Source organism: Lepus europaeus, chromosome 14 (genome assembly GCF_033115175.1).
Source record: "Lepus europaeus isolate LE1 chromosome 14, mLepTim1.pri, whole genome shotgun sequence".
Taxonomy (NCBI): Eukaryota; Metazoa; Chordata; class Mammalia; order Lagomorpha; family Leporidae; genus Lepus; species Lepus europaeus.
In genome coordinates, this window is record NC_084840.1 from 86,162,172 (window position 1) to 86,234,260 (window position 72,089).

The following is a 72,089-nucleotide window of genomic DNA, read 5'->3' on the forward strand; positions in this document are numbered from 1 at the left end:
CTTTTTGTTCTATGTGAACCTCCAACCAACTGGACAGTATATACCCACATCTAGTGGGTCATCGCACTGTGTCCACTGGCTCCCACACCAATCTGCTCTGGGAACACCCTCACAGTCATGCCCGATTATACTGCTGTATCAGTCCTTTAGGTGTTCCTTAACCTGTCCAGTTGACAACTAATGCCAACCACTAGATACTTATTTTAAGACCATATTATGGGGGGGGGCGGAGCCAAGATGGCGGATAGTGAGGACGTGCACCGTAGTTTGGGAAAATAAACTTTCATAAAAGCGGAATTACTGTAGCATCAGGAAAAGACTCAAGAAAAAAACTGCAGAGGAATCACTTCCGGATCTTGTGGAGGAAACACAGAGGACTTACAGGGAACCCACCGCGTGGAAAACCAACCGAGACAAGCCGAGCGGCAGCGGCGGGAGAGGAGGCAGAGCCACAGAATCTCGCCAGCGCGGGAACGGAGGAGGGTAAGAAAGACAAAGACCTGAGAAGTCCGAGACATTGGGGGGAGGGGGAACAGAGGCCTCTCCCTTCACTCACCAAGCAAAACAAAGAGCACCGCGATTTTACATATGTAAAGCTCAGCCAAACTCAGTATCTTTAGCGAAACTGGAGAACACATTGAGGGCTGCATAAATTCTGTGTATGGTCCCAGGGGTAGATCAAACGAATACCCACAGAGGCTAGATTTCAACTACCCTCAACTCCACTCCCAACTGAGTCAAAAAAAAAAAAAAAAGAGAGAGAGAGAGAGAGAGAGAGAGCGTCCCAGCAAGGAGCAAATAATCTGGGAGAGTCGCTCTTTACACAGCCTTAAACCTCAAGAAACAAGCATAGCTCTCTGGCCACACCCATCACAGCCCCTAAGGCTCCAACAAAACAGACAGCTCACTTAGAGGCATAGTATAACGAGAGAAAAAAAAAAAAACACCACAAATTATCTCTAACTTGCCAAGCGGGAACTGAGGAGGGTAAGAAAGGCAAAGACCTGAGAAGTCCGAGACATTGGGGGGAGGGGGAACAGAGGCCTCTCCCTTCACTCACCAAGCAAAACAAAGAGCACCGCGATTTTACATATGTAAAGCTCAGCCAAACTCAGTATCTTTAGCGAAACTGGAGAACACATTGAGGGCTGCATAAACTCTGTGTATAGTCCCAGGGGTAGATCAAACGAATACTCACAGAGGCTAGATTTCAACTACCCCCAACCCCACTCCCAACTAAGTCAAAACAAAAAAAAAAAAAAAAGAGAGAGAGAGAGAGTGTCCCAGCAAGGAGCAAATAATCTGGGAGAGTCGCTCTTTACACAGCCTTAAACCTCAAGAAACAAGCATAGCTCTCTGACCACACCCATCACAGCCCCTAAGGCTCCAACAAAACAGACAGCTCACTTAGAGGCATAGTATAACGAGAGAAAAAAAACAAAAACAAAAACACCACAAATTATCTCTAACATGCCAAGCAAGAAACATAGAAGCGGAGGTACCAAGAACAAGGAAGGCACTATGACGCCCCCAAGTGAACAAGACATGCCAATGCAAGATTATGAAGATGAAGAGATAGAGCAAATGCAAGAAGCAGATTTCAAAAAATTCACAAGAACATTAAGAAGTTCTCAAAAACAAATTCTTGAACTACAGAAATCCTTAATGGACAAGATAGAAAATCTCTCCCGTGAAAATGAAATATTAAGGAGGAATCAAAATGAAATGAAACAACTAGTGGAACAGGAAATTGCGATAGTGAAAAAAAACCTCAATGAAATGAAGAACTCAATAGATCAAATGGCAAACACATTAGAGAGCCTTAAAAACAGAATGGATGAAGCAGAGGAGAGAATATCGGAATTAGAAGACAGAGAACAGGAAAGGAAACAGTCAAATCAAAGAAAAGAAGAAGAAATCAGAAATCTAAAAAATACTGTCAGGAATCTACAGGATACTATTAAAAAACCCAACATTCGGGTTCTAGGAGTTCCTGAAGGCATGGAAAGGGAGAAAGGATTAGAAGGCCTTTTTAGTGAGATACTAGCAGAAAATTTCCCAAGTTTGGAGAAGGACAGAGACATCCTAGTACAGGAAGCTCAGAGAACCCCTAATAAACATGATCAAAAGAGATCCTCACCACGACACGTCGTAATCAAACTCACCACAGTGAAACACAAAGAAAAGATCCTAAAATGTGCAAGAGAGAAACGACAGATTACTCTCAGAGGATCTCCAATTAGACTTACAGCTGATTTCTCATCAGAAACCCTACAAGCCAGGAGAGAATGGCGAGATATAGCCCAGGTACTAAGAGAGAAAAACTGCCAGCCCAGAATATTATATCCTGCAAAGCTCTCATTTGTGAATGAAGGTGAAATTAAGACCTTTCACAGCAAACAGAAATTGAAAGAATTTGTCGCCACTCGTCCAGCCCTGCAAAAGATGCTTAAAGACGTGTTACATACAGAAACACAGAATCACGGTCACCAATATGAAAGAAGGTAAAGGAAGGAAACCTCAGAGCAAAAGATCACAGGAATCTCAAACCAGATATTAGAAAATATCTTTGGCAAATGGCAGGGCAAAGTTACTCCTTCTCAATAGTCACATTGAATGTTAATGGCTTGAATTGTCCAGTTAAAAGACACCGATTGGCTGATTGGATTAAGGAACAAAACCCATCCTTTTGCTGCTTACAAGAAACCCATCTATCCAACAATGATCCATACAAGCTGAGAGTGAAAGGCTGGAAAAAGATATACCACGCCAACAGAAATGAAAAAAGAGCGGGCGTAGCCATCTTAATATCGGACAACATAAACTTTACTACAAAAACTGTTAGGAGAGACAAAGAGGGGCACTATATAATGATTAAGGGATCCATTCAACAAGAAGATATAACGATTATCAACGTATATGCACCTAATTACAGGGCACCAGCTTATTTAAAAGACTTGTTAAGGGACTTAAAGGGAGACTTAGACCCCAATACAATAGTACTGGGGGACTTCAATACTCCACTCTCAGAGATAGACAGATCAACAGGACAGAAGATCAACAAGGAGACAGTAGATTTAAATGACACTATAGCCCAAATGGATCTAACAGACATCTACAGAACATTTCATCCTACATCTAAGGACTTTACATTCTTCTCAGCAGTACATGGAACCCTCTCTAGGATTGACCACATACTAGGCCATAAAGCAAGTCTCAGCAAATTCAAAAGAATTAGAATCATACCATGCAGCTTCTCAGACCACAAAGGAATGAAATTGGAAATTGGCAACTCAGGAATCCCTAAAGCACGTGTAAACACATGGAGATTGAACAATATGCTCCTGAATGAACAACGGGTCATAGAAGAAATTAAAAGAGAAATCAAAAATTTTCTGGAAGTAAATGAGGATAACAGCACAACATACCAAAACCTATGGGATACAACAAAAGCAGTGTTAAGAGGAAAGTTTATATCAATAGGTGCCTACATCAAGAAATTGGAAAGGCACCAAATAGATGAGCTTTCAAGTCATCTCAAGGATCTAGAAAATCTGCAGCAAACCAAACCCAAACCCAGTAGGAGAAGAGAAATAATTAAAATCAGAGAAGAAATCAACAGGATTGAATCCAAAAAAACATTACAAAAAAATCAGCCAAACGAGGAGCTGGTTTTTTGAAAAAATAAACAAAATTGACACCCCATTGGCCCAACTCACTAAAAAAAGAAGAGAAAAGACCCAAATCAATAGGATCAGAGATGAAATGGGAAACGTAACAACAGACGCCACAGAAATAAAAAGAATCATCAGAAATTACTACAAGGACTTGTATGCCAGCAAACAGGGAAATCTATCAGAAATGGACAGATTCTTGGACACATGCAACCTCCCTAAATTGAGCCAGGAAGACATAGAAAACCTAAACAGACCAATAACTGACACAGAAATTGAAACAGTAATAAAGGCCCTCCCAACAAAGAAAAGCCCAGGGCCAGATGGATTCACTGCTGAGTTCTACCAGACATTTAGAGAAGAACTAACTCCAATTCTTCTCAAACTATTCAGAGCAATCGAAAAAGAGGGAATCCTCCCAAATTCCTTCTATGAAGCCACCATCACCTTAATTCCTAAGCCAGAAAGAGACGCAACATTGAAAGAGAATTACAGACCAATATCCCTGATGAACATAGATGCAAAAATCCTAAATAAAATTCTGGCCAATAGAATGCAACAACACATCAGAAAGATCATCCACCCAGACCAAGTGGGATTCATCCCCGGTATGCAGGGATGGTTCAACATTCGCAAAACAATCAACGTAATACACTACATTAACAGACTGCAGAAGAAAAACCATATGATTCTCTCAATAGACGCAGAGAAAGCATTTGATAAAATACAACACCCTTTCATGATGAAAACTCTAAGCAAACTGGGTATGGAAGGAACATTCCTTAATACAATCAAAGCAATATATGAAAAACCCATGGCCAACATCCTATTGAATGGGGAAAAGTTGGAGGCATTTCCACTGAAATCTGGTACCAGACAGGGATGCCCTCTCTCACCACTGCTATTCAATATAGTTCTGGAAGTTTTGGCCAGAGCTATTAGGCAAGAAAAAGAAATTCAAGGGATACAAATCGGGAAGGACGAACTCAAACTATCCCTCTTCGCAGATGATATGATTCTTTATTTAGGGGACCCAAAGAACTCTACTAAGAGACTGCTGGAACTCATCGAAGAGTTTGGCAAAGTAGCAGGATATAAAATCAATGCACAAAAATCAACAGCCTTTGTATACACAGGCAATGCCACGGCTGAGGAAGAACTTCTAAAATCAATCCCATTCACAATAGCTACAAAAACAATCAAATACCTTGGAATAAACTTAACCAAAGACGTTAAAGATCTCTACGATGAAAACTACAAAACCTTACAGAAAGAAATAGAAGAGGATACCAAAAAATGGAGAAATCTTCCATGCTCATGGATTGGAAGAATCAATATCATCAAAATGTCTATCCTCCCAAAAGCAATTTATACATTCAATGCAATACCCATCAAGATCCCGAAGACCTTCTTCTCAGATATAGAAAAAATGATGCTGAAATTCATATGGAGACACAGAAGACCTCGAATAGCCAAAGCAATCCTGTACAACAAAAACAAAGCCGGAGGAATCACAATACCTGATTTTAGGACATACTACAGGGCAGTTGTTATCAAAACAGCATGGTACTGGTACAGAAACAGATGGATAGACCAATGGAACAGAATAGAAACACCAGAAATCAATCCAAACATCTACAGCCAACTTATATTTGACCAAAGATCCAAATCTAATCCCTGGAATAAGGACAGTCTATTCAATAAATGGTGCTGGGAAAATTGGATTTCCACATGCAGAAGCTTGAAGCAAGACCCATACCTATCACCTTACACAAAAATTCACTCAACATGGATTAAAGACTTAAATCTATGACCCGAAACCATCAAATTATTAGAGAGCATTGGAGAAACCCTGCAAGATATAGGCACAGGCAAAGACTTCCTGGAAAATACTCCAACAGCACAGGCAGTCAAAACCAAAATTAACATTTGGGATTGCATCAAATTGAGAAGTTTCTGTACTTCAAAAGAAACAGTCAGGAAAGTGAAGAGGCAACCAACAGAATGGGAAAAAATATTCGCAAACTATACTACAGATAAAGGATTGATAACCAGAATCTACAAAGAAATCAAGAAAATCCACAACAACAAAACAAACAACCCACTTAAGAAATGGGCCAAGGACCTCAATAGACATTTTTCGAAAGAGGAAACCCAAATGGCCAACAGACACATGAAAAAATGTTCAAGATCACTAGCAATCAGAGAAATGCAAATCAAAACCACAATGAGGTTCCATCTCACCCCGGTGAGAATAGCTCACATTCAGAAATCTACCAACAACAGATGCTGGAGAGGATGTGGGGAAAAAGGGACACTAACCCACTGTTGGTGGGAATGCAAACTGGTTAAGCCACTATGGAAGTCTGTCTGGAGATTCCTCAGAAACCTGAACATAACCCTACCATACAACCCAGCCATCCCACTCCTTGGAATTTACCCAAAGGAATTTAATTTGACAAATAAAAAAGCCATCTGCACATTAATGTTTATTGCAGCTCAATTTACAATAGCTAAGACCTGGAACCAACCCAAATGCCCATCAACAGTAGACTGGATAAAGAAATTATGGGACATGTACTCCATAGAATACTATACAGCAGTAAGAAACAATGAAACCCAGTCATTTTCAACAAGATGGAGCAATCTGGAAAACATCATGCTGAGTGAATTAAGCCAGTCCCAAAGAGAAAAATATCATTTGTTTTCCCTGATCGATGACAACTGAGCGCCAAAGAGGAAACCTGTTAAGTGAAATGGACACTATAAGCAACAATGAACTGATCAGCTCCTGTCCTGACTTTAGATGTACAATGTAATACTTTATCCTTTTTAGTATTTGTTGTTGTTGTTGTTGTTCTAGTACTATTGGTTGAACTCAGTAATTAACACACAATTATTCTCAGGTGTTTAAATTTTAACTGAAAAGTGATCCCTGTTAAATCTAAGAGTGGAAAAAGAGAGGGAGGAGATGAACAATTTGGAACATGCTCAATCGGACTGGCCGCAAATGGTGGAGTTAGAAATGTGCAGGGGATTCCAACACAATTCCATCAAGATGGCATGTACCAATGCCATCGCACTAGTCCAAGTGATCAATTTCAGCTCACAATTGATAGCTCTGATAGGTCTAAGAGTCAAAGAGATCACACAAACAAGACAAGTATCTGCTAATACTAACTGATAGAATCAAAAAGGGAGAGAAAGATCCAACATGGGAAGTGGGATACACAGCAGACTCATAGGATGGCAGATGTCCTAAACAACACTCCGGCCTCAGAATCAGCCCTCAAGGCATTCAGATCTGGCTGAAGAGCCCATGAGAGTATAGCAGGCATGGAAAGCCAAGATATCATGGGAAAAAAAAAAAGACCTAAATGAATGATCTCTGTGAGTGAGATCCCAGTGGAAAGAACGGGGCCATCAAAGAAGGAGATACCCTTCTCCGAAGGGAGGAGAGAACCTCCACTTTGACTATGACCCTATCGGAATAAGACCAAAGTCAGCGAACGCTAAAGGCTTCCATAGCCCTGGCAACTCATGACTAGAGCCTAGGGAGATTACTGACGCCATGAACAGGAGTGTCAAATTGTTAAGTCAGCAACAGGAGTCACTGTGTACTTACACCCCATGCGGGATCTGTCCCTAATGTGTCGTCTAAAGCCAAGTGATGCTATGACTGGTACTGAAACAGTATTTTTATACTTTGCGTTTCTGTGTGGGCGCAGACTGATGAGGTCTTTGCTAATTATATACTGAAGTGATCTTCTGTATATAAAGAGAATTGGAAATGAAAAAAAAAAACAACAACCTGGTGTTAAAATGGAAATGGCATAGAAAACTAATTATTTTGAAAAAAAAATTATGTGGGATCTCTGTCTTTAATGTGCTGTGCATTGCTATTTAATGTTATAATTAGTAATCCAATGGTAGTTTTTTCACTCGATGTTGCTATGGGGGCAAAATGTTGAAACCTTTACCTAATATATACTAAATTGATCTTCTGTATACAAAGAGAATTGAAAATGAATCTTTACATGAATGGAAGGGGAGGGGGAGCGGGAGGGGGGAGGGTTGCGGGCGGGAGGGAAGTTGTGGGAGGGGGGAAGCCATTGTAACCCACAAGCTATACTTTGGAAATTTATATTCATTAAATAAAAGTTTAATAAAAAAAAAAAAGTAACACTCAAACACAGCCCTCTTCAAAAAAAAAAAAAAAAAAAAAAAGACCATATTATGGGGCCAGCGCTGTGGCTCACTTGGTTAATCTCCCGCCTGAGGCCCTGGCATCCCATATGGGCACCAGGTTCTAGTTCTGGCTGCTCTTCTTCCAGTTCAGCTCTCTGCTATGGCCCAGGAAGGCAGTGGAGGATGGCCCAAGTGCTTGGGCCCCTGCACCCGCATGGGAGACCAGGGGGAGGCACTTGGCTCCTGGCTTCAGATTGGCACAGCGTGCCAGCCATAGCAGCCATTTTGGGGGGTGAACCAACGGAAGGAAGACCTCTCTCTCTCTCTCTCTCTCTCTCTCTCTTTCACTGTCTAACTCTGCCTGTCAAATAAAAAAATACCATATTATGTTATTTGGCATCTTATTTGTATCCTATCTTTAGTGCTTTCTTAGCTGTTTCGGTTTATTTTTTCATATGAACTTTATAATCCATTTGTCTTGTTCAAGACCAGAAACATAAAACTCTTCTAATAATTTTACTAATATCAAAGGAATTTTATAAACTAACTTCAGGATAATTTACATATTTATAATACTGAGTATCCTTACTGAAAAAGATGTTATGAGGAAAGGCATGTGGCACAGTGAATAAGATGCCACTTTGAACACCTGCTCTAGTCCCAGGTCCTTCCACATTTCAGCTTCCTGCTAATGCACACCCTGGGAGGCAGCAAGTGATGGCTCAAATAGTTGAGTCTCTGCCACCCACATGAGAGACCTGGATGGAGTTCCCGAATCCTGGCTTCAGCCTGGCCCAGACCTGGCTGTTGAGGGCATTTGGGAAGTGATCCAGTAGATGGAAGATCTCTTTTTTCCTGTGTCTCTCCCTTGTCTCTGTCTCTGTACCTTTCAAATGAAAATGAAGTTGACAACTCAATGTTTACAAAAAGGACATGATACTTTTTTTCTTTGTTCAAGTCTACCTTTGTATTTTGAGGAATGTTCCAGCAGTTTTCTCCGCATTGTATGGTTGCCAGCGTGGGGAAGACTCCTGGCTTTGTTCCACTCAGCTCCGGATGTTGTGGCCTTCTGGGGAGTGAACCAGCAGATGGAAGACCTCTCTGTCTGTCTCTGCCTCTCTCCGTAACTCTTTCAAATAAATAAAATAAATCTTTTTAAAAACAGGCCAGCCTGGGAAACACAACTTCAACTCATACTTTCTGATTAATTCCTTCACCAAATGTTAATGTCTTCATCAACGGGATGCTGCCAAACACACAACCAAGAGCTGTGGGGATATAAAATACAAGACATACATCCTCTATTCAAGGCTCACACCAGCACAGGTGTTGAAAAGACATCAGTCAACAATAAATGAATGCTCCAAAATGGCATAAGTAAGTTAAAATTGAGATAATAATCACTTTAATTTCTGAGTTCCACACAACTCCATGCAACTACTACAATGGCTTTGAAAATAGTTCCTAACTAATTAAAAAAAAGAATGTCTTAAAAAAAAAAAAAAGAAAGAAAATAGTTCCCAATGAAACAGCATGTTTCCCCAGTGAAATCTTTCTCTGGTCTAATCAAAGACCGCCAAGCATAGAAGGGCTTTGAAAAAATCACCTGTGTAACTTAAATGAATCATCATCACATCTCCTCAGGCAAACAGAAGTGAGGTGGAGACATGGCTAGGGCAGGACAGGATGGCTCTTGCACCAACTCCCTGTCTGCCACCTGCTGGTCACTAAAAGAACTGACAGCCTTGGCTTGGGCTGTGGATAATGGCCCATGGGCCCTCCTACTTCCACAAAAGGCTCTAGATGTGAAAGGTGAGATGCTCAACAAGGCAGGGGCTGCTTTGTGGAAACAAGGTAAAAGAGGGAGTCTCATGACTTTCTGAGACACCTTGTGAAAAGATTCTTTACGGAACTCCCCCCCCCCTTTTTTAAGAAAAATAGCAAAGAGAATGTGCTATATATATATATATATATATATATATATATATATACATATATATATACATACATATATATAGACAGGCAGAGTGGACATTGAGAGAGAGAGAGACAGAGAGAAACGTCTTCCTTTATTGTTGGTTCACCCTCTGATGGCCGCCACGGCCGGCGCGCTGTGGCCAGCGCACCGTGCTGATCCGAAGCCAGGAGCCAGGTGCTTCTCCTGGTCTCCTGTGCAGGTGCAGGGCCCAAGCACTTGGGCCATCCTCCACTGCACTCCCAGGGCACAGCAGAGAGCTGGACTGGAAGAGGGGAAACTGGGACAGAATCCGGCGCCCTGACCGGGACTAGAACCCAGTGTGCTGGCGCTGTAAGGCGGAGGATTAGCCTATTGAGCCGCGGCGCCTTATATATTTTGATTGGCACAACACACACTGGTGGGTGCTGTAAGGAATGGTGGCATTAATTTCATTCTTTCTTCCCCATAGAGATCCTTTCCAGGTATCCAGGAGCACCTGAGCAGGAGTTGAGACTTGGAAAGTACCAGAATGTTTTGTTGCTGTGACCAGGGCAAAAGAAGTCACCAGTGACATTGACAGGTGAGTACAGGTCAGTAGTGGTTATGCCTTCCCCCTCCCAATCCTTTTCTTCGACCCCAGTCCAGACAGAGAGAAAACACCCAGAACAGCTGCCACCATACCCAGTGAGTAGAGTATTTCATGGCGGGTCCACATGAGCAGCCACCTGTAGTCAGGAGCTAGAAATCAAGCAGAAACTCTGAGGTGAGGCATAGGAATTTAACTGGTGTCCTCACTGCTAGGCCAAGCACCTGCTCCAACAACCTTAATTGATGTAAAATACAGACAGAGAAGAATGGGACTTCCTTTTGCAATCAAAACGAACAAAAGCACACCTTAGGGCCTTATGAATTTCAGAATGTCAATATCTAGCCATAGTTCCTTGTCTAAGAACTTTATGGAAGGCACACTCTGGGTGACCCTGACTTCTCAGTGAATACCTCTGGCTCCCTTCATAGAATATTTCTCTTTCAATTACTGGGAGCTTTTTTGCCATTTTCCTCCTGGAACACTCATAGATTACAGTGACTGACCCAGAACCTCCAAAAAGACATTTCAATTATCAAAAAACTTCTGAGCTCTTGCAGGGGGAACTTGACCACTGTGGTCATTTATCTGCCTTTCTCTTGTAACATACTGTCTACTCAGAATTCACCAAATAGTTCTCTGGGTCATGGGAGCGGAAGAACGCTCTCACATTCATTACTTTACCATTTGGCACTTGCTATCCTTTATACTACTGAGAAATCTTCCTACTCTCTTTTTTGATTTGCTGAAGGGAAACCCTATGGTTTATTATTTACCTCCAGTTAAAAAGACTATTGAGGTTACTGGAAGTCCTTTAATCATTTTATTATCTTCATGAAGAAGTTCAATGTCATTTGATGGTCCTATAAGTGATCATTCCAAGCCACTTTATTTGGACATTTTCTGTGTTATCTATTAAATCTCTGCTGTTGGCATTTTTAATTGAGGGTGCCTGCATGTCACTGTGAATGTAAATGATATCTATAGCATGGGTAATATGACCATCACAACAGTATTTACCTAAGAAGGATCACTGAAGCACTTGTGGCTCAAGTCCTGGTTTCATCCTAACTTCAGCTTCCTGTTAATGCACACCCTGGGAAACAGCTGCTGATGGCACAAATACTTGGGTCCCTGCTACCCATGTGGGAGACCTGAATTGATTTCAAGTTCTCTGTCTCTCTGACTTGGAAACACAAATTTAAAAATGAATTTATGCTAAAAAAAAAAAAAGAAATGGAAGTGAGGGTGTCACCATATCACCGGGTGTCATTCCGTTCATGAATCATGTCTTCGTTCTTTGTAAAGTATGTGTTTTTCATAGTATTACATTTTCAGGGTGGTTAAATCCACAGAACATACAATTCACCATCTGAACCATTTTAAAGTGTATACATCAGTGGCATTAAGTATGTTTAATTGTTGTACATCCATCTCCAGAACCTTTTCATCTGTCCCGTGTGCAACTGTATCCATAGCCCCTCCTGCCCTGAGCCCCTGGCAGCCTCCACTGTACTTCCTGTCTCTATGAATTTGACTACTGTAGGCACTTTATATATGTGGAATCATAGAGGGTTTATCTTTTCTGACTGGTCTATTCACTTAGCTTAATGTTTTCAAGACTCATCCATGTTTTATATGAGCAGCCTGTGTCAGAATTTTCTTCCTTGGATATACCATGTTTTGTTTACCCATTCATCTATCCCTAGAAATTCAGGTTGTTTCCTCATTTTGGCTCATGTGAATAATGTTGTGAACAAGGGTGTGCTAATATCTATTCAAGACTCTGCTTTCAATTCTTTTGAGTATATACCCTGAAGTGGAATTACTTGATCATGTGGTAACTATTGTGCTTTTTCTATGGAAAACCCATAGTGTTTTTAATGGCCACAGCTTTACGTTCCCACAAGCAATGTGCAAGGGTTTTCATTTCTCCACATCCTGACATTTGTTGATCTTTTTAAAAGATCAAAGTGTCAGCTTTGAAGATGTCTTTAGTCAAACCAAGATAAAGGAGACAGAAAGACAACCATTCTCTATTTTCCCATGTACTGCTATCACAAAAGGATTCACTTTCATTTTTTAATAGAGCATAGGCATGGCCACCAATAGCCATTACTATAAATGACATGGGATTTTTCTATTTGGTGATACTCATTATATGTGACTATATACCAACTGGTATGGAGAGAGCCGAGAAGCACTACTTCCAGGCATCAGGGCTCTGGAGCCTGGCATGCCATGTAGATCTGTGTGATTGAATGGGGATATGTTCTTTAACCTCTCCACTCAGTTGTCTCGCCTGTAAAGCTGAGATCATAATCACACAGCCATCATTGTGCTGTCATGATGACTGAATACAGTTTTATTTCTAAAGTGTTTGGAATAGGACCTAGCCTAAACAAGCCTTAAACTATACAGTAAGCATGTAAGAACTCTTTTGTGAGACTCAGGGATCTGGGGCTTTGCTCAGAGCCTGAAACTACCTAACTGTAGGTGTTTCCCTCTCTGTGATTCTTTTAAAGCTGGCTGGAAAATTTCTTCTCCCTGTTCAACATCTTCAACTGCCATGAAGAGTGTGTTCCATGCTCCAAACATCCAAATGTACGGAATTTTTAGGCTCCACCGGTAAATTTTATTTATTTATTTATTTATTTATTTATTCATTCATTCATTCAATCAATCAATCTATCAAGAGGCAGAGACAGAGATATAGAAATAGATTTTAAAATAAATAAAAAGACAAAGGCTGGTACACAGGCACACAGAAAGATCTTCCATCTACTGATTCATTGCCCAAATGTTCACCACAGCTGAGATTGTGCCCTGCTGTAGAGTGGAACCAGAAATTCAATCCTGGTCTCCCATGTGGATGGCATAGACACAAGTACTTCAGATGTTACCTGCTGGCCAGCGCCGTGGCTTAACAGGCTAATCCTCCGCCTTGCGGTGCCGGCACACTGGGTTCTAGTCCCGGTTGGGGCGCCGGATTCTATCCCGGTTGCCCCTCTTCCAGGCCAGCTCTCTGCTATGGCCCGGGAAGGCAGTGGAGGATGGCCCAAGTCCTTGGGCCCTGCACTCGCATGGGAGACTGGGAGAACGCCTGGCTCCTGGCTTCGGATCAGCACGATGCGCCGGCCGCAGCGGCCATTGCAGGGTGAACCAACGGCAAAAAGGAAGACCTTTCTCTCTGTCTCTCTCCCACTATCCACTCTGCCTGTCAAAAAAAAAAAAAAAGAAAAAAAAGAAAAAAAAAACACAGATGTTACCTGCTGTCTCCCAGGGTTAGCATTTGCAGGGATCTTGAGTAAGGAACAGAGCCAGGACTCGAACCAGGCAGTCTGATATGGGAAACACAGGCATCTCAAGTGGCACTTGAAACAATGTGCCAAACACCAACCCTAAGGGTAAAACTTTTAAATCTTTAACAAATTTAAATTTAAATCTTTAAAAAAATGTAAACTTTGGCCGGCGCCGTGGCTCACTTGGCTAATCCTCTGCCTATGGCACCCGCACCCTGGGTTCTAGTCCCAGTTGGGGCGCCGGGTACTAGTCTCGGTTGCTCCTCTTCCAGTCCAGCTCTCTGCTGTGGCCCAGGAAGGCAGTGGAGGATGGCCCAGGTGCTTGGGCCCTGCACCCCATGGGAGACCAGGAGAAGCACCTGGCTCCTGGCTTCGGATCAGTGCAGCTGCCAGTTGTGGCAGCCATTAGTGGAGTGAACCAACGGAAGGAAGACCTTTCTCTCTGTCTCTCTCTCACTGTCTATAACCCTCTCTCTCTCACTGTCTAACTCTGCCTGTCAAGAAATAAAAAAAAAAAAATTTTTCATTGTAAACTTCAATCTTTCAAATTAAATTTCAGGAAAATGTGTCTCACTCCACAGGTTTCAGCTATGGACATATTTTCTTGGCAACTACCACATTCTCCTTCCTTGATTCCTTTTCCTCATCCAGATCCCTGATTTGTTTCCATTTCTTCAGTCCCCCAGTTGCAAGGAAGTACTAATAACACAGTGAATTAATCAAATGGGTGATCAACTCCAAATACATCTTACTATGGTAACTTCCCACGCTGTAAAACTGTAGCCTTCCGGTGACTTGGAAATACATTTGGCAGAAGAGTGGGGAGTAGTGGCTACAGTGTTGTAAATATCAGGCTTCACAGCAAGGAGATGTAGTTTGGATGCCCCTAACATCTTCTGCATGGGCAGTCGCTCTCAGCATCCACACACCTGGTACCCCGGTAGACCGGATCTTGGTCCTTTCTGTTGAACAACAGGGCAGGATGTATGAGCAGTGTAATTTTCTGATTATTCCCACCCGTTATTCCCAAGGATTCTAATGGACAGATGGTCCTAGTAAGTTGATTTTTTTTTTAAAGATTTATTTATTTATTTGAAAGTCAGAGTTACACAGAGAGAGGCAGAGAGAGAGAGAGAGAGAGAGAGAGAGAGTTCTCCCATCTGATCGTTCACTCCCCAATTGGCTGCAATGGCCAGAGCTGCACTGATCCAAAGCCAGGATCCAGGAGCTTCTTCCAGGTCTGCCATGTGGGTGCAGGGGCCCAAGGACATGGGACATCTTCCACTGCTCTCTGAGGAAATAGTCAAGAGCTGGATTGGAAGTGGAGCATCTGGGACTTGGGCCAGCACCCATATGAAATGCCGGTGCTTCAGGCCAGGGCAATAACCCACTGCACCACAGCGCCGGCCCCTAGTAAATTGATTTATAATGTCAAAACTGCTTCATGGAAGATGAATAACTCAGGATTTTTTTAAGTTGCATATAGAAGATGTTGAGATCTGAAAGTACAATTGAGCAAATGGTGGTTGAAAAAATGTGAATCTGTTGTGTTTAATACAAGATCTGTTGTGTTTAATACACAGATCCTTAAAATTGTGTTCCTTCTGCTTGCAAGTATAAATGTATGTGTGTTTTGCATTTAAAAACATACAAACTAGAAAAACATGTAAAGAATCAAAGTCTAAAACATAAATATTTAATGTTAAGAATTGAACTTTTGGTGTGTATATTGTAAATTTTCAAAGAATGTGTGTATATATGTATATATACATATCTAATCAGGTGGGAATTTTCTTCTGACAAATTATCATATCACACGTATTATGGTTCATTTTCTGGTATAACACAGAAATTTCTTCTTATAGTTCATATTGATTAACTGATCCTTGGTGATAGCTATATGATATTCCACTATTATCTCAGATGTACAACAGTTTAAGCATTCCTCTATTTATAGACATTTTGATTATGTCTAATTTTTCTCTACAGCAAATGTTGCTGAAACTAACATCTCTTTACAAACGTTTTTGCAAGCCTAGACTTAGTCTGGAGCTGCTAGATAAAAGTATAAACATTTGAACTTTTCAAAGATCTTGTCAGACTGTGCTCCTAAAATGCCTTCTGAACTCCTACCTTCACCCTGTCATGGGTTCCTAGGCATCTTTTATTGTTATGCAAAATATTTAGAGGATTGTTTGAAGGCCAACATGCATATAACAAACAGTTCAATATACCTTTCTGGCAAGGACAGGATGTAGGTATTGCTGCCCTCCCTAAACCATGGCTCATGCAATCTGATTTGGTTTTTTTGTTTCCTCTCTGGTGCCCCTGGCATGAATTCACAACTCCTCCACCTCATCTTCAGTTTGTCCGAAATGAAGCAATGGATCTACAAACTCATTGGTCTCTTCTTCAGTTATCTGTCCTGGGCTTTTGGTGTGAGCCTTGTCAACAGCAGATCCTGGCGCGTGTGGGAATTCGACAGCCAGACTGTGCCTTTTGTGTTCATTGGATTTTGGGAAGCCTTCTATTACGAAAAAGTTAACATCGCTGGTTCAGTAACACAGGTGCCGATGCATAGCCCTATCAATGGCAGCTGGGTCATTTCGACTGAGATTGAATATGGGCGGGACCTGATATTGTTGCCTAGCTTTATGAAGACGACTGTTCTGATCTTCAGCACAGTGGCCATTCTGGTCAGCTGGATCAAGGCACCATACCTAGAGTTCATCCAAATGTGTTACAAAGTATCTGTCTTCTTCCTTTTCACCAGCTGTGTCTGTACCTTTACTGTAGTGATCTGGAATTTCACTGTGGATTTTTATGGACAAAGCACTCTTGACTTTCCCCTTAACTTTCCTGTTGACAAAGAAATCCTGATAAGGAAACACTTCAGCTTTGTGTTTCCAGTAGGAATCTCAACAGCCACTCTATCACTAATAAGCACCATCATGTTTCTCTGTGAGTTATGTTTAGCTGTCGGGGGCCAGCATATGACCAAAACAATCAATCTTACTGCTACTGGACTGTCCAATATAGCCGAAACATTGGATCAAGTTCACTCAGGAGTACTTTTAAACCATGCAGCTAACAATTACTTGATGTTAAAAAATCATATAAGTTGTAAATCTGTAACAGAAAAATGTTGTTTTAACATTACTAACAATGTGCCCTATATAGAGTCTGTTATTGATAACCTTAGGAGTAAAATACAATACATGTTTATTACTAACCCCCTAACATTTGGAGGGTTTCAATGGATTCATTGGTTATTAATGTTGACTGGACCACTACTGCTTTTCCTACTTGGTATGGGATGTTTTCCTTGTGTTCTGCATTTTATGCTGACTTCACTACAGTCTGTATGAACTGACATTCATCATTATTTGTAATCACAAATAATTAATATTTGGCTGTATGTTTCATCTCTCACCTAATGTTGGGCTGGAATGGTACTCAGAGACGGGTAAGACGCTCAGCATCCTGTACCAACCTAAGACAGGGCTCTAGGCCAAACTGCCAGAGTTACCGATGACGGGTAAGGACAGAGATGACTGAGGGCAACCTAAGACAGAGGCCATTCTCAATTAAATAAAAAAGGGGGAGATGTAGGCAGCCCATAAACAAGTCATAGACAAGTCAAGGTCAGTCTTGGCTTGTGAAATTCCTAAAAGGAAAAAAGGTCACCTATTCCCATGCTCCAGAAGAATGATCAAACAAGAATGCTCCGAGTGGCAGTGGATCAGCATATCCATTCAGGAATCTTATTACTAAACCAACGGGTCAACGTTCTCCAGGAAGAACTGAATCTTAGACGGGGATGTGGGGAACCCCCTGCTTGGTTCAATCTGTTGCGCTTTGCGCTACTCCGTTTACCTGGCATAACTATACTCGTCTTGCTAATTTGTCTCGCTCTTTAGGTGCCACCTTAAACCATACCTGGAATAGTAATTTCACTCGTTTGCTGCGTGAACTACGGCAAGAGATTTGGGTTCTTAACACAACTGGACACAGATATTTGGTCCCCATTCGAAGTCATCGCTACAAAACCTCCCTCCCCTGCAATACAGCAGGTGTTTCTTGGTTTCTTGGACCAGTAGCCAGAGACGGGTAAGTGCCTTGAGGGATGGCATGCAACCTAAGAAGCGGAGGGCTGAGACTGCTCATGCAAGTCGACCCTCTGGCAAAGACGGGTAAGCTGCCACTCCGCTCAGGGGCGCCTAAGACAGGCGCTGGTCCTAAAGTAAAAAAAGGGGGAGCTGTGGGGAGCCGGCCCCCACAACCTCTGTCTTCTGCCTGCCTGTAGACTGATGTGAAGTAATACAACCAAACGTTCCCACCGTTCCAATGTGCGCAAACAGAGAGGCTATCAAAAGGACAGTACATACCCTCTAGGACACTCTAAAACAGGGGGCTGCAGTATGTGATATGCCGTGGAAGCCTCGGTCTCTCTCTTCCTAACTGCCTCATTGACCGCTTGCTCCTACACTGTTCTTAGGGTGGACCGGTAGTTAACGACGGGTAAGCACTCGCAGGCTTCTCTAGCAACCTAAGACAGAGGGCAGGACATGCTTCCTATATCCTTGATGACGGGTAAGCAGAGTAAGCGCTGCGGGGCACCTAAGACAGGCACGAGTCCACGCCATTCAGCGTTTAACGCGAGGGACTTGTGGGGGATGGATCCTCCCCCGCGGCCCTCTGGACAGTGTAGACACCGGTTACCATAAACACCAGGCCATTCTTGTACAAACAAGAAGGGGGAGATGTCGGGGGCCAGTGGCCCTGGCCCGACATGAGATGCAGCAGGCTGAGGCTGTCCCTTATCTAATCCTGTTTCCTGCGCTTATTGTCCTGATGGCCGAAGGCACAAGATTTTTCATCCCACATTCCTGCAGGCAGAATGTGACTTCTGATGAAGGTCTATGATGTTCTTTGCTCTATCTGCAGAGCTTGTACCCTGACCATTGCTACTTTGTAAACTTGCTCTGTTCCTGTGCTATGCATGATTACACACAATGAATGTTATCTGTATGGGGCCTGGGGTATATATCCTTGTGTTTCTTGGTGCTCACTGCTGGAGGCTGAAGAGTTTCTTCAGGGAGACTGCCTTCAGTCCCTCTCGCCGGGCCCCCTACTTTGGCCTGGAACGCGATGAGGCAATAAACGTGGTGATGAATTGACTGAGTGCTGCGTGTCTCCATGTGGTTTGTCGGGTGGCCTCCGACATTTAGCAGAATGGCTGAATTGAGTAAAACCCCTGCCTGTGGACGATCATTCAAAAGAGAAGGTCTAAACTGAGGGCTTTCTCAGTTTTGGAAGTTTTGGAAGTTTTATTAATTTTTGGAAGGCTGCTGGTAGAAATTTCTTGAAGAAATTTTCTGCATACAGAAAATACTGTGGCTATTATCTACACATTAAATATAACACATATTTGACTCTTGTAGTGTGTGTCTCAAGCTTATATTCTCTTCTGTTCCAATCTGTAAAGCTACCCACCTCTGAAGCATTTCTCTTCTTGAAATCTGCAGGCAAATATCTTCTGTACACACACTGCCAAAAACCAAAAGCAGGGGAAAGTACTGGTGGTATAGTGCAAGCATGCATCAGTGAGCACAAGCAACTCCGTGTTGAATGAGAGTTTATAAAAAAAAAAAAAAAAAAAAAAAAAAAAAAAGCTCATATATGCCGCGGACCGGCTCTCGCGGAGACACCGACCGAGGGAGAACGAGGGGTGAAGGCTCTTAGGAGAATCAGGAATCGGCGGGGAAATGACAGACAGACACACACATTATGGGTATGCTGCTGCGATTTATTGTAGTAAGGCTTGGGTTTATATAGTAAAGGACAATGCTACAGGCAAATGTTAAACTTTTATCACAAAGGTTGACAAAATGAGTTAAAACAATGATGTCATATGAGTGGTTTTATGAGGAACATAGTGGGGACATTGTTTTTAGACAATTTACTGAGGATGAGAATTGACCTTTGGCTTAGTTTTGTTTTATGAACTGTTTAGGGGAATTACTGCCCAAGGTTTTGCTTGCCTTTTTAGATACTTGGAGATAACTTCCGAGCAATCTTAACATTTTTCTGTCACTATGATGGGAACCTAATGATATGTTTTGACTTGCATTCCTAGCTCCCTCGTAAACAGCTTTAGTAAACAGAGGGGCAAAGATTGTTTGAATTTCTCCATAATCTTATGGGAAACGTTAACTTTTTTTTCTTGATTTTCTTGTTTCTGATAATTGTGAGAGCAAGCAGTAAAGTGTAAACACAGCTGGTAGATAATGCATAATGAGATCATCAACAGAGCAGAGACACAGTGTCCCCAAAGTCAGCAAGGACAGTCTTGGCTTCCATAATGTGAGTCGGGGGTCATTACAACCGCGGACTGCACAGGAACCGCCTGAGGCTCCACTCCACAGAGCGCTAACCTCAACCCTGCAGCTTTAGACCCCCAACGCAGCAACATCTTGCTACGCGGGTATCACAGCTGTGGGCGTGGCAACCTATGTTTTCACTCTCGCTTAATTAGCAAATTGCATGGCAATGCCTTCAAGTGTGCCAGAAGGCTGGAAGGAGAGGACAGAAGATTTGTGATAGTTACTTAGTTGATCTCCCTTAGGACCTCCCCTTCCCATTGGGTAAATTGCAAATGCAGTCTCCTCTCAGGATCGTAGCAAGTCCTCCTGGTCAGAGGAGGGAGATGTCCTTGCTCATGGGTACCACAGTGGCATTTGTGAATAGGGTAGGCCTGAACAGTTGCATTAGGATTTCACCAGTCATTGCATTTTGGGAAATAGTGTCTAACCTTCTACTTCACTGATCCTCCCTTGGCTAAATAGACAGACTTGAGATATTGAAGCATAATTGTGCCTCGGTGTGCAGAGGTGTCAGTCAGGGTTTACGCAGTGTAGGTATGTTTGTCTGCCTTGTCCAGTGGAGGTTCAGGGAGAAGTGGAAATGAGTGTGTGCCATCTGAGAGTAGTTACAAATCTATTGACTTCCACCAGGAGATGCCGGTGACTCCGGGAGTCATTATCAAGAGTGTTTTCCTACATGTAGTAGAGGAATGAGGTGAATAGACAGTGATAACCCTATAGCCTTAGCACCTAGCATAGGCACACTGTAGGTATCTGAAAACATTCGCAGAATGCATATAAGGCAATGGGAAGCAGACTGTTTCTGGTGGCAAAGGCTATCTGATGCTGTCAGGAACCCCTGACTATGGTTCCACAAGGAAAAATTGTCACTGTGGGTGGGAGTGTTGTTGTCACTCTCCTGAATCTGACAAACCTAGGGGAAGAGCCACCCCACCCCACTCTGTCCTGAGCATCCTCTGAACTGGGGAAAAATGCCTCCTCCCTCTGGCATGCCCTGGCTAGGGTGTCACATCCTTAAATAATTTTCCACTTTAATAAATAAGAAGAGTTTCTCTTGATCTTTTAGTAACTCATACCTGGATTATGTTAACTGATTTTAAATTGTTGAGCAAGTCATGCATCTTCTATTTGGAGAGCAATTTTCTCCCTTAATGATTTTCTCTGTGAGCCTTCAGCATTCTGTGCAATTCCTGGTATTTAGATTTGCTGTTATTCACAGCCCGTGGACATTGTCATTGCTGAGGTAAACTCCTAGTCAAGAAATGTGCGCCAGCATCATTGGTTCTCTTTTAGCTTTTTCCTGTACCTTTAGAACAATTTAGTATTTCAAAATTTCTTGCTAAGATACCAAGAGTTTGAGAAAAAAATAGATCATTCTTCAATCAGCTTCAAAGTAGGTCAGTTTGGGAACGACCGTAATCGTGTTTGACATTTTGCTTTAAACAAAGTCACACATTGCTAACAACTTAAATACACTTTCCTCTGCAGAGACAAGATAAAAAAATGGACTTGTTTCCTTATGGGGGTGAGGTTTGCTATGTAAGCTGCACTTCCTCATAGAAAAAAGGATGGGAGAGAGCTTATAAAAACAGGATGCTATTGCCTGTAGCTGGTCAAATGATTTTCCTTTCATTCAACTGAGAGACTGGATCCCTGCAGACTGCAGAAAATTCTGGTTCCAGTCAGACTCCTTCTCACACATCTTTTGAGTTCTTTTTCCTCTATCCATTGTTCAAAGTGTGCTCCTAGACCAGCGCTGTGGCATGGTGAGTAGAGCTGCTGCCTGTGATGCTGGCATTGCACAGAGGCACTGATTCTAATCTGGCTGCTCCAGTTCCTATTCAGCTCCCTGCTAATATGCCTCTGAAAGCAACAGAGGATGGCCCAAGTCCTTGGGCCCCAGAACACTTGTGGGAGACCCAGAGGAAGCTCCTGACTCCTGGCTTTGGACAGGCACAACTCAGGCTGTGGTGGCCATTTGGAGAGTGAACCAATAGGTGAAAAATCTTCCTAAATCTATATATATGAATTACATGAAATTTGTTTGCCTTAAATAAGGAAAAGTATTTTCAAGTACATTATAGTTACTATTGGTCTTTTTTATTTTCTTAAAATTTTTATTAATATAAAATTCAATATTTTATTTACTATATTATCAATATAATATATTAATATAAAATAATTTTATTAATATAAATATTTAGTGTATTTCATAGGTGCAATTCTAAGAAGATAACCATAATGATCCCCCTCTCTTTCCCCCTCCCTCAATCCCCATCTTTCCTTCCTTTCTTTTTTTTTTTAATCTTTGCAAAACCATAATTTCAGTCCACTCTATTATCACAGGTTTAATGAACAACTAACCATAGTATTCAACAAGCAAAAAAATAAAAGCACTATAGTTCTACAAGAGTAAAAGCAACAATCAAATCTTAAGATGTCCTTCTCATTCCTACATTTTTTGTATTCTACATTAACTACTACATATCAGAGAAAACATGATATTTGTCATTTTGAGACTGGCTTATTTCAGTGAACATAATGGTTTCCAGTTGCACAAATTTTGTTGCAAAAGATCGGCTTTCATTCTGTATTTATTGTTGAATAGTATCCCACAGTGTATACAGACCACATTTTTATCCAGTCATCAGTTGATGGACACCAGGGTTGATTCCAGATCTTCACTATTGTGTATTGAGCTGCAATAAACAAGGGGATACAAATAGCTATTTCATATGCTGATTTCATTTTGTCTGGTTGATTTTCAGGCGTGGAATGGCTGGGCTGTATGATAGATCTGTTTTCAGATTTGAGAGGAATCTCCATGCTGTCTTCCAAAATATTTGTACTAGTTTACATTTCCACCAATAGTGTACCAGGGTACCTTTTCCCAACATTCTTAGCAGCATTTATTATTTTTTAATTTTTGTGTGATAGCCATTCTAACTGGGGTGAAAGGAAACCTTATTGCATTTTTTATTTGTATTTCTCTGATGGCTAGTGATTCTGAGCGTTTTTCTTGCATCTGTTGGCAATTTGTATTTCGGCCTTTGTAAAATGCCTGTTTGTCTTTTGCCATTTCTTAACTGAATTGTTTGTTTTGTTGTTGTTGAGTTTCTTGAGCTGTTTACAGATCCTAAATATTAGTTCTTTATCAGTTGCATAGTTTGCAAATATTTTCTCCCATTCTGTCAGTTGTCTCATGACTTTGTTAAGTGTTTCCTTTTCAGTATAGAAAGTTCTTAGCTTGATGTATTCTTATTTGTCTATTTTTACTTTTATTGCCTGTACTTCTGAGGTCTTTTCCAGTTCATTGCCTGTAGCATTGTCTTGCAGAGTTTTATCAATATTTGGGTAGTATATACATTTTGATGATATTAATTCTTCCATCAATGAACATGGAAGATTGTTCCATTTTTGTTGTCTTCTTCTATTGCTTTCTTTAATGCTTTATAATTTTCATCCTTGGTAAAATTTATTCCTAGATATTTAAATTTTTTTTAGCTATTATGAATGGTACTGATCTTACAAGTTCTTTCTCAGCCTTAGCATTGTCTTTATAACTCCTGAGAGTTTCAATAGTCTCTTCATGGAGTCTTTTGGTTCTCCTATATACAGAAACATGTCATCTGCAAACAGGGGTGGTTTGACTTCCTTATTCCCCATTTGTATCCCTTTATTTTCTTTTTCTTCCATAATGGCTCTGACTAAAACTTCCAGGACTATATTAAATAGCAATGGTGAAAGTGGACATCCTTGTCTGGTTCCAGATTCAATATTATGCTGGCTGTGGATTTGTCATATAGTCTATTCATTATGTTGAACAATGACCCTTTTATACTCAATCTGCTTAAGGTTTTTTTTTTTATTAAAGATTTATTTATTTATTTGAAAGTCAGAGTTACAGAGAGAGAGAGAGGCAGAGGCAGAGAGAGAGAAAGAGATCTTCCTTCCAATGGTTCACTCCCCAGTTGGCCGCAACGGCCAGAGCTGCGCTGATCTGAAACCAGGAGCCAGGAGCCTTTTCTGAGTCTCCCACATGAGTGCAGGTGTCCAAGGACTTGGGCCATCTTCTACCGCTTTCCCAGGCCATAGCAGAGATCTGGATCGGAAGTGGAACAGCCAGGACTCAAACCGGTGCTCACTAGGGATACTGGCACTATGGGTAGTGGCTTTACCTGCAAGGCCAAGGGCCGGTCCCCTGCTTAAGGAAATTATATTTTGTTAAAATCTTTCTCTGTATCCATTGAGATAATCATATGGTTTTTATTATTCAATTTGTTAATGTGATGTATCACATTTAGTGATTTGCATATGTTGACACTTGGTCCTGGTAAGTGATATTTCTGATGTGTTATTTGATTCTATTAACTAGTATTTTGTTTAGGATTTTTGCATCTATGTTCATCAGGAATATTGGTCTATAGTTTGTTTTCTTTGCTGTATCTTGTTCTGATTTTGGAATTAAAATAATGCTGGCCTCATAGAAGAAGTTTGGGAGAATTCCTCCATTTAATTTTTTTGAATAGTTTGATAAAAATTGAAATTATTTCTTCTGTCAGAGTTTTGTAGAATTTAGCAGTGACGCTATCCTTTTGGGCTTTTCATTGTTCGTGTGCTCTATTGGTCTATTTATGTTTTCCATGTCTTCATGCCTCAATTTTGGTGCATTGCATGTGTCCAGATACCAATTCATTTCCTCTTTATTGTCCAGTTTGTTGGCATATAGCTGTTTCTAGTAATTTCTGATTTTTAAAAATTTCTGTTGTATCCATCATTGCATCACCTTTTTCATATCTGCTTTTATTAATTTGGGTCTTGCACCCCTTTTTTGCTTAGTTGGGCCAATGGTATATCAATTTAGTTTATTTTTCTTTTTTCAAAAACAGCTCTGTTTCACTGATCTTTTTTATTTTTTTTGTTCCAATGTTATTTACTTCTCTAATTTTAATGATTTCTTTCCTCCTACTAATTATGAATTTGGTTTGCTCTTGTTTTTCTTGGTCCTTGAGGTGCATTATTAGATCATTTATTTGATACCTTTCCATTTTCTTCATGTAGGTGCTAACTGCTGGAAACTTACCTTTTGACACTGATTTTGCTGTATCCCATACATTTTTATATGTGGTGCTGTCATCTTCATTCATTTCTAAGATTTTTTAAATTTCCCTTTTCATATCTTCTTTTTTTAAAAAAAGATTTAGTTATTTATTTGAAAGGCAGAGTTACAGAAAGGCAGAGGAAAGAGAGAGAGAGAGAGAGAGAGAGAGAATGTGTCTTTCATCCACCAGTTCACTCCCCAAATAGCCTCAATGGCTGGAGCTGGGCCAATCCGAAGTCAGGAGCCAGGCATTTTTTCCCGGTCTCCCAAGTGGGTGCAGGGTTCCCAAGGACTTGGGTGACCTTCCACTGCTCTCCCATGCCATAGCAGAGAGCTGAACTGGAAGTGGAGCAGCTGGAACTTGAACTGGTGCCCATATGGGATGCTGGTACTGCAAGTAGCGGCTTTACCATCTATGCCACAGTGCCAGCCCCTGCTATCTTCTATGACCCCTGTTCATTCAGGAGCATGCTATTCAGTACCCATGTGTTTGCATATTTTCCAGAGTTTTTTAAGTTGTTAATTTCAATTTTTTAAAAAGATTTTATTTATTTATTTGAGAGGTAGAGTTACAGACAGTGAGAGGTAGAGAGAGAGAAAGGTCTTCCTTCCATTGGTTCTCAGTTTTTTTTTTTTTTACTTTGTGGAGACTTCCTTTTATGGACTTATGTATGGTCTGTCCTAAACAAAGTTCAATGCAACTATGAGAAGAATGTGTACTTTGTAGCTGTAAGATGAAATGTTCTGTAAATAAATATCAGTCACCTTTTTATTCCATAGTGTAGATTAGCTCTGTTATTTCTTTGCTTATTTTTTGTCTAGTTGATCTGTCCATTGATGAAAATGGGGTGTATTAGTCCCCCATTATTATTGTATTGGAGCCTATGTCTCATTTTAGATCCATTAATATTTGTTTTACATAGCCGTGAACTCTGGCATTAGGTGCATATACATTTACTATAGTCACATCTTCCTGTTGAATTGATCTCTTGATCATTGCATAATGTCTTTCTTTGTCTCTTTTAACACCTTTTGTGTTACAGTCTATTTTGTTTGATGTTAGAATAGATACACTTGCTTATTATTGCTTTCTGTTAGCATGGAATGTATTTTCTCATCCTCTCACTTCAGTCTGTGTTTATCTTTGTGAGATATGCTTCTTGCAGGCAGCAAATAGGTGGATTGTATGTTTTAATCATTCAGCCATTTTATTTTTTTAATTTATTTATTTATTTTTTTTCATTCAGCCATTTTAATGGAGAATTTACATCATTTACATTCAAAGTTATTATTGATAAATAATAACTTGGTCCTGCCATTTTTCTGTGAATATTCCTATTGAATGTTTTGGATTTCCTTTGTACTTTTACTAGATTTTCTGTCTTCACATTCTTCCATGACTATCTTTCTCTGTTTCCATGTTTAGCACTTCCTTAAGTATCATTTGTGAGGCTGGATGAGTGGTGACAAATTCTTTCAGTTCTTATCTGTTTTGAAAAATATTTATTTCATGTTCATTTATAAATGAGAGCTTTGCTGGGCACAGTATTCAGGGTTGACCATTTTTTTTCTTTTGGGACTTGAATTTTGTCTCTCCATTCTTTCCTAGTCTGTAGGTTTCTGATGAGAAATCACCTATTAGTCTAATTGGAGATCCTCTGAAGGTAATCTGGCATTTTTCTCATGTACATTTCAGAATATTTTCTTTATGCTTTACTGTTGAACATTTGATCATATTGTATTGTGGTGAAAATCTTTTCTGATTATGCATGTCCTAACATGAGTTCTATGTGCTTCCTGTACTTGGATGTCCTGTTTTTCTCCAAATATTGGGTATTTCATAGTAACTCATAGATCTTGAACACTATTTTTGACTTTTCCTCTTTTTCTGCTTCTTTTTTGTCTGAACAAGATATTTTCAACAATTTATCTTCTAACTCAGAAATTCTTTCTTCTGCCTCACTAATATTCTTGCTGTTGTTGTCTTCATTTGTGTTATTATGTCATTTTTAAGACTATTTTTCAAAATGTAGTATAATAAAATAAAATAGTGCATCATTGGCTTGAATTTTGAAATGCTTAATACTGACTTTTTTTTTTGACAGGCAAAGTGAACAGTGAGAGAGAGAGAGAGAGAGAGAGAGACAGAGAGAAAGGTCTTCCTTTACCATTGGTTCACATCCCAATGGCCACTGTGGCCAGTGCGCTGTGACCAGCGCACCGCGCTGATCCGAAGCCAGTAGCCAGGTGCTTCTCCTGCTCTCCCATGAGGGTGCAGGGCCCAAGCACTTGGGCCATCCTCCACTGCACTCCTGGGCCACAGCAGAGAGCTGGACTGGAAGAGGAACAACCGGGACAAAACCGGCGCCCCAACCGGGACCAGAACCCGGGGTGCTGTTGCCACAGGTGGTGGATTAGCCTAGTGAACCTCGGCGCCAGCCAAGTACTGACATTAATAGCATTGGTGATGGTGTTAGTGATGGTGGTTTTGATGATGTTGTTGACTGTGGTGGTGTTCATATTGGAGGTGGCGATGGTGTTAATGCTGTTGGTGATAGTGATGCTGTTAGTGAGGATGATGGTGACAATTTCACTGTTGGTGTTGATGATGTTAGTGTTGGTGGGGTTTTTTTTTTTTGGTGGTGGTCATAGTTTTGCTGTTTGTGATGGTATTTCTGATGGCAGTTTTGATGAGATTGATGATGCCATTAGTGATGGTGATTATTATAATAATAGTATTGGTGATAGGGTAATACTTGGCCATTTGGCCTCACCCATTTCACACAGAGCAGGGCTATAGAAAAGGCTAGATGCCAATGCATATGTCAAAGGGTGTGTACTCCACAAGGAATCTAAGAACCAGGTATATGAATTTATCAAGGAAGACAGGCTCAATATTTAGCTAGATGTACAATTGTTGGCAAGCAATGCACTAAAAAAAAAAAGTTATGATCACCTGAAATTGCTTTTCATTTTGTACATTGCATCATTAACTCTGTCTTTTTTTCCCCTCACTCCTCCTTCCCCCAACCCTGTGACCTGCAAAGTATGGTTCTAGGGAGATAAGATGGCCTCGTACTCTTCAACGACAGTCTCTCAAGAGGCATTCTCTGATCTTGTTCCAGAAGTAATATGTGTCTCCTAAGGAGTTTGGATTCATCTTGTCTATCTTCTTGGCCTGTCACTCATTCATTTTCTGTTTAGAATGTCTTATAACCGTCAGACCCCAGTCTGCAGCTTGCCTCTAAGGAATGTGTACAATCTTCTGTTTGTTTCTTTTTTTCTCTGCCTTTCACCTTGCTCTGACTTCATCATTCATTTCATTCTCTTTGAAGTCCATGGATTGTTATAAGCCTTTTTAGACATTTTGGAAAACATTAAGGTGGTAAGGAACGGATGTGACCTAAATTCAGTGCCAGTGTACATGACAGGGAAGGGGACTAATCCGAAGTAGCATGGTTTCTGCACAAAATGCTTAGTCCTCATCTCCTTTTCTGTTTTTTTTTTTAAATTTTATTTTAATTTTTAATCAGTTTCTAACAGATTCAATATGGTGTATAGATACAATTTTATGAACAGAATGATATTCCCTTCCTCCCTCCCTCCTCCTCTTCCTTCCACACTCCTCTCTCCCTTTCTTTCTGTCTTTTTTTAGTTTTTGAGATAGCATGTTTTAGATTTACATTACAGAAAAAGGCTTACTACTTCACCGAATAAGAAGTTTAACAAGTGAAAAGCAAAAGACCATATTTTAGTGGGAATATAGACAGCAGCTAAAACTGAAAATCTCATAACTTAACACATCACATCTTCTCCTCCCAGATTGACTTTTTTCTCCTTCATTTCCTTTTTTTCTATAAAAATAGGACCATTGATTCTGTACTTAAGATTTTTTCCATAAGTTCATGGTTCTGCCTGGCAGACACGAGTGATCTAATGGGCATCTGGGCTCTGGAAGGAGTGAGAATCAACCAGTCCTGGCAGGCTTTTCCTGAGAGTTTGCAACAGGCTATGCTTTTATAACTATTAGCACTGCCACAGTGGCACCTGAGCTTAATTATTTTGGGTCAGCCTGATCAGTAGCTCAGAAGTCAGTCTGCTATGAAAATCCACTTGGTTTACACTATGTGGACACAGAACCATTCCATTCCTTCCTCACCAGTTTGACTTCACTCCTATGCATTTTATTGGTCAAAGAAAATATTTCTTTGCAGAATATAAACATCATACATTTGGGAAAATTCATATATAAAAATCATATGGACTTGGAGTAATTACAATTAACTTTAGCAAAGAAGGAAGATTTTCTTTTCTCACTTTGGTTTGCTTTCTAAACTTTGTGGTGATCTTGGACACATGAACACAGACTTCTTTTTTGAATTATCTCAGGTACCATGCTTAGAAGTTGCAATGTCCCGAAAATTTCTGGAATTTAGAAATAATACAGCGGTCTGGTAACTGCTCTGACAAGTCATGAGGAGGACAGGGGTGGGGATTGCTGGCGCTACCCCAAAGGCGGAGGTGACTGGAACAACTAAACCTTTTACATGGAGAATTCCAGATATACGTAAAGGTAGTCAGAATAATAATAACAACCATCTGTGTTATTATCAGCCAGATTTCTGATTGATTCTGATTCATGGTTGATTTTGTTTCATCCATCCGCAGCCTGTTCTCCCTCCCTCCCCCAAGCTGGAGTTATTTAATAGCAATCCAAGAGATGTTCTTGTTTGCTAATACAACCCAATACAGTGACCCGGATTGCCTGTTTCAGGCTCCTTCATAGCAGAGTCCCCCAGCTTTCCCAAGACTACAATAATCATCATGATGATGTCGACTCATCTTTCGCAGATGCTTCAGAATCTTGAGAATTGCATAGGTTTTGAAAATAGCACATTGTCTCCAGGAAAAATAAAATATCTGTCATGAGAATTATGGGCCAAGATCGACATTGAGGGAACAAGGTAGCCTATTTGTCTTCCACAGAGGTATTAATGTACGTGAGACTTCCTACAAGCAGCTTCAGGTTGGCATATGAGTTTGTAGTGGCTCCTTTCATCAAGCTGTGAGTTTACATTTATGTTACTTATTCACTGTAGAGATAGTTACAGAACACTTATGCTCAAGGCCCAGCAGTAAGCAAGGCCCTGCAGGGGGAGCTTACAATACAGATTATATTTGCATGTCAATAATGCATCTGTGTTTCTGGTGGGAATCCTAGGCTTCAATTTTTGTATTGAAGAGTGTGAGATTTGGTTGTCAGAGAGACATCAACCTTCTATGAACTGGGTAACAAGGGGATGGAGGCTTCTGATTTAATTAATGTGTTGAGTACTATTCTTGGGGTGAGGTCACATGGCAATCCCATGGAATGTTATGCTCTTTGGAGTCCTGCCTGAGCCTTCACCATGGGAGAGGGACTGGATATGAGACCAGTCTCACTTTTTTTTTTTCTTGACAGGCAGAGTTAGACAGTGAGAGAGAGAGAAACAGAGAGATAGGTCTTCCTTTTTCCGTTGGTTCACCCCCCAAGTGGCCACTACGGCCAGTGCGTTGCAGCCAGTGCACTGCGCCGATCCGAAGCCAGGAGCCAGGTGCTTCCTCCTGGTCTCCCATGCAGGTTCAGGGCCCAAGGACCTGGGCCATCCTTCACTGCTCTCCTGGGTCACAGCAGAGAGCTGGACTGGAAGAGGAGCAACCGGGACAGAACTGACGCCCCAACCGGGACTAGAACCCAGGTTGCCGGCGCTGCAGGCGGAAGATTAGCCTAGTGAGCCATGGCACTGGCTCAGTCTCACTTTTAAAATTGTATATGGCAGATATTCAGACAAGAAAAACAGTTGCATTATTGATATGCACACGTAGTCTATACTGGGATCCCCCCATCTACCTAGTAGGAGATACTTTCAACTGATTCTTAGATAACTCTTGGTCCTCCTAACCCTATCCTTACACAGAATTGGGATACTTTCCAGGGTGTTTCAGCTTTGGGAAAGGCTGTGTCCCGTGCTCCCTTGCGACTTGTCAACCTGACTTCTATTGGAAGCATCTTCTCTCTCAGTTTCTTCCTGATCAGGCCACCAGTTGACACTGTATCTCATTTCTATCAAAAGTATTTCCAAATCCATATCCATGTCTCTCAGCTTCTTCCTGTTCCAACCTGCATTCTTGTGTGCAGAGAAAATGACTCTAGTCTTCCTCCCTCCGCTCCAGGGCAAGTAGAGACTATTTTTTCAAAGAGTTATTTATTTCTTTGAAAAGCTGTGACAGACAGATACACACACACACACACACACACACAGAGAGAGAGAGAGAGAGAGAGAGAGAGAGAGAGGGAGAGAGAACCATCTGCTGGTTCATTCCCAAGTGGCTGCAACTGCCAGGACTGGCTTGGGTTGAAGCAAGGAACCATGAGCTCCACATAGATCTTCCACACGGGTGGCAGGAGCCCAAGACTTAGGCCATTCTCTGCTGCCTTCCCAGGCGAATTAGCAGAAATCTGGACGGGAAGCAGAGTAATTGGGATTTCAGCCAGTGCTCCAATATGGGATGCTGGTATTGTAAGTGGTGGCTTAACCTGCTGGGTCACAGTACCAGCCCCAGGCAGAAACTTCTGGGGACTAAGTTTAGACTGATTAGTTGCTCCCTTGGATTTTTCCATAAAATGTTGAGCAGGTTTGTAAGTGAGGGCAATTGTGTTTCCTTGAGATTTTCGCCAAGACAGTTGGCCTTGGTTTCTCCAAACTGCAGCATTCCACACCTTTCTGAGCATAGCGTTGTACCCTCCCTGATAGTCACCACAGCTGAGGAATAGGGCTAAAGTTCATTCTCAGGAATGCACTGGCATTCACAGATTCCTTTTCCCCTTATTGGCTAAATTTCTGCATTTCCTCCCATTTAGGATCACATCTGGTCTGGAAGCAGGAAGAGGAAAACTATTGTTTTTCTGTCCATTTTCCAGCCTTTGAGAGTTAGGAATTTACCTCTTGTAGCTTCTCTCTGGGCTGCTACTGGCTCATCCATTTCCCGAAAGCCCATGCTGTGTGAATAAAGAAATGGTACCTAAAACAGATTATGGGTGGGAGAAGCTGTCAAACATGTCAAAATGTTCATCACAACACTCCCCTAAAACCCATCATTTCAAACTCATGGCCTAAGAAAAATCATGAAATAGGAAAATTGTGTCTTTCTTACTTTCCTAACAGGATAGGACTCTGCTAGGTTTGTTGCAGGTCCAAAGATGAATCAAAGATATTGCCTACCCTCAAAACACTCAAGGTAGGCATTTAGCCAAGAGGTGAAGATGCTGGTTAAGACCCCTACATCCCACATTGGAGTGCCTGGGTTTAATTTCTGACTCTGTTCTCAATATCAATTTCTTGCCAATGTGTACCCTGGGAGGTGGCAGGTGATAGCTTAAGTGATTGGGACCCTGCCACCCACATGGGAGACCTAGATTGAGTTCTTAGCTTCTGACTGGGGGCCGTTGCAGGTATTTGGGCATTGAATCAGTGGATGAGAGCTAGCACTCTCTTTCTCATTTCTACCTCTCAAATAAATAAAAATTATATTAAAATAAGAATATGGAGGGCTCTGAGATGGCAGAATAGGGAGGGAGCTCACTGATAGTCCAGGAAAAGATAGTTTAATAAAAGTGGAGATACTGTAATCTCAGGGAAGAGTTAGGGAAACACTGCAGAGGAAACTCTTCCAGAATTAGAGGGGCACGGTGGACCTACATGGAGGGCACAGGCGCCCATGGCTCGGGAGCCCAGTTGCCAAGTCTGTGCACCAGTGCTGGAAAGGGAAGTGAGGTGAAACCGCAGTAGCCCAAGACACTGCAGGAAAAGTGCCAGGAAGAGCCCAGAGGGAACAAGGCCTGAAGCCTTGTGGGGGAAAGTACACCAGCCTAACTAGAGAAGAGAAAAAAAAGGGACTGGTATGGACACAATTCTCTCTCTCCATTCACTGTACAAAGGTGAGCCAGACAATAGAGCAGGCACCATTTTGGACATAAATAACAGCTGCACCAGCTCGGGGCTGTGCCCACCCTCAGCCAAGCAGAAAAACCTGACTCTGGCGGGGAGAAATAACAGGAGACTAAGACATAGTGAATGTGTGGAGCTTAGGAACTGTGACTGTGAAAAAACAAAACAAAACAAAACTGAGGGTGTGCAGGAGAACTCACTGTGTGGCTGAGATGTGAGTAGTCTCAGTGGGAGATGCCACAAATTCGGGCAGCTTTGGCTACCTGGTGAGAGATATTGCAGGGGTTCTGAGCTTACACTGAGGACTGCACAGATCCTTTGTGTGGTCCTTGGGACAGAGCAGACGAATATTATACCCATTGGGGCTAACACTCAGGCACTGATTGCCATTGAGAAGAGCTCAGCTGAGCAGAATTACTTCCCTTCTGAATAAAAAAAAAAAAGAGAGAGAAGACTTACCATGCCAAACCTGAGTGTGTCACTTTGGCACACCCTTAACCCTGAAGAACTGAATAGAGCTCTCTGGCCACACCCACCACAAGCCTCTAGAGATTCACCAAATGTAGACAATCCACTTAATCTAGAGTCATAGTATAATGAGAAAAGTCACAACAGCTCAAAAAAAGAAGAAGAAGAAACCAAAGAATATCTCCACAATGCCAAATAACAAATGCAGAAACCAAGGAAACAAGAACAAGGAAGACATCATGATGCTTCCAAATGAACATGGCCCTCCCAACAAAGAAAAGCCAAGGACCGGATGGATTCCCTGCTGAATTCTACCAGGCATTTAAAGAAAAACTAACTCCAATTCTTCTCAAATTATTCAGAACAATCAAAAGAGAGGGAATCATCTCAAATTCTTTCTATGAAGCCAGCATCACCTTGATTCCTAAACCTGAAAAAGACGCAGCATTGAAAGAGAATTATAGACCAATATCTCTGATGAACATAGATGCAAAGATCCTCAATAAAATTCTGGCCAATAGAATGCAACAACACATCAGAAAGATCATCCACCTAGACCAAGTGGGATCTATCCCTCGTATGCGGGGGTGGTTCAACGTTCACAAATCAATCAATGTGATACACCACATTAACAGACTGCAGAAGAAAAAACCATATGATTCTTTCAATAGATGCAGAGAAAGCATTTGATAAAATATAACACCCTTTCATGGTGAAAACTCTAAGCAAATTGGGTATTGAAAGAACATTCCTCAATACAATCAAAGCAATTTATGAAAAACCCACGGCCACTATCCTACTGAATGGGGAAAAGTTGGAAGCATTTCCACTGAGATCTGGTACCAGACAGGGAAGCCCACTCTCACCACTGCTATTCAATATAATTCTGTAAGTTTTAGCCAGAGCCATTAGGCAAGAAAAGAAAATAAAGGGGGCCGGCGCCGTGGCTTAACAGGCTAATCCTCCGCCTTGTGGTGCCGGCACACCAGGTTCTAGTCCCGGTTGGGGCGCCGGATTCTATCCCGGTTGCCCCTCTTCCAGGCCAGCTCTCTGCTATGGCCCGGGAAGGCAGTGGAGGATGGCCCAAGTGCTTGGGCCCTGCACCTCATGGGAGACCAGGAGAAGCACCTGGCTCCTGGCTTCGGATCAGCGAGATGCGCTGGCTGCAGCGGCCATTAGAGGGTGAACCAACGGCAAAAAGGAAGACCTTTCTCTCTGTCTCTCTCTCTCACTATCCACTCTGCCTGTCAAAAAATAAATAAATAAATAAAGGGATACAAATTGGGAAGGAAGAACTCAAACTATCCCTCTTTGCAGACGACATGATTCTTTATTTAGGGATCCAAAGAACTCTACAAGAGACTATTGGAACTCATAGAAGAGTTTGGTGAAGTAGCAGGATATAAAATCAATGCATAAAAACCAACAGTCTTTGTATACACAGGCAATGCCACGGCTGAGAAAGAACTTCTAAGATCAATCCCATTCAGAATAGCTACAAGAACAATCAAATACCTTGGAATAACTTAACCAAGGATGTCAAAGATCTCTGTGATGAGAATTACAAAATCTTAAAGAAAGAAATAGAAGGGGATACCAAAAAATGGAAAAATCTTCCATGCTCATGGATTGGAAGAATCAATATCATCAAAATGACCATTCTCCCAAAAGCAATTTATAGATTCAATGCAATACCAATCAAAATACCAAAGACATTCTTCTCAGATCTGAAAAAAAAATGATGCTGAAATTCATATGGAGGCACAGGAGACCTTGAATAGCTAAAATAATTTTGTACAACAAAAACAAAGTTGGGGGCATCACAATACCAGATTTCAGGACATACTACAGGGCAGTTGTTATCAAATAGCATGGTACTGGTACAGAAACAGATGGATAGACCAATGGAACAGAATAGAAACACCAGAAATCAATACAAACATCTACAGCCAACTTATATTTGATCAAGGATCCAAAACAAATTCCTGGAGCAAGGACAGTGTATTCAATAAATGGTGCTGGGAAAACTGGATTTCCACATTGCAGAAGCATGACACAATATCCCTACCTTATGCCTTACACAAAAATCCACTCAACATGGATTGAAGATCTAAATCTATGACCTGACACCATCAAATTATTAGAGAACATCAGAGAAACCCTGCTAGATATAGGTACAGGCAAAGACTTCTTTGAAAAGACCCCAGAGGCACAGGCAGTCAAAGCCAAAATTAACTATTGGGATTACATCTAATTGAGAAGTTTCTGTACTGCAAAAGAAAGATACAGGAAAGTGAAGAGGCAACCAACATAATGGGAAAAGTATTTGCAAACTATGCAACCTATAAAGGCTTAATAACCAGAATCTACAAAGAGATCAAGAAACTCCACAACAACAAAACAAACAACCCACTTAAGAGATGGGCCAAGGACCTCAATAGACATTTTTCAAAAGAGGAAATCCAAATGGCCAACAGACACATGAAAAAATGTTCAGGATCACTAGCAGTCAGGGAAATGCAAATCAAAACCACAATGAGGTTTCTACTCACTCTGGTTAGAATGGCTTACATACAGAAATCTACCAACAACAGATGCTGGCGAGGATGTGGGGAAAAAGGGACACTAACCCACTGTTGGTGGGAATGCAAACTGGTAAAGCCACTATAGAAGTCAGTCTGGAGATTCCTCAGTAACCTGGATATAACCCTACCATACAACCCAGCCATCCCACTCCTTGGAATTTACCCAAAGGAAATTAAATTGGCAAATGAAAGAGCTGTCTGGACCTCTATGTTTATTGCAGCTCAATTCACAGTAGCTAAGACATGGAATCAACCTAAATGCCCATCAACAAAAGACTGGATTAAGAATTTTTGGGATATATACTCTACAGAATACTACAGAGTCGTAAAAAGCAATGGAATCCAGTCATTTGCAACAAAATGGAGGGATCTGGAAAACATCATGCTGAGTGAAATAAGCCAGTCCCAAAGGGACAAATATATGTTCTCCCTGATTGGTGACAATTAACTGAGCACCTAAAAGGAAACCTGTTGAAGTGAAATGGACAGTATGAGAAACAATGACTTGATCAGCCGTAGTCCTACTGTTGATGAACAGCTTAATACTTTGTTCCTTTTAATATTTTTTGTCCTACTTAATACCATTGGTTGAACTCTTTAATTCACACACAATTATTCTTAGGTGTTTAAACTTAACTGAAAAGTGATCCCTGTTAAATATAAGAGTGGGAATAAGAGAGGGAGGAGATGTACAATTTGGGACATGCTCAATCGGACTTTCCCTAAATGGTAGAGTTACAAACGTGCTAGGGGATTCCAATACAATCCCATCAAGGTGGCATGTACCAATGCCATCTCACTAGTCCAAGTGATCAGTTTCGGTTCATAGTTGATCATAATGATAAGATTAAGAGTCAAAGGGATCGCATAAACAAGACTAGTGCCTGCAAATACTAACTGATAGAATTAAAAAGGAGAGAATGATCCAACATGGGAAGCAGGATACACAGCAGACTCATAGAATGGCAGCTGTCCTAAAGAGCACTCTGGCCTCAGAACCAGCCCTTAAGGCATTCAGATCTGGCTAAAAAGCCCATGAGAGTATTTCAGGCATGGAAAGCCAAGACACTCTGGAAAAAAAAAAAACCTAAGTGAAAGATCTCTGCGAGTGAGATCCCAGTGGAAAGAACAGGTCATCAAAGAAGGAGGTACCTTTCTCTGAAGAGAGGAGAGAGCTTCCACTTTGACTATGACCTTGGTTAATAAGATCAGAGTTGGTGAAGTCAAGAGGCTTCCATAGCTTTGTCAGCTCATGACAAGATCCTCGGGTGATTACTGATGTCATAAATAAGAGTGTCAATTGTTAAATCAACAGCAGGAGTCACTGTGCACTTACTCCCCATGTAGGATCTCTGTCCTTAATGTGTTGTACTATGTGAATTAATATATAACTAGTACTCAAATGGTACTTTATACTTTGTGTTTCTGTGTGAGTGCAAACTGCTGAAATCTTTACTTAATATATACTAAATTGATCTTCTGTATATAAAGATAATTAAAAATGAATCATTATGAAGAATGGGATAGGAGAGTGAGTGGGAGTTGGGATGGTTGCTGGTAGGAGGGAGGTTGTGGGGGGAAAAGTTGCTATAATCCAAGAGTTGTACTTTGGAAATTTATATTTATTAAATAAAAGTTAAAAAAAATCTTATGTTGATTGAAAATCAAAAAAAAGCAAGAACATGGTCAAGTGTATATGTACATATACATAGAACTGTATGCAAGGTAGTCAGCGTTCAATGATAAAATGATGACAGACTGTGTACAGACACTGGTTCAGCCCTCACAGCTATGTTATAAGGTAGATGCTGTAATAGTCCTTGCTTTATAAATAATGAAACTGAAACACAGAGAAGGTAAATAATTTGTCAGTATGACAACTAATAAACAACAGAGGCAAAAGCCTACCCAGATAACACTGAAGAGCCCACTCTGAGATGGGATGAAAGTAAGTCCAGAGCCCAAGAAGCACTTAGGAAACCTGTGTGAGAGACAGTAGTTAATGGGGGCTTAAGAATGGGTGGGAAAGCAATGGAAGCCTAAGAATATCAGGCACTCATGAGCAATATTATTGATCCTAATATCAAGTTGGAAACAACCCAAATGTCTAAACATTCTAGCTTTATGACCACATCTCTCTGAGCCTTAGTGTCTTCCTCTGTAAATGGGCACAGTAAGAGTGCTGATGACTGGGGACCTCCTTGGTCTGATCAAGTGCTTATCACAGTGTTTCACATGTGGTAGCAACTCCACAACTTTCAGTGCTGAGGAGCAGCAACAGAAATTCCTGTAGCAGATCCTCTAAGTGCTGCAGTACCATAAGCAATGACACCATGTCAATAGAATATTTAAAAAAAAAACAAAATGGAAACATGCCAGGGGATTCCAATACAATCCCATCAAGGTGGCATGTACCAATGCCATCTCACTAGTCCAAGTGATCAATTTCAGTTCACAATTGATGACTCTGATAGGTCTAAGAGTCAGAGGGATCACACAAACAAGACTAGTGTCTGCGAATACTAACTGATAGAATCAAAAAGGGAGAGAACGATCCAACATGGGGAGCGGGAGACACAGCAGACTCATAGAATGGCAGATGTCCTAAATAGCACTCTGGCCTCAGAATCAGCCCTTATGGCATTCAGATCTGGCTCAAGAGCCCATGAGAGTATTGTAGGCATGGAAAGCCAAGACACTCTGGAAAAAAAAAGACCTAAATGAAAGATCTCTGCGAGTGAGATCCCGGTGGAAAGAACGGGGCCATCAAAGAAGGAGGTACCTTTCTCTGAAGGGAGGAGAGAACTTCCACTTTGATTATGACCCTTTCGGAATAAGTTTGAAGTTGGCAAACCCTAAAGGCTTCCATAGCCTTGGCAACTCGTGACTGGAGCCTAGGGAGATTACTGACGCCATAAACTAGAGTGTCAAATTGTTAAGTCAGCAACAGGAGTCACTGTGTACTTACATCTCATGTGGGATCTGTCCTTAATGTGTTGTCCAATGTGCAGTGATGCTATAACTAGTACTGAAACAGTATTTTTACACTTTGTGTTTCTGTGTGGGTACAAACTGATGAAATCTTTACTTAGTATATACTGAATCGATCTCCTGTATATAAAGATATTGAAAATGAAAAAAAAAAACCTGGTGTTATATTGGAAATTGTATAGGAAATTAATTAATTTTTAAATAGTATATCATGTGGGTTCTCTGTCTTTAATGTGCTGTACATTGTGATTTAATGCTATAACTAGTACTCCAACAGTGTTTTTTCACTTTGTGTTGCTATGTGGGGGCAAACTGTTGAAATCTTTGCTTGATATGTGCTAAACTGATCTTCTGTATATAAAGAGAATTGAAAATGAATCTTGATGTGAATGGAAGGGGAGAGGGAGCAGGAAAGGGGAGGGTTGTGGGTGGGAGGGAAGTTGTAGGGGGTGGAAGCCATTGTAATCCATAAGCTGTACTTTGGAAATTTATATTCATTAAACAAAAGTTTAAAAAATGCATTGTTCTTTAGTGTCCTTAGGGGGCTGGTCCTAGGATTGGTCCTAGCATCTCCTGTGGGTACCAAAATCCATGGATGCTTAAATCCCTTATAGGAAGTGGTATCATTTTTGCTCATAGCCTATACACATCCTCTTAAATATGTTAAATCATTTCTATATGACATTTAATACCTAATAAAATGTGAATGGTATGTAAATAGAGGTTATTCTGTTTTGCTTAGGGAATAATATAAGAATAAAAACTCTACATATTCAATACAGAAACAATGTTTCAAAAATATTTTTGATTAGTGATTGGTTGCATCCTTAGGTGTGGAACCTGTCCATATAGAGAGATGATTATAAGAGAATAGGCTCATTGTATTAAAGGAAAAAAAACACATGGGAACCAGTGTTGTGGCATAGTGGGTAAAGCTGCTGACTGTGACATTGGTATCACATATAGGCACTGGTTTGAGTTCCAGTGTCTCCATTTCTGACCCAGCTCTATGCTAATGGCATGAGAAAAGCAGCAGAAAATGGCCCACGTGCTTGAGCCTTGCCAACCAGTTGGGAGACTCAGATGAAGCTTCTGGCTCCTGGATTTGACTTGGCTCAGCCCTGGCTGTTGCAGCCTCTTGGGGAGTGAACCACCCTTTGAAAGATCTCTCTCTCTCTCTCCCTCTGTAACTCCAATTTTCAAGTTAAATAAATAGATCAATCTTCTTAAAAAAAGAGAAAAAAAAGCATGGCAACCTGGGATCTAGATTTTATATGTAAAATATCAGAAAGTAATTCACAGAAAATATTAACATTAGGTTTTCTTGGGATGATCAAACTGTCAATGGTCTTTGCCTTCTTTGTTTTTTTTATATTTCCCCATTTTCCGCCCATAGACAAAATAGTTTTATAATTCAAGCTTAATTTTTTCATGGCACTGAAAACTTATCTCCTACCAGACACTCCTGTGACACCCATCTCTCACAGTCTATATCTGTTTACCTCTTTCAAAAATGATCCTTAAAATATGTATTTTGTCTTCAAGTAGGATATGCATTTCTGAAACTACCCACCCACTCTGGAACTATCTTGTCACATGTTGGGGATACTGTTATGGTCAATTTCATTGCTTGCTTTATCATTTCAAGTTCACTTTGTTTAATAACCACACATCAACTTTGGTTTAGAGATGGAGAGTCTCCTGGATTTGATATATAAGTTTGGTCATCTCGCGGGATATCTCTTTCTCTTTTTCCATCATTCCAGGTTATCTGGCCACCTTTCCCCTGTACCAAAATGTAGCTTAAGCTTGACCTAGGCCATGGTCCAATGAGGAGTTTCAAAGGCAGTCCCTGTCTCACATACATGCCTCCTTTCTTGCTCCACAAAGATTGCATACATTATGGAGTATTCCTTTCAACACATACTGGGGTGATTGAACACTGTCTTTTGAAATGAATTATTCTGGCAGACACATTTTAACATTTTTTTCTAGGGAGACAAAAATGTGGATGTGTGTTAAATATGAGGACTTCCCCAAATTCACAGAAAATAAGAAGTTACAAATATGCCTGGATTTCAAGAAGATTTTGATCCTAAATAAACTTAGTCCATTCCACTTTTCCCACAAACTTTTGGAAGTGCCCTCGTGTACTCAACTGAATTCTCACCATGCTTTTTAGCAGGAATAGGAATTAGCTCACTCTTGATGAAATTGAGATGCAGGTGCTTAAAGAAATATTAGAGATGTTGTAGTTAAACATTGGAGAAGACACTGAGGTCTAGAGATGGGGCCACCTGTTTGGTTCCCTGGTGATGACATGGGAAAGGGGGACACTGAATTCCTGCAGTCTTGGCTCGTGGTCCGGTGGTATTCCCATCTTACAGCTCCTGTGAGCTGAAGGTCAGTAAGATATTTATGATTCTCCCTTAAAGACAGTTTTTCTCTTGGGTTCCAAGGTCCCTTGGCTTTCTAAAGGTTATGTTGACAAGTGTCTCTTTTTCAACATTTTAATTTACATATATCTATATCTATATCTATATCTATATCTATATCTATATCTATCTTTCCTCATGGCTAGATTTCTAAAGGCAGCACTTCCTTGTCAATAATATTTAAATAAATTCAAGTGACTTCTACTTTTCCTCCATATGACAGAAGTACATTAAAAATCTTTATGTGTTGGCATTTCGCAATTCATATAGTCAGTAGCAATAACCATGTTTCTTCTCAGACACAAGGGGAGTTTATACTCTATCACAATTTCCAGCACTTAGCTAGGAGGGGCCTTAATAATTATGTGGATAAAACAATCTCCCTTCTGCAGTGGCTGGTGCAAATCCTCCTGGAGACAGTTAGTAAGCCTGGAGGAGAGAATTTTTTATTCCATTAAATTATAACAGCTTTATTACATGGAGCTCAGAGTGCCCTATGCAGTAAGGTGTTGCTACCTTCACTCACCAGGCATCCTGGAACCTCCCTGAGTGATGGTCCAAGAGCTCTCCCCGATGTCCAGTGATGGCTATTCCTCCATGTTTTGCTTGCAATGACTTGCAATGACCTCTCCCAGGTACTGCCCCAACTTGGTGCTGAATTATTGGGGCGATTGAAATTTTTGCTAACGTGCACCTCCTCCTTCATGAATTTCATGGTTTTGTCCATACAGCTCTCTTAGGACAAGTTTAAAATATTAGTATCTTGCCGGCGCCAGGCTCAATAGGCTAATCCTCCGCCTTGCGACGCTGGCACACGGGGTTCTAGTCCTGGTCGGGGCGCCGGATTCTGTCCTGGTTGCCCCTCTTCCAGTCCAGCTCTCTGCTGTGGCCCAGGAGTGCAGTGGAGGATGGCCCAAGTGCTTGGGCCCTGCACCCGCATGGGAGACCAGGAGGAAGCACCTGGCTCCTGGCTTTGGATCAGCGCGGTGCACCGGCCGCAGCACGCCGGGGGCGCAGTGGCCATTGGAGGGTGAACCAACATCAAAAGGAAGACCTTTCTCTCTGTCTCTCTCTCACTGTCCACTCTGCCTGTCAAAAAAAAAAGATATTAGTATCTTAATCTGTCATAAAGTTTTGCATTAATTTTGATCTTTCAACATAGCACATAGAACGTTCTTACTTTCATGACAGATTTTGCACTTGGTGAGTTGATGCTTGGCCTCACCATACTCTACTTCAAGAACAGGTTCCCATGTGTCATTCTTGGGAGTATATATTCAGTCCTATGGAACTTTTTCACCCATCTCTGTTTCTTTTTGTGCTATCAGCAAGAGGGCTAGCAGGTACAGGCTGGTGTCAGAACTTTTATTTGGGTAAGGCGGGGACATAGCGGGTAGAAAGTTCGCACAGGGCTATTCATTCATTTGTTCAGTGTTTATTTTTTTCCTATGGCACAGTTGGTCAGGATATGGTTCTGAGACCAGATAGACAGCACCATCTCTGCATGATTGGTATTGTTGCTTTTCAGAGAGAAGAGGCCCAGTCTCCATCACCTTCCTTAGCTAAGGCTTAAACACAGCCCAGGGTATGTGCAGCTTCTTTGTCTCCTTCATGCCTTCCCTTTCTGGCCTTGGTTAGCCTAAGAAGGGACAGCAATTCAGCTTTTGCAAACAGAAGGTTAACTTGCTGCTCTGCCTTGAGAGGATGCTGGTGTCCTGACCTCTGAAGCCTCCCTCCTGTCCTCACCACCTGGCTTCCTCACGGACCCTCAGAGGCCAACATGAAGAGCAGCTGGCTAGGGTTTGGGCAGAGACAGAGTACGCAGTGTGGCTTGTCCATCAGTTGAGGCTGGGAACGGGCCTTTGGGGAATCAATAGCTTGTTCTCATGCTCTTGAAACACGAACAGGGCACCTGGTGTGGGGGGTGCGGCTGCAGCTGTGCAGTGTCACAGCAAGGAGAGAGACACTTGGGCCCGTACGCACACAGGGAAGAAGGAAGAGGAAACCACGAGAAGGGATTCAATGTGAAGTTCAGAGCTGGAGTACCCCAGAAGGGGCTGGGCTTGTTCCCAGCCAAGAGTTTAAAAGGGGGATAGAAAGAAGGCTTTCTCCCTCCTGAGACTGGGAAACACATGTTCTCTGATTCAAAGGGCAGAGCCGCATTGCACAGCTCATGCATTATTCATGAGCCAGCCTACTTCTAGGTTTGAGGGACAGTTATTTATAGCATATAATCCTTTTTACAAAATGACACTACCCAGGCTGCAGGCTGAATTACATTTAAGGCAAGTGTCCCGAACTGGATGGAAATCCTATTGATGTTTCTGAACATATATAATATGTGCTTGAAAATGAGTATGTATAACTCGTCTTTTTGCCACATTTCTTCACAATAGCACGGGTTTTCGACAGCCAGCCTCAGTGGTGAGCTATGGCGAAGAATGGAATGGCATGACATCTATTTATACCTATTTTAAAACAGCAGGAAAAAAATATGTCAAGGCTTACACTAACACTATAGAGGTGCTGGATGATGGAAAATGCTGTGCAGGGCTTCATTTTCTTGTCAGTGTATCATCGTGATCCTTTCCATGTTTCCCATTATTTGCATACAACCGGCAACCTATTCACAGTTGATGATAAACCAGGTAGGTCAGGATCAGCCAGGACTGACCATTGTCTGAGACACACGACCAGCTCCCCCCGACCCCCGACGTCCGCAGTACTGCATGCAGATACAATTCCGTGTCAGCCGTTAGCACGGCACTCACTCAGAAGAGGCAGAAGTCAGAACAGAGGAGATGGAGAGCTTCATTCAGGGCTGAGGGGAGAAACAAGGACCAGAGGTACAGGACAGAGCTAAGATCCAATTTGGTCAATCTCATCCCAAAAAACACAGAGCAGAGAAGGCTTTTATAGTAGAGTGGCAAAAAGTAGATTCTGGGTACACAACAGGCATAATGGCTTGCTTTATTTGCATTTTTTGCTTTAGCCCTAGGTAAGACTATCTTCCATCAGGTTGGCTGGTAACACTCGGTTTTCAACATGGAAAATATCCATTACATGATTACCATTTCCATTAGAGAACTAAGGAGAAATAGACGAATCCAGTGAACATCAATAATCTTAGAAAGGCTGTTCCTAGGGGTTTTTCAGCCATGCAGAGCTGCACATACCTCTCCCAGGTGTCTCTGGTGAAGCTGGCTCAGGCTGTCTGGGCTTGCTGATGTAGCAAGGGCCAGTTTGTCAATGGAACATCAAGGGGAAGTTTCTTTCCATTCTACATAGTTGATTATTTGGGACTAACAAACAAACTGACAATGGACAGGTTCATAGGAGAAAGGATGCACACATTTATTACTGTTGAAGTGCATACAGGAGTTGTACCAGGTATGAAAATTGAAAAAGGGCCAGATGGTTGAAACGTAAGCACTCGCTCCACAAAAGAGAGAGAAGTGAGAGTCCTGCAGCTGATTTTAGACGAATAGTCCATGATTTTTAGAGGAAATGGATGGCTCCAAAGAACAAACCATAGCCTGGGGCAAAGTGTGCCTGGGCTGTGTGTGTGCAGCCAACTGCAGTCCTTCTTCCCTTGAGTTGATTTTTGGAGGACCTGGCCATTAGGCCGATAGGGGAACTTCAGAGAAAGTCCCTTCCTGCACTGAGGAAGGGAAAGAGGGGGTGAGACAGAAGAGGATGAAGAATTTTTAGATGTTCTTGATTCTCTTTCGGTTCAAAGCATTCAGCATGTCAACACGCCACACTTCGGGGTGTCATGTTATGAGCCCCAATGTAAGCATCTGCAGAAGTCGGTCCGTAGAAGGCTCTGGGCCCCACAGTAGCATCTTCATCACTGATCTGTTAGGAAATTGCTGTTGCAGAGAAAGCAATGTGGAGGGAAAACAGCACTTTCTTCTGAAGCCAAACTGCTTTGGTTTGGAATCTTGCCTTTAGGTCAGAAAATGTGTTTACCAAAGAAGTCCCTGTTCAGTTTCCTCCCTTGCTCACAATTTCTCTCCCAGAAGCAGTGACTGTGGGAACAATAGCACAGCCCTTTTGGGTCCTAAGCACCTGCTCTGGCATCTTCTGCCTCACTTAGCCATTATCCTGGTCTCTGGGCTAATCTGCACTTGGTACAGTGGCTTATGCAACACAAATGGGGGGTCACTGGCAGCAGTTCCATGCACACCACTGACAACACAACCTCTAAAAGACACAGGGTGCTCAGCACCCAGGGGACAGCAGCTCTGGCCAGTACCTGACCAAGCAATTAACCTGGAACCAGGCTGCTTGGCCCTGCAGGGTGGGCAGTTGGAAGTGAGGACGGATGGGCAGGTGATCACCAAGGAGTATTTATTTATTTATTTATTTATTGACAGGCAGAGTGGATAGTGAGAGAGAGAGAGACAGAGAGAAAGGTCTTCCTTTTTGCCGTTGGTTCACCCTCCAATGGCCGCTGCGGCCGGCGCACCGCGCTGATCTGAAGCCAGGAGCCAGGTGCTTCTCCTGGTCTCCCATGTGGGTGCAGGGCCCAAGCACTTGGGCCATCCTCTACTGCACTCCCGGGCCACAGCAGAGAGCTGGCCTGGAAGAGGGGCAACCGGGACAGAATCTGGCGCCCCAATCGGGACTAGAACCCTGTGTGCCGGCGCTGCAAGGTGGAGGATTAGCCTGTTAAGCCACGGCACCTGCCCCAAGGAATTTTTTGGTTAGACAAAGAAGGTGCTGTACTTAGAAAACAAAGCTGGCCCTGGAATAAACCATAGAGGAAATCATGCTTTGGTCACTCATTATCTCAAAAGCTCAATTTTTTTTTTGGACAGGCAGAGTTAGACAGTGAGAGAGAGATAGAGAAAACGGTCCTCCTTTTTCTGTTGGTTCACCCCCCAATGGCTGCTGCAGCTGGCGCACGCGCTGATCTGAAGCCAGGAGCCAGATGCCTCTCCTGGTCTCCCATACTGGTGCAGGGCCCAAGGACCTGTGCCATCCTCCACTGCACTCCCGGGCCACAGCAGAGAACTGGACTGGAAGAGGAGCAACCGGGACAGAACCTGGCGCCCCATCCGAGACTAGAACCCAGAATGCCGGCGCTGCAGACGAAGGATTAGCCTAGTGAGCCACGGTGCCGGCCTCAAAAGCTCAAATTTTGTGCTACTTGTTTTTCTTTGGATGGAAGGAAGATGGGTTCATTTAGCAAACCATTTCATGTTTCAGGGTATATGGGAAACACAGAATTCAGTCTTTATGGTCAAAATTCCAGTGCAGGAAGAACATATCCTTTCCAATTTCAGAAAACGAGAAGGTATATGAGGAGGGGTCTCTGTCAAATAAGGAGGAAGAGTGAAGGCACATAGGTGTTAACCTGCGATGCCAGCATGTAGGGACAGGGTCTGCAAGAACTGTTGGTGACCTAATTAGTCGCATCCATGTTATGATCAGCATATATCAAATGCCAGAAGAAACAAATTAAATTTGAAAGGTGCCCTGACCATATTCCCACCTCAATCAGGAGGGTTGCTGTTGAAAATCACACAAGTGTAGAGTATGGGGGAGTGGGAAAAGAGCAATGACTCCTTGTTCATTTTGTTTGCATGAGACAGGGTGCCTTTGCTGTCATTTCTAGGGTCTTCCAAGATCCAGGAACAGGTTCACTGAGGTCACATGGCCTATGAGATCTCAAAGTTCAAAGACAAAGGGGCTCCATTTTCCTCTCTTTTTTGCACACTTTCATCAAGATGTTCATCTGCCGCCATGAAATGTTTGGTAGTGCCTACGCATCAACGCAGAAGCCATTCGCATCCAACTACTCAGGTATGAAGCACTTGCCGCCGGCGAATGGGCACTAGGTGGCGCCGTCTCCCTCGTAATGCAAGCGCTACTCCCTCTTCAGCAGCCCTGAAATGGACCAGAATGAAATTTTCCAGGTTTCAAGGAAACCATCCTTTCTAATAATAATGAGATGGTAATTAGTAGGGGAAATGGCATAAAATTATTTCACCATTTAATGAAACCATGATTCTCAGCTACAGAAAAATGTCTTTTTTAAAAGTTCATTCAGCAAGCATGTAAAAATGTCCAGGCTTCCCTGCCTGCTTTACTTAGTGGCCATGCTTAATGATCTCCACCACCTGTTCCCTGATCAGCTTCATCCAGCGTCATAGAAAGGTCAGGGGTTCACATCTTGCCCCCACAGACTCTTAAGGTCAGTCTGCAAGATTCCTGAAGAATGTATGTGTGTGTGTGTAGGGGGGTGACCCCAGATAGAAGAAAGACCTGAGAGTAGAATGAAGCCCCTGGATGTGATCTGGCAGCACTAAGCAGGTACGGGCAGGGGGCCAGACATATCTCTGTCCTTTCTCATACAACCGATCTCTAGTTTAAGGATGAGAAAAGGGAAAGTTTAGGTTATTTTGTAACTTTTCAAAGGCAACATCAAAATCAAAGTGACTTGAAATTTAGGTCTATTTGTCTCTAACACCCACACTTCTGTGCCCGCCCTTCCATCTACCAATTGTTAAGGGATGTGCAAAGGAAGAGCAGGCAGAAACAGAAAGAATTATTTCTTAGGGAAAACCCAAAAGGTAAAGGGGTTTGTGTTGAGTGAATCCAGAGCTCTCCTTACAATCCACCCATTGGGTAAGGGGACAGATTTCATACAGATGATAGAACAAGATCACTAAGGCTTTGCCAAAAAGGACGCTTTGTGAACGAATGAAGATGAAATGAGAATGAGCTTGGGACAAATGAGTTTGGCAGTACAGGGAGAGGAACGTGAAGGATTCCCCCACAGCCAGCATCTATCAGCCGGGGAGTAAAAATAGATGGAGGCTGGGCTTTGCTTTGCTATTGTCTCCAAGCCCTGCCTTGTGCGAGCTCTCGCATCATTTCATGCCGCAGACTCTGCCTCATCCTCCTACACCACGATGTGCTTTTCTCCACCCGGAGAAGTGATGATTCCAGCAGCCTTTGTGGTTACGTACTGCTTGCCCTCTGAGATGTGGCCGGTTACAGACACCTAATCGCAGATTTACAGATCTGCCACTGAAGGTTGCACGTGCAAGCTGCTAAATAATTTCTTATTAAGGATCATTCCAAATTGCTGTGGCCTGACTTCCACACTGTGCAATCCACAGTGACTCTGTACAATAAATGGGGTTCTTTTCTACTGTTTTATTCTGCAATTTGGCACTGGCTACAGGGGGCCCATACTTGTACTTCTAAGAACCACAGCTCAGCATCATTAAACGAGGTATTATTTTGTGTTTAGTAGAGCACTAAATTGGTGATATATAGTTGTGATTCTGCTAGTGAGTATCCATGTTACCGTGGCAACAATAGTATTCCATATTAGGTTGTCCTGGATGTTTCTGGGGAGCAACCAGGTCTCCATAAATTCTCCCATTTACTTTGGAAACCCTAATAGCTCGTGTTTATGCATGCTGAATAAAATTAGCCATATTAGGGCTCCAACACTGAGAATGCATCCAACTCTGTTATTATGTCAATTTACTACATGTTCATGAAGCATTAGCATTAAAATCAAATAGACAATTAGTGAACTGCAAGTGACTAATGCACCTATATTGTACGAATTTGTCTTTTCATATTCAAAGCATTTGTAAGAACTCCAAGTTCTGCCTTCTCAGCCACTAACCTTGGGGCTCTGCATCTGAAACTTGCCACACACCTGTGCACATGTACTCTTTTACACATCCCACGCATGCACACTCACACTGATAGACATGCACACAGGCCTGCACTGGCACACGCACTGGCATGCATGCAAACATGTTCATACCTGTGCACACACAGACACACACACGTGTGCTTGCACACAGATCTGTGTAAGAAGGAGTCACATTTACGAGGAACAGCCTCTGCTCCATAAGCCATGTCTGGCTGCATGAAGAGAAAGCAAATGAATCGCACTGGGAAGGGAACTGAAGGAAAGCAGGTCACTATGTGTCAAGGACTGAGGATCTTGAAGAGAGAAAGACAGGCAGTTACTCTGATCAAGCGTTTGCTTCTCTACTTCGCTCTGTTTTTGTTCATCTAAGTCATTCACCTTGGGTATTCTTTAAATAGCAGGGGCTTCTTTAAAGAGTGCTTAGTGTGTGTGTGCGTGCGCACACAGAGTCTGGATGTGTGTCTCTGTGTGTTGTGGACAGGATGGAGAATGTGGGAGGAAGCGAGGGACAAAAGGAGAGGGGAGGAATAGAAGAAAAGGAGGGGACAGAGCAGGAGGAGGTGGGAGTAGGGCTCAGTGGACAGGTGGATATCACATGGAAGGGAGAGGCTCTGCCTGAGGCATGTGTGGGGGAAACTCTCAGCTCCTCTTCCATCACATGTTCTGAATCTCATTTTTGAACTGAGAAGCGCAGGATACTCATTGGCTGACTTCCCATCAGAGTCAACCTTCACAGAGCAGCAAGATCTCCCAGGAGGAAGAGATTCTGAATTCTAAATGGGTTGGGTCGGGTGGATTTAGACAGGGAGCCTCAAGCATCAATCTTGCTGCGACAACACATCCTGGTGGAACTGGCCCAGCAGCTCAGAGTGCTCCCCCTGGGTTCTCGGAGATGGTGTGTGTGTTATGTGTGTGTGCGTGTGTGTGCTGTGTGTGTGTGTGTGTGGCTTCCTGCAGGTTCATCTAGCGGGCGGCAGTCTTACTCACAACCCTCTGCTGCTCAGGAAAAACCTTCACCTACAGAAACCAGATAACTTTCAACATCAACAAGGAGGAACATGGCAAGCTTTGAAATAGCAAACGAGCAGCAGGCAGCATTCTCTTGCAGTCGCAAAAATACATATGTGCTATTGTTTTGTTGAATAGAGTCATGCTACAAACACAGGTTCAAATATTCCCAGGTATTCTCTGTCCCCTCACTCCCCCAACGCCTTTAACTGAATCAGTGAAAGTGCTAATGATTTTATCCCTGGTGGTTCCAAAGTCTCCAGAAGCTGTCAAAATACCTAAGCTGCTTAGCAGTTACAGTGGTTCTTGGAGAGAATTGGCATCATTTAGAGTAAATAAGAGGGAAATGAGAGTGACAATGAAAAGATTCCAGAGATAATACAGCTGTGTCTTTAAGTAATAGTTTCAACAAAACAGAGAATGTCCATCCACAATGTGGATTCTTGTCTGTATTATGCCAAACATTTCAATGCTTAGACTCATAAAAACTTTGCTTCAATGTCTCCTTCTTCACCAGGAAGTTGGGGTGATAAGAGCCAGCCACCAAGCCTGTTTGGCAACACAATCCCCTATCTGTGGTTAATGAGGGCTTTGTGCCCTGTGCCTTGATTGCATACCTTGTACACATCTCATAGTTGGAGGCACAGGGCATGAAGCTCCCCTTAACCATAGATGGGTGTGTGTGTGTGTGTGTTGCCAGGTGTGCTAGTATGTGTTGCTGCTCATATAATTTTCTCATTTTTTTTTGGAAGGATGCTAAGTTCTGGTTGTTGTAAATATATGGTAATCCTTTCTCATAGATAAAAGGTGTTCAAGCCATGAGGTCCCTGGAATCTCTTTTTGGACTGTAAGATTCTAAACTCCAATTTGGTGAATGAGGAGATCCACGCTCAGGGAGGCAAGAATTGTGAGCGATGACGCAGCTCTTCATGGTATGTGTCTACTGTTTCCCCAATGTGTGTTCTTGGGAACACCAGATAGGCTGCCTTAAGGCTTTAACTGAGGCCTTTTCAAATACCACACGTGGATACAGCTCCTGGGTTAACCTTCTTTCTCTGTTTAACCAGGTTTTGTGTTCACACATCTTTGCCATTACTTCCTTTAATGCCCATAAATTAAAGCTGAACCCTCTCTTTGTTTTGATTAGGTCATCACCTGCAGGGTACTTTATGTAAGTAAGACGATTATTAGCTTCATCCTGTTCTTCAGTTGTTTTTGCTTAGTGATTACTGGTAATTTCATCCTTACTGCAGGGCACAAGATCTTTGTTTATTTTAGCAAATTTTCTTAACAACCTTAATCTGCTGTCAAGTCAGTAATGTGCTCCTCAACTTTACTGATAAATAAAATATTTTACTAAAACAGTCTTGATTAAGTATTGTTCTGTCAGTAAAGAGAGTAGATTTTTTAAAAACCTTTTTGTTGTATGTGTTGTGATTCCAGAACCAGACTATTCTTAACCACTTAGTTCTGCAAAGCTTTTGCAGTAGCTGACCTAATTCTTGCAGCTTTTCCTCTTAAGAAGAGGACTTCTTGCAAATATCAAGCCCTATATAGTTAACCTGAGATGCTTCAAATGTGACAAGTTTCCACATGGTCGATCATGATGGATGCTGAAAAATCCATTTGTAAAGTTGTCTTCTTCCCTAGTGCCAGGGGTTGTTCATTCCAATTAGCTGATTCACTCCTTTGAACCAAAAATATGGCATCTTTGAAAGTCATGGTCTATGACATAGGTGACTTAAACTAACAGTAGCCTGTCGGGTAATGTCATTTTACTCCTCCTCCCCCTCACAGAGGTCAGGGAAGGACTGGGATTCTATGGGTTGAAGAATAGAGGAGGGCATTTCCTATCAGTGACTGGCATGAAAACCAAGGAGACGCCTGTCCCGAATCATAGAGCCCCAAGCCATGTGGGGAAAATTAGTTCTAATTATCAAAAGAGATTGCTAAGGATGTGTTGGTACAGATGCTGTCATCCAAAGTACAGGGATTTCAGTCACCAAAGCCAAGGAGAAATAAGGGCGTATAAACATCCTAACACGGATAGCTGTTTGGAAGACCTACTTCCATTTACAGTCCAATGCGATCAGCCTACTTGGCTTTGATGCTTGAAGGCGGCATGGATCCTGGGAGAAGGTTAGAGAAGAGAGGGGGAGGCCTGGCTTGGGAATCACACAGCCTCAGGGGGAACTGTGAGACATCACAAGCCACGTGAGGCATGGGTGCGTCAAGGCCAGCTGAGCCGGCCTTGTGATTTCACTGGGGCCTATTTTGTCGCCACACACAGGAAGTGCCTATCCATGTGAATGCAGCTGTGACTGCATATGACATCCAAGAAACGAGTAACTGAGTCCTGGCTTGCTTGAAAGTGAGTTATAATGAAATGCTCGTTGCATAAGGAGAGGTCAGTCCTTGGCTTCTCAGTTACTGGGCTCTGACGGCTGCTTAGCATAATGGGTACAAATGAAGGGCGTGGCAGAGTCACTTGGGCTGATTGGATTTCTTATATCCTCTCTGCTAATTATTTATTCTTCCCGTTAACATTTGTCCATGTTTCAGCCCCCTCTGATTGACATCCAACAGTCTGGAGCCTGCAGAGATTGTGATGTGTGCTGGAGTTTTTTGTTTTTTATGTACACTCATTAATTACAGTCTTTACTCCCCAGAAAGTAATGACCAACATCAAGAATTTCCCTGAACACTCATTTTATGTTATGATCAGATAAGGAGATGGAAAGATTTCATGAAACAGTTGTAAATATACAGTCTCTTCCCTTTTTAGACAAAGGGACCCAGTTATGTGGAACGCACATTGCTATCTGAGGGGACTTAAGGACACTGGTGGAAATATGGAACTCTTTTTTTTTTTTTTTTGACAGGCAGAGTGGACAGTAGAGGGAGACAGAGAGAAAGGTCTTCCTTTTGCCGTTGGTTCACCCTCCAATGGCCGCCGCGGCTGGCGCGCTGCGGCCGGCGCACCGCGCTGTTCCGATGGCAGGAACCAGGTGCTTCTCCTGGTCTCCCATGGGGTGCAGGGCCCAAGCACTTGGGCCATCCTCCACTGCACTCCCTGGCCACAGCAGAGAGCTGGCCTGGAAGAGGGGCAACCGGGACAGGATCGGTGCCCCGATCGGGACTAGAACCTGGTGTGCCGGCGCCGCAAGGCGGAGGATTAGCCTGTTAAGCCACGGCGCCGGCCGGAACTCTTTTTTTTTTAACTTTTATTTAATGAATATAGATTTCCAAAGTATAGCTTATGGATTACAATGGCTAACCCCACCCCTTACCTCCCTCCCACCTGCAACCCTCCCCTTTCCCGCTCCCTCTCCCCTTCCATTCACATCAAGATTCATTTTCAATTCTCTTTATATACAGAAGATCAGTTTAGTATATATTAAGTAAAGATTTCAACAATTTGCCCCCACATAGCAACACAAAGTGAAAAATACTGTTGGAGTACTAGTTATAGCATTAAATCACAATGTACAGCACATTAAGGACAGAGATCCTACATGATATTTTTTTAAAAAATTGATTAATTTTCTATGCTATTTCCAATTTAACACCAGTTTTTTTTTCATTTTCAATTATCTTTATATACAGAAGATCGGTTCAGTATATACTAAGTAAAGATTTCATCAGTTTGCACCCACACAGAAACACAAAGTGTAAAAATACTGTTTTAGTACTAGTTATAGCATCACTTCACATTGGACAACACATTAAGGACAGATCCCACATGAAACGTAAGTACACAGTGACTCCTGTTGTTGATTTAACAATTTGACACTCCTGTTCATGGCGTCAGTAATCTCCCTAGGCTCTAGTCATGAGTTGCCAAGGCTATGGAAGCCTTTAGGGTTCGCCGACTTTGATCTTATTCCGACAGGGTCATAGTCAAAGTGGAAGTTCTCTCCTCCCTTCAGAGAAAGGTACCTCCTTCTTTGATGGCCCCGTTCTTTCCACTGGGATCTCACTAACAGAGATCTTTCATTTAGGTCTTCTTCTTTTTTTCTTTTCCATGGTATCTTGGCTTTCCATGCCTACAATACTCTCATGGGCTCTTCAGCCAGGTCTGAATGCCTTAAGGGCTGATTCTGAGGCCAGAGTGTTGTTTAGGACATCTGCCATTCTATGAGTCTGCTGTGTATCCCACTTCCCATGCTGGATCCTTCTCTCCCTTTTTGATTCTATCAGTTAGTATTAGCAGACACTTGTCTTGTTTGTGTGATCACTTTGACTCTTAGACCTATCAGAGCCATCGAATGTGAACTGAAATTGATCACTTGGACTAGTGAGATGGCATTGGTACATGCCACCTTGATGGGATTGTATTGGAATCCCCTGGACATTTCTAACTATACCATTTGGGGCAAGTCCGATTGAGCATGTCCCAAATTGTACATCTCCTCCCTCTCTTATTCCCACTGTTATATGTAACAGGGATCACTTTTCAGTTAAAATTTAAACACCTAAGAATAATTGTGTTTTAATTACCGAGTTAACCACTAGTAGTAGAACAAAAAAATACAAAATGTATAAAGTATTACATTGTGCATCAACAGTCAGGACAAGAGCTAATCAAGTCACTGTTTCTCATAGTGTCCATTTCACTTCAACAGGTTTCCCCTTTGGCGCTCAGTTAGTTGTCGATGATCAGGGAAAACAAATGATATTTGTCTCTTTGGGAATGGCTTAATTCACTCAGCATGATGTTTCCAGATTCTTCCATCTTGTTGCAAGTGACCAGATTTCTTAAAAGATAAATTTTAGATAGGCATTTAGATAGCAGTTAAGATGCCTGTATTCTATGTCAGAATTTCCGGATTCAGTTCCTTGCTCCTGTTCCTTGCTCCTGTTCCTCACTCCAGCTTTGTGTCACTGTAGACCAGGGAGGCTGCAGGTGATAGATGGCTCAAGTAATTCAGTTCCTTCCATCCACATTTGAGACCTGAATTGAGTTACCAATTAGGCCTGGGTTCAATTCTGGATGTTGCGGGAATGAACCAGTGGATGGGAACTCTCTGTCTTTCAAATAAATAAATAAATAAATAAATAAATAAGTTTATTTTGGTACAAAAAATTTGAAATCCACACGTAATGTTTTAATAATAAGCATTTTCCATGAGCTTTTTGAATACCTCTCATACACTGAGGGGAACAAAGCATTCTTCCTTCTCTGCACGAAGTTTTGCATTCAGGGGAAAAGAGTTCACATGTTAAAGTCCTAATAAAAGAGAAATTAGGAGAGCTAGTACAATACTACAAAGCATCAGGGTACTTCAAAAATTTTATGGAAAATTTAATGAATAGGTAAGTTCATTTTGATACAAAAAATTTGAAATTGATGCATGGAAGGTACACACTGGTTTCTCATGCATTCAAAATGTCTTGCACCAAAGTAAACTTACAAAAGCTGAGCAGTCCATTTTTCCATGAACTTTTTGAAGTCGTTTTGTACTACATGAATACAATCAGAAAATGAGATAGAGAGTAACATCATTATTTTTAACAAATGCACTAATTTCAAAATTATAGTAGGCACTCCTGCTTTATGAGGCACACCCCAATTCACAAACAGACTTGAAACAACACAAAGAGCTTTGTGAGCAGTTATGGGGATAATCTTTTGTGTTTCTCTCACTCAAGTGTGGTGTGACCGTTCAACTATACCAGACAGTTTTAGTGTTCATCTAGCTGTCCAGTAAGATTCAAAAATCTAATGATTGCAACCTGAGGGAGAAACAGGGTCTGACGGTCTCATTTTTTTGTGTCCCAGCAATGATGACTGCTCAGCACCAGAAGATGTTTCTGACTTTGTCCATCCTCTGCCTTTGATTCTTTGTGAGGAGATGGATACAGCCAAGTGACAGAGCCGGGGAATTTCAGGAAGAACTGTTCCTCTTAAAGTCTGCAGAAAACAGAAAGTCTCTTTTACATGTTTTGAAAAGATCATAGCTCACTTCCAAGATCACTATTTGTTTTTAAGATTTACTTTTATTGTTTATTTGAAAAGCAGAGTGACAGAGAGAGAGAGAGAGAGACAGAGACAGAGACCTTCTATCTGCTTGTTCACTCACCCCAAATGACAACAACAGGCAAAACTGTCCTAGGTTGAAAAAAGGAGGCAGGAACTCCATCCAGGTCTCCCATGCAGGTGGCAGGGTCCACGTACTTGGGCCTTTTATTGCTATCTTCCTTGGCTTTTTAACAGGAAGCTGGATTGGAAGTGGGGAAGCCAGGACTTGAACTCATGCACCAATATGGGAGGCTGGTGTCATGGTGGCAGCTTAACCTGCTGTGCCACAACATCAGCCCTCTGCCCCCTCAGATCACTATCATACAAATTTAACATTGAATTTAAGCTTTTTAAGTTAAGGGCTCTTGTGAACACTAAACACATGATTTTTCAGGTCTCAATACTCAACTAAATGGGAAATTTTAAAAGTATCATTGGTCATTTTCCAAAATGAAGTATGTACCAAATTGTTTTCCTCTGACCATGTGAATCAAAACTTAGAGCACAGAAACAAATGGGTTAGAAGCATGCTCTGTGAGTCTGTGTTTCTGTCTGGTCTTTCGTGTTTACATGGGTGCATCTGTGGATCAGCAAGAAGAACGTGTGAGTTGGTCCATTCTTCTCCTCACTCAAAGGGATTCCAGGACCTAAAAGGTAAGCTCCACAGTTGCCTGGATTTTTTTTAGTGAATTCTTAGAGACTTCTTGTCAGAGATGGAAAAGCACTGGCTAAAGTCTTCACTGCCTGGGAAGGCTCGAGGGACTCTTCATGCAGAAATAACGCATCTCCAGCCTCTGATGTGATTTTTCTAAAGCAAAATAGGGTTTAGCTTCTGAGCTTCTTGGAAATGAGGCAGAGATTTGTAGGCGATGGTGGCAGTGAGCACACAGGACCACTGAAGTCAGGTAGGGCAGAGGTGGGGACTGGGGAAGTAGTGCAGAATGCTGTCCAGGACATGCCCTGCCTGAATGCCAAAGGTCCATTTCCCAGCTTTGCTTGGTTTGAAATTGTTCTTACCTGTCTTGAATCTTTCCATGTGTTTGGTGAGCCATGAGCAGCCTTCATCAACTCCATCCCTGCCCTCTCACATGAATTGAGCATTTCTGTTCCATTGAGATTAGACCAGACCTCATGTCAGAGAGGACCCAAAGCCTCATGGCTAGAAAACAGTAGCAGCAGCAGCAGGTAATTGCACATGTGGCTTACTGAAGGTCAATGCTGTCATCTTGAGCCATGTTTTTCAAATTGTAGGTCATGACACATTAGGCTTATGAAACCAATTTAAAGAGCATCTATATGTCCTGAGAAGAAAAAAAAGCAAGAAGGTAAGGAAGGAGGGAGGGAGGAAATAGGTTACAAAATATTTCAGTACAATGCCTGTGCTAAAGCGTCATCTCATGAACGTGTGTGTGTGTGTGTGTATTAGCTCAATGCATAAAACTAAAATGGAAGTGCTTGATGGCTACTGATGGAATATAATATAGTCAGTATCATATGGGGTTCTGTTTTCCTAAAATTATGAAGGGATTGAATCACAAGTTTTTTTCTTCCTCCAAAATGTGCTTAAAAATCCCAGTACCACCGGCCCCTTTGGGTTTTGCCTCCCTTAAAGCCCCCCTCCCCTCCAACCTCCAGGGCTGGAGGTCGTTGACTCTAATAAATCTTGCTTTCAAATCTAAAAAAAAATTATATAAAACAGGATTTTGCCATCAACTAAGTTTCTTCCTCCCCTCCTCCTTCCTTCCTTTCTTACTTTTTGGTATTTGACAAATAGATCTTTATGAGTAGCTTTGAATCTAATATGCACAGAGATAAGTCTAACATGAATGGTTTTGTTTTAGAATTTGTTTGTTTTTACTTATTTGAAAGGCCAAGAGGTGGAAGGAGAGAAACAGAAACAAGCACAGAAAGATCTTACTTTTCTGCTGGTTCATTTCTTAAGTGCCTGCTGTAGCCAAGGCTAGCTCAGTCAGAAGCCAAGTAGTCTGCAACTCAACCTGGGTCTCCCACATGGGTGGCAGGAATCCAACAACTTAAGCCATCACCTGCTGCCTCCCAGCTTGCATATTAACAGGAAGCTGGAATCACAAATGAAGACTGGACTCAAATCCAAGCACTCTAAAATGTGATATGGGTTTCCCAACCAGAGTCTTAACCTCTGTGCCAAAGCCTGCCCCATGAGCAGTGTTTTTAATAATAAAAGCAAAGCTGACATTTGTAGCCACCCAGTGAGCGTTTTTTTCTAGTTGGGAAGCGTGCAGGCTTTTGCAGTTGCTAGTCTAAATAAGATGAAGTGGACAATATAGCAGAAAGAAGGAAAGCAAGTCAGGAGCTGGAGAGAGTGAATATTGGATTCAATTTCCTCTGTTACGTCTCATGCTTCTGAGCTGCTGTATTGGTGAATGAGTGACCTTTTTGCTTCATACTCTGTTTTCCCTTTACTAGGTTAAATTGTATTTTTTCAGTCTATTTATTCCAATGATGTGCTGTAAATCTATTCTTATTTTAAGAAAGAACTCATTTCACAATATATTTGCTTGACACAAGCCTGTGATTAGGGCAGTTTGCAAAGATTTGTTCTCCCTGATGTTTCCCCCCAGTGAGTAAGCAGCAATCGCGGGAACAGTTAATGGAGCCTGCGACCCAGCTCGTCTTTGCTGTGGTTCCTGTTCTGTAATAGGCATGGGCGTCTGGTTGTTTTCACAGGAACCAAGGAGAGTCCTGGAAAAAATGACAAGGGTAGGTGTGGTGCTCCAAATTAGAGATGCACAGACTCAAGGTTTAGTTTGGGATTATTGTACTTCACCAGTTGCTTGGATGAAAAACAGTTTTCACTTCCCACAGCTTCAATGTTTAGTTCAGAAATTAAGATCCAGTAGGAGGAATAAATGTTTTCTTACACAATTCTTTAATTCCACTTTTTTCTTTGTCATCTCTGCAGAGAAGTAGCCCCAGGGCAAAATGTTTTATTAAAAAAGGGGAAGATAATTAAGGCTTGCAGCTGCAGTCATGCAGTTTGTAAAGGACACTACTGTTTCTGTGTGTAATATGCAGATGATGATGACAGTTGACTGGCACTTATTTGATTGAATAATTCAACAAGTTTCCTGAAATAGTAAACTTGGCTTAATTCATTTAAAGTGGAATACATTTAGCCTGCAACTATCTGTAAGATGAGATCCAGCTTAACAGACATGTCCTATATGACTTTTATTCATAGAAAAACAGTCAAGAATCAAATAATTTGCAGTCAAAGCCCAAGCAATACAAATTACAGAAACAGGCATTTTTTGAGAGTTAAGGTGGCACTTGCTTGGGAAGCTTATGAAATGTGTTGCATTTGCTGGCTAGATTTAATTTATGAAAGCTACACAATAATGTTTAATTATTATCTAAATGTTTCTTATAGAAATTTAATTAGAAAGTACCACTGAATTCTTGCTCTTCATTACTCATTTTAGTTGGGTATTTCTTAAAGGAGCCAAAGTGCAACAGGTATAATTATTAGGACTTGTTGGGCCGGCGCCACAGCTCACTTGGCTAATCCTCCACCTGCAGCGCCGGCACCCCAGGTTCTGGTCCTGGTTGGGGCGCTGGATGGGGTGCTGGATTCTGTCCTGGTTGCTCCTCTTCCAGTCCAGCTCTTTGCTGTGGCCCGGGAGGGCAGTGGAGGATGGCCCAAGTGCTTGGGCCCTGCACCTGCATGGGAGTCCAGGAGGAAGCACTTGGCTCCTGGCTTCAGATCTGCGCAGCGCGCCGGCGGCCATTTGGGGGGTGAACCAATGGAAAAGGAAGACTTTTCTCTCTGTCTCTCTCTCTCTCTCACTGTCTAACTCTTCTGCCTGTCCAAAAAAAAAAAAAAAAAAGACTTCTAGGGTGATTAATAGCAACTGAATGATTGGTTGAGTTTCTGAAATTATGAAAATAGCTGTTTTGTCATTAGAGACCTAAGGGAATTCTGAACTGTAAATGTCTAATTGCAAGAGTTCATGGTTTAATATATTTGAGGCTAGGAAATTTTGTATATAGTAAGCAAATTAATACCATATATATATGTATGTATATAGAGAGTAGTGTGTGGTATGCAGCCATATTTAAAAAAGAATATTTGATCTTTTATTGAGGTAAAAGGTCATATTGTATTCTGTGATGTAGCTGTTTCATTATCCTCGGTGCTATTCTCTTTGCAAATAAGTTTGTGTCGCAACTTTCGGCTTGAACCTGATGTGCCCACTCAGGTACAAGCTGTGTGTGGCCTTGCAGACTCAGCTGTTTTCTACTCAACACTGGGTAAGAGCTGCAGGCTCCAACATCGAGTGCTGAGGCAATAGATACAAGGAAAACAATAGCAGCTAGAATTTGTGCAGATGCCTGTGTCCAGGAAATAATAATTACAAAGCTTTATTTAAATCCTGTGCTTTAGATGGAGCTGTAATATTCTGGAAGTATTTTTGGCTCATTTGGTCTTAAAAAAATCCCAAGGGAAGAGCAGGAAAAGAGTCCATTTTACAGATGAGGAAATTGTTACTCAGATGCCATGATTTTGCCAAGAGGACAGTGATGAGGCCTGGGCTTGTTCTGGGGCTGTTGGTTGTTGAGTCCTAGCTCTTATGCTATCCTACACCAATAGCTATGCCTACTGTTCCTGGGTAGCCATGGTACTGCAGCATGGTCAAGAAACCAGAAATCAGACTATAGCCATTCAATAGTCTATTGCAACTTCAGTCTTCTGGTTCTAAGGCTTGTGACTGTGCATGTAAGTAGAGAGAGCTTGCAAAGGAATTCATAAAAAGCATAATCTACTCTCATTTCCCCATTGAAATTCAGTGCACCGCTATGCAAATCTTCTAACACTTACCACCACATCATGCTCATGCAGGCTTCTCTCACCTCTAAACAAGGGATCTTCCCTGGGTCTTCCATCTCTTTTTGCTCAGAATGAGTCTTCTCTCCATATTCAACCCTGGTCCTTGGCTATGGTCTCCCCCAGGCTTCTGTGCTTTTTGTCCTGCAAGGTGAAAACATGAGCGATGTGGAGGCTTCCAAATGAGTGGCTAAACATCTCTTGTTTGGAAGATTTGGAGGCCATCAGTTGTCTCTTAATCCTGCTAAATCTGCAACAGGGTGTCTGTCTGAGAGCCATGCTGAACTTCAGTTTGTTTCTGCCGGATATAAAATCAACTGGGAATAGATTGAAATTGTTTCTAATGTTTGGAAATGCTAGCTTTTTTTTTTTCTTATCTCTCTTTCTTTTGCAGGTTCTTTTTTTTTTTAATTTAGGTACATTTTGTTTGCAATGTAATCTTTTTTTTTTTTTTTTGACAAATAGAGAGAAAGGTCTTCCTTCCGTTGGTTCACCCCCCAAATGGCCACTATGGCTGGAGCTATGCCGCTCCAAAGCCAGGAGCCAGGTGCTTCCTCCTGGTCTCCCATGTGGGTGCAGGGCCCAAGCACTTGGGCCATCCTCCACTGCCCTCCCAGGCCACAGCAGAGAGGTGGACTGGAAGAGGAGCTACCGGGACTAGAACCTGGGGTGCTGGCGCCTCAGGTGGAGGATTAGCCAAGTGAGCCATGGTGCCGGCCCCCTTTTGCGGGGTTTTACATAATGTAGTCTCTCGGTCCATTGCCCATTAGCACTGGCAATTCCAATACTAATTCCCAAAGACTGAAGGCATCAGTTAGGAAGCAACATTTGTAGCATAACATGATATTGATCATTGCATAAACAATGCAAATTTCCAAATGCCACTTTGGTAAGTGTGTGTTGGCTTTACAAAAGTTACCTGCATCAATGAGTAATTTGTCAACTTTTGTTTTTCTGAACTCTCATTTGGGAATTTGGTGACATCTTTGGTAGTAACAGTTAAATCCCTGTTTTGTTCATCTTTAAGTTGTCATAGGGTCTGAAACTTTATTTTTTATAGACATTTACAAAAGCTCACAAATGTATCACTTAGAAATCCCTAAATGGTAGTTTTCCCGAGTGTGTTCAAGCTAAACTGATCTTAATGCATTACTAGCATTTATATATTCTATTTCTTCTAAACAGTGAACACCTATTTGTATGCATATTTCACCTTTTTCTATACATGTGTGTTGTAGATTCAAACAAAGAAACATGCAGAAAATAAAAATTACAACCCATATTTACATGTGAAAAAACATTAAAAACACTACCACCAGACGTCTTTTCTTCCCTTCTGGTTTATTTTATTTATTTGAAATCTCAGTCTACATAGTTAAAGGTCTTCACTACCCTAGTTTGGTGGTATTCACTTTCGCAATCTAGTTGTTGGCAAAGTCTGGAACTTAAGTTAAAATGTACAATTTAGTTTTCCTTTCTTAGGTATACAATTCTATTTGTGCTAAAGAGACTTAGATCTTTCAAATATGCAAAATTATTGTTAGAATCCTGTCTTCAAATCTTCTTTCAAAAATAGTTTTTCTGTACAGTGGTGCCACTGAAAAACACCCACCTATCCTCACGTTGAGCACAGTCACCCCATTTGGCTATTTTAAACTGACAGATTAGGAGAGATTTAAGTAGAAAGTACACAGGACTGAAGAAATTGTCCCCATTCTTTCAAGAATACTTGCAAAATAGCCTATATTTGGGGCCAGCGTTATGGCACAGTGGGTTACGTGCCTATGAAGCCAGCATCCCATGTGAGTGCCCATTTGAGTCCCAGCTGCTCCATTTTTAATCCAGCTCCCTGCTAATGTGCCTGGAAAAGCAGGGCAAGATGACCCAAGTATTTAGGCCCCTACGACCCAAATGGGGGACCAGGATGGAGTTCTAGGTTCCTGGCTTTGGCCTGGCGCAGCCCTGACCATTGCAGTCATCTAGGGAGTGAGCTAGTAGACAGAAGATCTCTCCCTCTCACTGTTTCTTCCTCTTTCTCTGTAACTCTGCCTTTCAAATAAATAAACAAGTAGATGAATCTTAAAAAAAAGACTGTTATGTCTAAAACAGTGAAGATGAAGTAGCTATGCTTCCACATACATAGTGGAGTTTTCAGACGAAAAACGTTTACAATCAGTGGCAAGTTGGTTAACATTACCTGTAGTGTTTTCTATTTTTTCTAAAAGTTATTTTAAAGAGAGTTACTGGTCTATTTTCCTTTTTTTTATCCACTTATACTTAACTATAATAGTTTTAGCATTTGAATTACCCGATATGGAAATGTAGGGTCAAAGGAAATTTCCCTTTCTCTCTCTGAGAATTTGCTGGAATAAACTGATGAAGATAAACTAGGAGAACAGGTAAACAAATTTGTTAATGTGGAAAAGGCAAAAACACACAGCAGAGGGGAAAAATCACCAGAGTGTGATTATCCACCTGCTAAATGTTATGCAGCAACATATAGATCCCTTTTTCCATTGGGGAAGGGAGCCTGGAGAATGTACATAATTGAGGGAGCTTGCAAATAATAACCAGGCTTGAAAGTTCCAATGTTTTTGGAATTTGACCCCAAAACACAGACAGACATGGAAGTCTGTCCAAGTGTAGATACATCCCTCATTCTCTTTTTTTTCCCTGAGATTGATTATGAAATATTTGAGTGGGGATAGGAGGTAATGATGTTTCATTTTGGAGTCCAAGCCTTAATACAAGTAAGAAGGATCCCTGAGAAAGCCTTTCCCTTTACATCGAATGCACAGTGTGCCAAAATAAACAAACAAAACCACCATATTTTGGGGGTATGTTCTCTGAGCTCCAAAAGAAGCTAGTGACTTCTTTTTTGAAGAATTGTTCATGTCCTTCCCTATGGAAATAGAATATCATACCATAGAGCAGCACTGATCTAAAAGCTCATTTAACATGTTTCTGTTTGTCTATCTACCTAATAATGTGTCTCTATCTATCTATCTACTATCTATCTATCTATCTATCTATCTATCTATCTATCTATGCATTCTCCCACTCACTCACCAATTCACCAATGCATCTGCCCATCCGTCTATCAGCACATCTGTCTGTCCACCCATCTGACCATCCGACATTTTCTTTCTATTTATTAATCAACCTATACGCCCAGATCTATCATTTTTTATGCTAGAGGAAGTTTTAATTTCTTTATCTATTTATTTACAAACAGAATATGAAAACAGAAATAACAGAGAAGTGCTTAAGGTTAGGTAACTAGAAATAGAATCAAGGTATCTGAACTCAATTATGCCACTTTTCATCAAGTCTAATAGAATAATTTGAGTACTTCTGCCTTTCTGAAGTCAACAAACAAATATTTGATCTTCAACATTCTACATATAGATAATGAAATTCACAATCCTCTTTGATTATTAAAGAATATGATTTGGAATGGAGAAGGAAAAGTCAACTTTCAGCTGTGCACATCCAGAAAAATAATTTTTAAAAGGCTAAAAGAAAAGCAGGCATGATGAGACCGGTGCTGTGGCGTAGTGGGTAAAAGCTACCGCCTGCAGTGCCGGCATCCCATATGGGCGTTGGTTTAAGTGCTGGCTACTCCACTTCTGATCCAGCTCTCTGCTATGGCCTGGGAAAGCAGTAGAAGAAGGCCCAAGTCCTTGGGCCCCTGCACCCGCATGGGAGACCCAGAAGAAGCTCCTGGCTCCTGGTTTCAGATCAGCGCAGCTCCGGCCATTGTGGCCATTTGGGGAGTGAACCAGTGGATGGAAGACCTGTCTCTCTCTGCCTCTTCTTCTCTCTCTGTTTAACTCTGACTTTCAAATAAATTAATAAATCTTTTAAAAAAAGAAGTGAAATTAAAAAAAAAACAAAAAAGAATAGCATGCTTCAGCTGTTCCAAACATGCATTTTGATCACCAATAGCCTACCTATTCCTTGCTGGTTTCATAGAAAAATCTCTTTGCCTTTTTTTATGATCTTGAGTTACTTTCATTATTTTTTCAAGGGTCAACATTTATTTAATAATTCTGTTCTTCAGCAACAACTTTCACTATTTTTCACTCTCTCTGACTTTCAGAAAATGATTTTGCAATATCTTAGCTTGTCTATGGATTCGCAGCAAGAGTCAACAAACTTAGAAACCTCCCACACCTTGAGATAAGGTTAATACCTCATGTAATTAGCCAAAGCATAGAAAATATTTACAAAAGAGACCTGACTTTGCTGAGGAACAGATTCCACGTATTTCCCCCCAGCTTCCAGCGGCCACAGAACTTCCTGCGGAGACCTGTGGAGTTGCTGTCTCCTCGGTCCCTGCAGGGCAGAGCTGGGCCAAATCCAAGCTCAATGCTTGTGGTCAAGACACCTTTGGATTTGCAGGCCTTCCTAATCATTTGGGAAATACACAACATATTTGCTTCTATGTTAGGGATTGCTCATAAATACCCTGTTCTTCGCTTTCTTAAACTGAGCCTTGGCTAGGGGCCCAGTGAGAGAGAGAAATCCTAGTCCTTGGCCAGGGAATTCTGCATCTACTGCCTGCAGCTTTCTAATGTCCTGCAAAACCATTTTCCCAAACTCAGCCCCTGATCTGGCTTTGACACTCTTTTTGATGAGGGGTCCTAGGAAGCAAACTCATCTCCTCAGTCTGAACTATCTCTCCTTCTTTATGAAAAGACTCAAGTAGATTGCGTTTTATTGCATTTTGTGGGTTTTATAAAACCTAGTTGGTAACGCTGTTGATAAATTGAAATAGACGGCAATGGAAAACTTTGGTCCTAACCGTCTAACAATGGTAATATTGAGTTGACACAGTCTGTCTGTGGAGAGCCATCGGGTCTATTTGTTTATTTATGAGAGCCAGAATGTCACAGAACATATACTCCCATCCCTGATTTACCCTCCAAATTCTCACAATGAGCCCTGGTTTAACACTTTCTTAGTTTTTTCTTTTTGTTTGCTTGTCTTTTTTTGTTTTTTGTTTTTTTTTTGGTCAAACTATGCTTTTAATATTTGATGGCTGAGGCTGGTGCTCTGGTGCAGTGGGTTAAAGCCCTAGTCTGAAGTGCCGGCATCCCATATGGGTGCCGGCTCCAGTCCCAGCTGCTCCACTTCCAGTCCAGCTCTCCACTGTGGCCTGGGAGAGAACAGTAGAAAATGGCCCAAGTCCTTGGGCCCCCGCATCCACATAGGAGACCCAGAAGCTCCTGCCCCCTGGCTCCAGACCAACACAGCTCTGGCCATTGTGGCCATCTGGGGAGTAAACCAGCGGATGGAAGACCTCTCCTCCTCTGTGTCTCTACCTCTCTCTGTAACTTTGTCTTTCAAACAAATAAAACCTTTTTTTTTTAAAAAAAAAATTTGATGGCTTTGGTCTGTGATAGTCTGGGGCTCCTCCCTCTTTTAGGGCAACTCCTGCCTCCAATCACTACCCTGGTTAGGTGCAACCATCTTTCTCCTCCTTGGCCCACATCAATACCCTTTTTGGAGATACCAATATTGTCAGTTGTGTTAATGCTTCTCAGATACCTTGGTAGAGGAGCCTAAACACAAGTGACCTCCGAAGGGGCAGAGTCCCAGAGGCCCACCACAAGCTCATCTCTTTGACTTGATGTTTCACCTTAAAAATCCACATGTGGGCTGGTGCCGTGGCTCAACAGGCTAATCCTCCGCCCTGCGGCGCCGACACACCGGGTTCTAGTCCCGGTTGGGGCACCGGATTCTGTCCCGGTTGCCCCTCTTCCAGGCCAGCTCTCTGCTGTGGCCCGGGAGTGCAGTAGAGGATGGCCCAAGTCCTTGGGTCCTGCACCCCATGGGAGACCAGGATAAGCACCTGGCTCCTGCCATTGGATCAGCGCGGTGCGCTGGCCGCAGCGCGCCGGCCGCGGCGGCCATTGGAGGGTGAACCAACGGCAAAGGAAGACCTTTCTCTCTCTCTCTCTCACTGTCCACTCTGCCTGTCCAAAAAAAAAAAAATCCACATGTGGCCTGGCACTGTGGCATAATGGGTAAAGCCACAGCCTTCTGGGGAGTGAACCAGCAGATGGAAGATTTCTCTCTCTCTCTGTCTCTCCCTCTATGTCTGTAATTCTACCTCTCAAATATAAATCATTTTTTAGAATGTTTTCTTGTTTTTAAGATTTACTTTGCTTATATGAGAGGCAGAGTTACCGAGGGAGAGGGAGGGAGAGAAAGAGACTCCATCTGCTGATTCACTCCCCAAATGGCCACAACAATCAGGCCTGGACCAGCCCAAAGCCAGGACTCTGAAACTCCATTCGGATCTCCCACTTGGGTCATCTTCCACTGTTTTCTCATTCACATTAGGATGGATTTGAGTTGGGATTAGAACCTACGCTAATTCAGGATGCCACATGTGGTGGCTTAATCTGCCACATTAGGCTGGCCTGTAGCCCTTAACTTGAATGGCTTATTTTTGGGATTTCTTTATTAGTCTCAGCTGTAATTGAACATACATTTCATTTCTATTCATACAGATACATGCCTTTAGAGTTCCAACTTGATGAAACATATAGACATTTACGACATATCAGGAACCTCTAAATTCTGTTGAAACTGACATGTATGTGGAAGCAGCTTTATTTCAGCCTTATTGCAAACATTTATCTGCATGTGTGTGCTCTGTGTCAATCATAATTTCGTTCTCCATGCGATCCCTTCCTCTGTCTAAGGAGAACATAGGCAGGCGAGGCCCTGCCTAGAATGAGACAAAGGTGTCCCAGCGCAAGCTCGTAGTACTTGGGCAGGGTGAGTTCTTTGAACTTTCTCCAGGAAAGCTCATCTCCTGGCCCAGGGGCGCAGAGTGACCTCAGAGTTAATGTGGCCACAGTGACAGCAGGAGATCTTACCTGAATGACTTCCCGGGAACTGACATTATCATCAACCCTTTTGAAATGATCCCAGTGGACTGAGTTTTACTTCTGATCTCTTTGAAAGCACTTGAAGCAAATGCTGTATTTTTTTTTTTTAACAAACTTCAATGATATTTCCAAAGCTGAGGTTATTCTTTCAATCTCATTGTGTGTGTGTTTGTGTGTGTGTGTGTGTGTAAGAAGCACCTTTTCTTTCTCCACTTCTTCCTTATCGTTTTTATTCAACACACTCTTTCTTTGCAAAGCAGTTCATATTTCTACTTTCTCCCTGATTCTGGGAGAAAGATGAAATTATCCATCCACCAGCAAAATTCAGACAAGAAAGTGAGGCACAGAGTGGGGCTTACAGGTGAACATTCAGGATCTGATAGGGGATTCTCTTTCCTGGTATCCCTCACCCCCCAATTTTCCCAGGTAACCTGTTACTATGGTTACTCCTTGTCTCCTGGCATAAGGAGATGTGAGAGAACACTTTCAATTCTGTTTTACTTCATTTTCTATATTAATGAAGGATGGGTCAAGAAATATAAGACTTTCTGGGGACAGGGCTTTGCCTTCAAATTTGGAATTCTGTGAAGAGAGTTAATGCCTTTTCAGAGGAGTTGGAATGTGTCCTTTTGAAGCACAGCTTACGAAGGGAGACGTAGGAGGAATGGGAGAGACTACGTGCAATATGGCTTTCGCCAGAATAATGTCCAGAAAAGACGAAACAACCTAATTGTCAGATGCCTATGGATTTTCCCAGCTCTTTGTAAAGTTAAATGTGCATCTTTGGGCTGGAGAAGGCTTCATAGGTCCAGCCTGAGCTGTCCATCCCACCCTGTTGAAGGGTGACTTGAACCCTGTACTACATTCATTCTTGTTTGCAGCTCTTCAATTTCCTCTCCCCATCAAGCAGAAGCCGTGTTACTCTCTACAGGCATGGTTTTCTCATTCAGTCTCTGTTTCCTGTGTTCCTGGATGCTCTAGAGAAAGAGCAGGGCCACTCACCTAGGCAGGTGAGTGTGAACAGGGTAGACACAATCAACCACTTCCAGGAGGGAGCCTTTACCACATGAGTTGTAACTTGCATCTGCTATTCATACACTCTACCCCACAATAACTAGCATTCCAAAGAGGACAAGAAAGATAGGAGGATATTCTCTTCAAGAGTTGGAATGTTTTCTGAGATACCTGAGGCCAAATAGCTTATATTATAGATAAGAGTAACTGAGAACAGAGAAACTGAGGGATTCCTGAGGTTTGCAGAGTGAATTACTAAGGGTGAAGTCCAAATCCCCCTTTTTTGGATGTGGTCTGCACTCACCTCTAATCCACAGTCTCTTCACTTACTGCAAGTATTGAGGGAAATCCTGTTTGGAAGATCAGAGACTTGGAAGGAATCCTGCTTAGCTGAGGTCACTGGTCTGTTATAAATTTTGCATCTTGACTGGACCATAAGTTTGCACTAAAATGACTTGCTTTCCTGCATCATCCATGCTTCAACCCTAACTGGCTGTAAAATTAATGAATATCCATGTCTTTTGTCATTCTATTAAAATAACTATTCACTTCACAGGACACGAAGGCTGTTGGAAAAAATGTGGGCACCAGACTGGCAGGGCTTGGAGCCATTGGAAATCTCTTTTCATTGCAGTGTTCCAGGGGAGGAATGTGAGAAGCTGGTGTTGATTGGTGATAAGCATCTACATTTGTGCTGCTGGGTTCTTCCCGCCGGCCAGGCTTTGGCGTTCTCACCGGGCAAGACATCCTTCAGCTCACAAGTTTACCAGAGAGCAACATCACAAATTTCACCCAGCAACACTGTGCACCAGAGCATTAGTCAGAATTTTGCTGTTCTCTCCTTGGTCTGGATTTCTCAAGTTCTATTTTAGCTTCTAATTCCTGTGAACGATCTGCTCCAATTCAGTAATTAATGGAGATTCACCCTAAGTCTCCTTGCCAAGTTTGCCTTCAGCAATTTTATTTTGAAAAATCTCGCTATAGAAGCCTTTTTGGAAAATGGAAAATGACAAAAGAGTTGAGCTTTATCATGGTGTGAGGTTCCCTGGGATTTTAATGGAGTCTCTAGGACCTATTTTATTGAGTGCTAGCGAAATGGCCTGTGTTCTTAGCCAAGACAAAATGAGCTGATTCAATCCCAAGCTATATTCTCCATTATTAAGAGCCTTCAATAACTTCTCTGCTTTGCAGAGCTGCCTGAATGATGATATGGTCTTCGGCAACTAGGTGGAGGGACTCACAGGGGGATTTTAGAACAGCAATGGAGTTCCTTTTCCCTTCTAAACCCACCCCCATGGGGACATTGAGCCAGGGAAGCCTGAATGTTTTCGCCCAGCCACGGGAACAGAGGAAAGAATTAAAACTCTTGCTCACTACAGTCTCTCGGCTTTACACGTGTTTTCATTTACCCCCTCAACAGCAGTTCTGCAAAGCAGGTGTTAGAGCACTGAACAACAAAGAAAACTCTGTGCTCATGGAGCAGGCCGTGAACAACTGGACTCTGCTATGACCTGCATGAAGATGTTATCAGAAATTGATAGTCATTGCCAAAGTGGGACTTTTTTTTTGGTGGGGGGGGACATACTGTCCAGGCTTATCATCTCTTTGTATTTCTCAGGATAAAGTATGGACTTTCAGCAGAGCTTCTGCTGGCACAGCTGTTGACAGGAGCCCTCTTTCCCTATCCATACCTCCCCTCAGCAGTCCAAAGCTTACCTCTTTGTTTTGATTTCTCACTATAGCTCTGCTCCAGGCATTGTGCTCAGCATTCCTGCACGTCATTTCACTAAATCCCAAGTTAGCTGCCATCCACTGATTTTTCCAGATGAGGAACCTGCAACCTAGAGAGGTTGGGTATTTACAGATCACCTTGAAAGAGAGTCTGTCACCTGGGACTGGCTAAGCCAGCCTATCCAACACTTGCTGTCTTCTCATGGTCATTGTAAAAATATAATAATAATAGTAATAATAATAATACAGAAAGGAGTGAGGAAGAGAGCCAAGCTCAGCCATTTCTCAAACCTATATATCGCCACTCTTCTACGATGCTGGTGATAGAGGTGTTTTCCCTTTATAGACATTTTCCATCATTGTCATAGCTGTATGTGTTCACTCATATTTATCACAATGAGGTGTACATCCTGCTGCATCCATAGCATGTATCTAGGTTTTTAAGTTACTATCCTAATAGTAAGTCATGAGGTTTATCATAAGTCATTCACTAAGCAATATCAGTAGCCCTAGTCTTTTGTTTGAGAAAGCTAGAAGTCACTTTCCATAATTGATCCTATTGTTAAAAAGCAATAAAGTTAGAATCCCAGGCAAGGCATACTGATTCCTAAGCCCAAGTCTTTTCTCCCATGTCTTCTTTTCAACAGTGTCATACATTTAGGAGAGGCAGACAGAACATGCCCATTTTTGGCACTTGAAGAAAGTGCTGTTCAGGGCTACAGTGCCTTGACAACTTGCTTTGCTAACACTTCCTTGCTATGCCTTGTAAAACTTGAGTTTGTTTCTAAGCTGATCCCCAGTGACTGATCAAGGCCAGGAAGTACTAGGGCCGTTAATGGAAAGGATGCGTACTTTTCCTTTTCTCAGTGGGAAAGAGAGACCCATATGGGGAAAGTCTCAGATTCATGTTTAACCAATTAAATATCCATTGTTAATATACATAATGAATATATTTGAGCAACTTCTTACTTTGTGGTGCGCTAGTCTACAGAGTCTCTGCCTGTCCCCCTCCCCAGGGTTCACAATCTATTGGGAAGAAAGACTTTTTAGTAAACTGATAAAGTACTTAAAAATTGTGGTAAAATATACACAATATGAAGCTTATCATTTGAACCATTCAAAAATATTCAGGTCAAGGGTGTTCAGGGTGTTCACACTGTGCTACCATCACTACCTTCTATCTCTAGAACTTTCTCA

At 42.0% G+C, this 72,089-nt stretch overlaps 1 protein-coding gene across 1 annotated transcript; it reads left to right on the forward strand.

Moving 5' to 3' along the window:
• Window positions 1-10,313: 10,313 nt before the first annotated feature.
• On the forward strand, window positions 10,314-48,680 carry LOC133773502 (uncharacterized). The gene is made up of 7 exons (XM_062210817.1): window positions 10,314-10,399; window positions 12,931-13,033; window positions 16,073-16,668; window positions 27,722-27,814; window positions 45,401-45,453; window positions 47,397-47,472; window positions 48,559-48,680. The coding sequence occupies exons 2-7, from the start codon at window positions 12,975-12,977 to the stop codon at window positions 48,678-48,680; spliced, it is 999 nt and encodes a 332-aa protein (XP_062066801.1). The 5' UTR covers window positions 10,314-10,399; window positions 12,931-12,974.
• Window positions 48,681-72,089: the final 23,409 nt, after the last annotated feature.

Bases quoted from the DNA above. Each gene is read 5' to 3' on its own strand.
- LOC133773502 (XM_062210817.1), top strand. From the start codon at position 12,975: ATGAAGAGTGTGTTCCATGCTCCAAACATCCAAATGTACGGAATTTTT. The intron at 16,669-27,721 runs GTGAGTTATGTT...TTCATATTGGAG, and splicing joins AAGCACCATCATGTTTCTCT to GTGGCGATGGTGTTAATGCT. The intron at 45,454-47,396 runs GTAAGCATCTGC...ACTTTCATCAAG, and splicing joins GTCATGTTATGAGCCCCAAT to ATGTTCATCTGCCGCCATGA.